The sequence below is a fragment of the Balaenoptera ricei genome, chromosome 19 (genome assembly GCF_028023285.1).
Source record: "Balaenoptera ricei isolate mBalRic1 chromosome 19, mBalRic1.hap2, whole genome shotgun sequence".
In the NCBI taxonomy this organism is placed as follows: domain Eukaryota; kingdom Metazoa; phylum Chordata; class Mammalia; order Artiodactyla; family Balaenopteridae; genus Balaenoptera; species Balaenoptera ricei.
Genome location: NC_082657.1, coordinates 53,209,263 through 53,276,159, shown reverse-complemented (window position 1 = coordinate 53,276,159; position 66,897 = coordinate 53,209,263). Strand labels below are relative to the sequence as shown.

Genomic DNA, 66,897 nt, shown 5'->3' with positions numbered 1-66,897 from the left:
GGGTCTCAGCCAAGGACTCACTATAAAGGGGAGAAGAAAAATTACTCTTCCTCCTCTCTAGAGCCTGCAGACGGCATCTTGGGAAAGCTAGCGGGAGCCGGCAAAGAGTGAGACTTTTTACCAGTCACTTCTCCCAGGTCTCTATCTGTGGTGCCTGGTTGAGAGAGGAAGGTACAATTTTACATTGTCCTTTTCTTTGCAAATTCAGACTCTTATTCATTTGGTTCTGGGGATCCACCGTGGTTTTTTATTTTTGTTTTTGTTTTTTTTTCTTTTTTGGCCATGCCGCGAAGCTTGTGGGATCTTAGTTCCCCGACCAGGGACTGAACCTGGGCCCAGCAATGGAAGCGCTGAGTCCTAACCACTGGACTACTAGGGAATTCCCTGTTTTTTCTTAATTGAAGTTTAACTGGCATACATTGTATTAGTTTCAGGTGTAGGACATAATGAGCCCACGTTTGTATACATTGTGAAATGATCACCACAGTCTAGTTACCATCTGTCACAATACAAAGTTACAAATTTTTTTTCTTGTGATGAGAACTTTTAAGATTTTCCTTCTTAGCAACTTTCAAATTTGCAATACAGTATTACTAACTATAGTCACCATGCTGATGACTAGATATTTAGTTACATCCCCATGACTTATTTAATTTTAAAACTGGAAATTTGTACCTCTTTATCCCCTTCACTGGTTTTGCCCACCCCCCCTCCAACCCCTGTTCTCTTTGGCTATCATAATCTATTCTCTGTATATATGATTTCTTATTTGTTTGTTTTGTTTTTCAAATTCCACATAAAAGTGAAATTCTACAGTATTTTTCTTTCTTTGTCTGATTTATTTCACTTAGCAAAATATCATCAAGATCCATCCATATTGTCACAAATGGCAAGAGTTCATTCTTTTTTATGGCTGAGTAATACTCCAGTGTGTGTGTGTGTGTGTGTGTGTGTGTGTGTGTGTGTGTGTCTGTATCTCACATTTTCTTTCCCATACATCTATTGATGGACACTTAGGTTGTCTCCACAACTTGGCTATTGTGAATAATACTGCAATGAACATAGGGGGGCATATATCCTTTCAAATCAGTGTTTCATTTACTTCAGATAAATATCCAGAAGTGGAATTACTGGATCATATGGTAGTTCTATTTTTAATTTCTTTAGGAACCTCCATACTGTTTCCATAGTGGCTGCACAAATTTACATTCCCACCTAGGCTCCCTTTTCTCCACATTCTTACCAACACTTATTATTTCTTTTCCTTTTAGGATAACCATTCTGACAGGTGTGAGGTCATATCTCATTGTGGTTTTGATTTATGTCTCCCTGATGATTAGTGATGTTGAGCATCACTTCATGTGCCTGTTGGCCATCTGAATGTCTTCTTTGAAAAAATGTCTATTCAGATCCTCTGCCCATTTTTTAATTGGATTGTTTGTTTGTTATTGAGTTTTATGAGCTCTTTATCTATTTTGGATATTCACCCCTTACCTGATATATGATTTACAAATATCTTCTCCCATTCAGTAGGTTGCCTTTTTATGTTGTTGATGGTTTCCTTCACTGTGCAGCATCTCTTTGGCTTGATGTAGTTGCATTCATTTATGTTTGCTTTTGTTGCCACTGCCTTTGGAGTCAGATCCAAAAAAATATCACAAAGAGCAATGTCAAGAGGCTTACTGCCTATGTTTTCTTCTAGGAGTTTTATGGTTTCTGGTATTACATTCATGTCTTTAATCCTTTTTTTTTGGCTGCGTTGGGTCTTTGTTGCTGTGTGCGGGCTTTCTCTAGTTGCAGTGAGCGGGGCTTCTCTTCATTGCAGTGCACGGGCTTCTCATTGTGGTGGCTTCTCTTGTTGCAGAGCTCGGGCTCTAGGTGCAGGCTCAGTAGTTGTGGCACACAGGCTTAGTTGCTACACGGCATGTGGGATCTTCCTGGACCAGGGCTCGAACCCTGTCCCCTGTGTTGGCAGGTGGATTCTTAACCACTGTGCCACGAGGGAAGCCCTTAAATCCATTTTGAGTTAATTTTTGTGTATGGTGTAAGATAGTGGTCCAGTTTCTCTCTTTTGTATGTGTCTGTCCAGTTTTCCCAACACAATTTACTAAAAAGACTGTCTCTTCCCCATTGTTTTGATACATTCTTGCCTCCTTTGTCATAAATTAATTGACCATATATGCTTGGGTCTACTTCTGGGCTGTTTATTTTATTCCATTGATCTATGTGTCTGTTTTTATGCCAGTCCCATGATGACTGTAGCTTTGTAATATAGTTTGAAATCAGGAAGCATGATGCCTCCGGCATTGTTCTTCTTTCTCAGTATTGCTTTGGCCATTCAAGATATTTTGAGGTTCCATACAAATTTTAGGATTATTTGTTCTATTTCTGTGAAAATGCCACTGAGATTTTGATGGGGATTGCACTGAATCTGTAAATTGCTTTAGGTAATATGGATATTTTTACCATATTAATTTTTCCAATCTATTTATGTCTTCTTCAGTTTCTTTCATCAATGTCTTAACAGTTTTCAGTGTACAGATCTTTCACCACCTTGGTTAAATTTATTCCTATGTATTTTATTCTTTTTGATGCAATTGTAAATGAGATTTTCTTGATTTCTCTTTCGGATAGTTTGTTGTTAGTGTATAAGAACACAACGGGTTTTTAAAATTTTATTTATTTAATTTATTTATTTTTTATTTTTGGCTGCATTGGGTCTTCGTTGCTGTTCACGGGCTTTCTCTAGTTGCAGCGAGTGGGGGCTACTCTTCGTTGCAGTGCGCAGGCTTCTCATTGCGGTGGCTTCTCTTGTTGTGGAGCACAGGCTCTAGGCACATGGGTTTCAGTAGCTGTGGCATGTGGGCTCAGTAGTTGTGGCTTGCAGGCTCTAGAGCACAGGCTCAGTAGTTGTGGTGCACGGGCTTCGTTGCTCCACGGTCCAGGATCTTCCTGGACCAGGGCTCACACTCATGTCCCCTGCATTGGCAGGCGGATCCTTAACCACTGCACCACCAGGGAAGTCCCCACAACAGGTTTTTGTATATTGATTTTTTTAACACCTCAACTTTACTAAATATGTTTATTAGTTCTAACAGTTTCCTGGTGGAGTCTTTAGGGTTTTCCATATACAAAATCATGTTGTTCACAGTGACAGTTTTACCTCTTCCTTTCCAATTTCAATGCTTTTTATTTCTTTTTTCTGACTAATTGCTCTAGCTAAGATTTCCAATACTGTGTTGAATAAAAGTGTCTAGAGTAGGCATCCTTGTCTTGTTCCTGATCTTAAGGGAAAAGCTTTCAGCTTTTGTTCACCATTGAATATAATTTTAGCTGTTGGCTTGTCATATATGGCCTTTATTATATTGAGGTACATTCCATCTATACCCACTCTGTTGAGAGGTTTTTTTTTTTTTATCATAGATGGATGTTGAATTTTGTCAAATGCTTTTTCTGCATCTGTTGATACGATCATATGATTTTTATCGTTCATTTTGTTAATACCCATTGGTTGTTGAATCTTTCTCTCCCAGAACAGCTTTTGCTTTTTTGTTTGTCTCATTTTGTGTCCTGAGAACTTAGCTTTGGAACTATCAGGTTGGGTGTCCCAAAACGTGGCCAGAAAGAAATGCAGGTTGCACTCCATTGGCAACTAGAGTTCTACTGATTGTTGCCAGCTTTCAAGGCAACTGTCCACATCTTTCTCTCTCGGCTGTCTTTTGGGAATGGTTTGGGTCTTGGGAGGGTAGTATCTTTTGCACCCTCCTTGGGAGTATCTCTTGCATCTGAAGGGGAGCAGGCTTTGCCACCCCAAAATATGCCACTTACACATGAGGATTATTTTTTGAGCTAAAGGCAACCAAGAACCCAGCAGATTCAGGAAAAGCTCTTTACCTTCCCTTGAGCTGCCTAATTTACATTGGAAAGAAGGGCTATGCCAGGAAGAAAACTATTATCAGAGATATCATTTTGAAACAGGAGGGAAGGGGGCAGGGCACAACCTTTAAAAGAATGACATAGCTGTTGAGGATATGACATAAACTGTTTAGAACCAACTAGGCCCAAGATGGTGGAAGATTTGATGTCCAGTGGACCTTGAGCCTCATTATAAGCTCACTGTAATACATTAGCATATGCTAAATGACACACCCACAGGTGCCATGACCATTCCGAGGCCGACCATAAAAGGCCAAAAAGTGGTTGGTGGCCCAATTCCTGGAAATCCCCGCTCTTTCCCCAAAATCATTGGAATAAACCTCCCAGTTGTTAGCTATGAAATTACCCAGACCACAAAAACTAACCACCCCATATTTCGGGGCCACTCTCTCCTTTTGAGACGGACTGCTTTCTGTCTATGGAATGTGTATCTCTCTAAACAAATCCACTTCTTACTTATCACTTTGCCTCTCACTGAATTCTTTCTACGATAAGACATAAAGAACTTGAGCTTCATTAAGTCCTGAGACCAGGTGTGCGACTTCAATTAAAAGACAGTGGGTTCGAGTCTCAGTCCCTGGGTTCAAGACCCAGCCTGAGTTCTGGTCTGGTCTGAGTCACATCTGAGGTGTGTGGTTTCAATTTCACCTAAGAAACTTATGCGCCTAACCAGGCAATCTTTGTTTTCTGAACATCTCCTCTGCCTTCCTGTGAATGACCTTCCTCCCCTTGGTATCATCAGACCCCCTAACCCTTTTCTTAGCTCAGGTATTATATGGGATGTTGTTACTTGGCTGTCTTTTGAGCCTTCATATCTTTACAGGGCTCCATAAATGTTTGTTTCTCCTGTTAATCTCTCGTATCAATTTAATTATTAGACCAGCCAAAGAACTTAGAAGGGAAGAAGGCGGAAAATTTTCCACCCCTACACATCCAAGCGGTTGTTCAATACTGCCAGGAATATTTACTGTTTTTCTCGGCTGAAGCCTGACAAGATATCTGAGAGGATTCTTTTTAAAAGTAGCTCTCTGGTCAGAAGTTGGCCAAGTTGGAAACTGATATTCAGAACCTGATAAGAACTTTTTTTTTTAGGCTTTCTCCTTTAACCTAAAATAAAACTATGTACCCACAGGGGGGGAAAACATTCTGAAGCCTTTGTGGAAGGATTTACTATAACATTCCAAAGACACATAGCTCTAAATCTAGAACATAGGAATCTTTTGATTTCCATCTTAGTGGAAAATCTTCTCCCTGATATAAAGAAGCAAACTGAGGATAATGTAGTTGGGTGAGTGGGTCAACCTCCATATTATTCAGGTGGGCCCCAATCTTTTGAGGAATTAAAAAATGTACTTGTCTTACAAATCTGGTCTTTACAAATCAGACATGTGGCTCTAGAAACAATTCAAAGCACACCTATTCTTTTTACCAAGCCCCAAACATTCCCTATTCATCTCAAAAGGCTTGCAGATATTTGTAAAACCTCTGAATTTAGGAAACAAGAGCCCTTGGTGGTGGAACTGGCACTCTTTCCCAGTGCCTTTTGAGATGTGAGTATTCTACAAGCGGGGTCGGGTCAGTCTCCACTTCCAGAGAGTTCAGTCTGGGAGAGGCAGTCCCGTGCACCAACCATCTCCTGTGTATCACACTGTATTCACATGAGGAGGAGGGGGTTCAGGTTCCCTCAGAGGAGGCTTGGAAGGAGTGAGGAGTTGGCTGAGTTTACAATAAGTTCTGTGCAGTTGGTGGCACCATTTTGCAAATTTGGTAACTGAGTTTTGGAGACATTAAACAATTTGCCTGAGGTTACTCAGTGAGCAGGGAAGCCAGGATTCGAATCTTAGGAGGAAAGTGATGTCAATGGAATATCCAGGCTGTCTCCATTTGTGTGACATAGAGAAGAGAACATTTAAGTTCCCTAAAGATCCCTGGACAGTGGTCTAAGGCATGCAGGCAGTGTCAGTGGGGTAGGGGATCAGGACCCAGGCCTGCGGTCAGCTGGACCTGGTATGAGCCATGGTACAGGGATTAAAGCCTTCTGGGCCTTGTCTGTGGACTTGGGATAATAATAGCAACAACGGTGAGACCCAACATTCATCGTGGACTTACTGTATACTTTCACTGCCTCAATTTTCCTCATCTCTAGATTGGGAATAACAAGAATAGTAATGAGAATAATAAACGATAGGTAGCATTTATTGAATATTTTTTGCATGAAACTCTCTGTTCTAAGAGAAATATACACCCTGGTGTTTCTCATCTGTAACCTGGGAATAATAATAATAATAATAATAATAAATGATATGAATGATTTATTAAATACCTAATGGATTATAGGCCTCCATTCTAAGTGATTCATGCATCTGAGTTTCCTTCACAGATAGATTGGGAATAATAAATCATCATAGTAATTAGTGATAGCTAACATTTTACTGAGTGTTTACTATATGCCAGGTTCTGTTCTGAGAAGAATAGACTAGACAGACAAGGGCCATCTTGCCTGGGTCCCCAGGAAGTCTCTCATATTGTTAAGGGAATCACTGACTGAAACCACCTGCCCCGGCCAGGCCCAAGAGTAACCACATGCAGGAGTTATCTTACAACAGGAGGTCCTGGTAAGGAATGCAGAACTAACAAGCTACCGCCAACCAGAAGAATTCGGGAAAGGTCAAAAGGAGACCAGGAAGGACCCTGAGTCAGAATGATTGGCCAGAGACAACCCGGAAACTAACCCCATCACCATAAAACCTGAGACTGTGAGCCATGTGGCAGAGCAGTTCCCCTGGGTTCCCTTACCCTGCTGCTCTGCACCCAGGCGCCCCTTCCCAATAAAGTCCCTTGCTTTGTCAGCACGTGTGTCTCCTCGGACAATTCATTTCCCAGTGTTGGACAAGAGCCCGCTCTCGGGCCCTGGAAGGGGTCCCCCTTCCAGGACCAACATTCTATCCCGTGCCTCGTCACCCCACTCTGCTCCACCCCACTGGCCTCCTCCAGATGCTCCTGACACTCGACAAACTCAGTCCCCTCCACAGCCCTTGCAGGCGCCATCCCCTCTGCCCAGTGCACCTTCGTCCAGACACCTACAGGGCTCACTCCCTCGCCTGCCCCCTCACCTCCCTGCTCAGGCACCACTACTTCAATGAGATCCTCGCTGACCCTGCTACTTAAAATCCGGGGCCTACAATAGTGCCTGGTACACAAGCAGACATTCAGCAAATGCTTGTTTAAGCCACACATGCTTAGCGGGTGGCAAGGTGCCCTTTGGAACTGGGTCCCCCAGGCCAGCCTCCTGAGCAGCTGACATCCTTAACAGCCCTGCAGTCCGAGGAGACTGGGGTAAGGGCACCCCAGATGACGACACAGCAGGGCAAAGGCCCTGAGATGACACGGTGCTTGGAGAAGGGTGGAAAATCAGCTGTGTGGCTTGAAGCAAACGTGTGAGGGTGTGAGAGGCGAGGCCAGGTAGGCGAGCAGGTCCGAGAGAGTCTGCGGGTAATGCAGGGACTCTGGGAGGCTGGGATTTTACTCTGAACCACAGGAGACCGACAGGACCTGCAGCGGGTTTTTAACACGTCCCTTCGAGCCCTTACTGGTAAAACAGACGGTTCAGGAACCCGAGATGAGGCCGTGGAGATGGAGTGGCCTTGACACCCACCCAGTCACTGAGCTGTCGGGAGCGTTTACTGAGCTCCTGCGGCCTGAGCCGGCCAGGGGACTGGTGGGCGGAGTGCGGCGAGGCCCCGCCCAGACTTCCTGAACCACTCCCCCTTCTCCCGGAGAGAGGAAGGGCACGACCCCCAGCCCCAATGGCTCCTGTGGCACAGACTCAGCCGGGGAGTTGGAGGATGGTCCGCAAACGTCGCCTTTATTTCCGGGCGGGCCTTGAAGGAAGGTGGGGCCGGGTGGGTCCTACTGGCCTAGGGGGGCGTCAGGGCCAGCTCCGCCGGCGGCGCCAGGTCGCCCTCGCTGGGGAGCTGGGGGCCGGTCTGCGGGGGCTGGGAGTCAGCCTTTGGGGCCCTGGCGCCCGCCCACGCTGGCCCGCGCCGCCCTTTCCTTGTCCCCGCCCCCCCCGAGGACGCCCTGCACCCGCACCCCCCCCTCTCAGAGGGGCTCCGGGGACATCCCGCCCGCTCTGTCTCGGCCCGTCTGGCCTCCATCCCGGGCTCTCTACCTCTCCGGCCCGGTCCTCTGGGGTGGTCTGGTTCTGGGCGGGTACCTGCCCCCCGAGTTTCTCCAGCTCCGCCTTCAGCCTGCGGAGAAGGGGCAGAGGAGGGGAGGAAGAGAGGGGGAGTGTCGAGGGGGCACAGGGAGGAAGCCACTGAGACACTGAGCCCCGGCGGGAGGAGAGCCCAGCCCGCGGAGGCCCCGCCCTTCTGGGAGGGGCAGAAGGGGAGGTGTTGGCGGGGCGGACCTCGGCCCCTCCCCTCCTCCTCTCCCCTCTTACCCGTCTTTCTCTGCCGGGGCGCTCTGGACCTTGGGCGGCGAGCACAGCCGCCGCTCCACCGTCTCCAGCTTGGCCCGCGCCTGCCTCTCTGCGGGTGGGCGGGGCGTCATGGGCGGGGCCGGGAGCTCCCGCCGGCCGCCCCGGCTCCGACCCCACCCCGCGCGGGAGTCCCACCTTCGGTGAGCAGCTGCTCCTTGCTGCTCTGCAGGGCACGGATCTCCCAGGCCAGTCGCTGCTTCAGCATCTGTGAAGAGAGAGAGGAGCCCTGTCCGTCCAGCTGTCCTCCTGGCTCCTCCTCCTTCGCGCCTCTCGGAAAGTCCTTACTTGAATTAGGGCGTTCATTCATTCAGCTATCCATTAATTCAGTGTGCAGCTTCTGCTGTGGCCGGGCGCTGGCAGAGATGCTCTCCCCCTCAATCACTCCCCATGTCCCCGTGTACCTTAAACCTCATCTCTTCCCACTCTCTCATCCCCCAGCCCCACTGTTTGCTCTTCCTCAAAGACCCCAGGCACAGTTCAGCCTCCCAGGGACATTTGCACTCAGATACCCGCATGGCTTCCTCACTTACTTCCCTCGTGTCTGTGTTCAGATGACACCTGCTCAGAGAGGACTTCCCCACTGGCGTTACATGATCTATCTACTTATTTTCTTGTTTAGAGTCTGGGTATGCATCTCCTTGCTCCTAACCAACTTGGGGGCAGCAAAGACTTGGCCCCTGTGGAATGCTGCTGGACACATCCAGAGACACTGGCTGAGCGAACCAATGCCCTGACCGTGTCTGGTTCAGAGTTCCCATTTGCCACTGCAAGATAAGCACTCTAGGCAAGCAGGAGGGAAGCAAGATCAGCAATGGCTCCTGCAACACTCTGGGCAATGGATGCTGGGTGTGGCAGCGGGGGATGGTGAGAGGTGGTTGGGTTCAAGGTAGAAGCTGAAGGACTGAGTTGAGGAGGTGAGAGGAAGAAAGGAGTCAAGGACTACCCCTCGGCATTGGGCCTGAGCAGTAGGTGGGCCCTGGGCTGATGAGCAGAGACACTGAAGCCAGGGGAGGAGTGGCTTTGGTTGAGGCAATGATAATGGCTCACGTGGAATTCCCAGGGGTCCTTGTGCTGGCCTGTCAAATCCTCCAGCCGTTCTTCCACGTGCAACCTAGGGGCCGACATCCAGGATTGAGAAAACACATGCTAGGACTGACACGCAGCCTGGCCCAGTCCGGGGGTTTCTCATTCATAGGCCGTCAGATCTTTGCCTGGTGCTCCCTTGCTAGGAGCCCCTTTATGGGCTTTTTCCTCCAAGCCTTGCTTCCAACAGCACCACTTCCAACAAACTCTCCCTCATGCAAGCCCCACTCCCATGCCCCACACCGCGCCACCCCAGGCCCTAGACCCAGGGTTACCCCGGCTTCCTCTGTCCTTGACTCTCTGTGATCGGAGAGTTATGGAGAGAAATGTGCTCCATGTGCTCCGCCAACATGTACTTCCTGAGGAAGGAAAGAGAACCCTCAGTTATATTCTCTGAATGAGCCACCACTCCTTCCAGCAGGAGAGGGGCTGGGAGTCCCCATCCTCCTTTCCTCTGAGCAAATGTGAACCTTTATGGGCCTCTCTCGACACTATCACCCTGTCCATTCTGTCCCCCATCAAACCATGCCTTCCCAAGAAACCTCTGTGAAGGGTGCAGTAGTTTAGTTTCATAAATTATAAAGTCCTAGATTGAGGCCTGGATCTGCTATTCCGCTGTGACCTTGGACAAGTTAGTTAACCTCTCTGGGTCTCAGTTCCCTCATATGTAAGATGGTGGTACTGTCATCGCGAGGAGTAGTTGATAAACGAACATAAGCTGCTCACCAGACAGTGGGAGGTGTGGTGTGGTTAAGCATATATACACTTTAACTATCTATCATGAAGTTTTCCCACATTATTAAAACCATGATGTGCCGGCATTTGAGACTTCTGGTCACAAGAATGTAAAGGTTCAAAGGACGGAGAGATAGATGGCTGGATGGACAGTGAACTGGACGGGTGAGTGGCAGGCTGGAGAGACGATGTCTGGTTAGAGAACTGATGAGTGCAGGGATGATGGATGGATGGAGAAATAAAGGAAAGATTGTCAGAAGGATGGATAGCTGTCTGGATGGATGGTTGGGTAAAGAAATGAACGGTCAAATGGATGATTGGAAAGGTGGAGAGAAGATGAATGAATGATTGGATGGGTGAAAGATGATTAGATGGAAGGCTGGAGAGATAATGGCTGTCTGTCTGGATGAAGAGTTGGATAGTTGGATAGATGTATGGATGAATGAGTGGGACAGTGGGTGGATGGGTGGGTAGATGGACGGCTGGGTAGATGGACGGCTGGGTAAATGGGTGGCTGGGGTCATAAATGAGTAGACAGATAAACAAATGAATGGATGGCAGAAGAGCTAGCTAACCAATAGGGGAAGACTTAGAATAATACCAATGGATGAAATTTATTTGATAAAGAAACTAGCAATGAATGATTAAATGAGTTCATTTTGACACCACCACTTAATATTAATGATGAGCAGGGGTGTCTCTTGTCTAGCTACTCGATTTTATAGAAAGGGGAAATGAGGCGTGTGTGTCCAAGATTTATTTTCCCTAGCTCTTGCCCACTCCTCCTTCAGGCTGGGGAATAAGGCGGGGAAGAGCTGGGCAGGACCTCTTACCTCTGAGCCTCACTTCCCTTCCTTTGGCAGTGCAGCTGGAGGGTCCTCAGTGCCTCTGCGGGGAGGGGAACCAAGGGGCTTTGTGAGGGCTCTTGAGAAGTCAGGGTTGGGTAGAAGCAAGGGGCCTCACATCATGCTGGGCATTGTAAGGCACTGAGGGACTTCAGTGCTTACTCCGAGTCAGATGGCAGCCAAGGGAGAGATCTGAGCAGAGAGGGAAGCACCCTGACTCAGGTGTCGGGGGGATTCCTCTGGCTGTCTGAGAACTTCAGGCATTTGTGGGGTGATGGGGTAGAATAATGAGGACGAAGCAGCTGGTAAATACCTTGCTTTTTGCTCAAAACCTCCTCCAGGTGCACTTTCTCTCCATTCACTGGAAAACACAATGACACTTTGAGTCTCCAGGGGACTCACCCTGTGCCCCGACTGCAACTTCATGCAAAGGGAAGGCCCAAGGTCACACAGAAGATGTGATGCAGCCTCAGGGGAGGAGAGGCACCTCCTCACCAACCGTGCACCCGTCTCCCGCTGGGGACCATCCTGATGCAGCTTCTCCCGCTCGGGGCGCACATTCCCTGTAAGTGCCGAAGGGGTGAAGGACTGCAGGGTTCCCTTGTGTAGGATGCCTATGGTTTATACTGAGGGTAGAGATGATGAGAAATACAAAAGTACACCATGTCAAGTAGAAATAAAGGCTGTGAAGAAATAAATCAAGCCGGGGAGCGAGAGAAGGTGGTATTCTATTTTTAGAGGGGGCCGTCAAGGTGGACCTGTTGGGGTGAAGTTTCAGCTGAGAGCTGAAAGGCGACTCGAGATAGCACGAGGCAATGCGGATTATGTAGGACGAGCGCCTCGCAGGTGGAGGGAACAGGCCTTGCAAAGACCCTGAGGTGCGCACGGGAACGTCAGCACTGGTCATGAGATCTCTGGGTCCCTCTTCTGGTCCCACTTACAGGAGTCCAGGTCCCTACGCAGGGCCTCCCAGAGAGCTTGGGCTTCTCCCAGTTCCTCGCCGGATTTCTTCTTTGCTGGGTCGAAAAAGGGAAGAAGACACGGTGTGAGTGCAGCCTCTAGCCTTGCTGTTCTCTCACAGACCATGACACTGCACACTCATCTTCAGACAACCTGGAGGGGCCTGGATCTCACAGATGAGCAAGTGGAGGCTTTCAAAGCCCAGGTCCCTCTTGGGCAGCTGGCCGTCTTGCGTCCCGGAGCTTACCTTGCTGAAGCTCATTAATCCGGTTAATCAGGTCCTCGACCTGTGGCTCCAGGCTTCCCTCTGCAGAAGGAAAGAAAGATTGAGCCGGAGAGGGCAGATGCCTGTCTGTCTAAGGCAGAAGGAGGGGCGCGGGCGTCGCCGCTGTGTCTCTGCTGCTATGGGTCAGCGCTCATCGAGTGTGCGCCGTGTCCCAGGCTCTGTAAGAAACCCTTGCAGGGCTTGCACGCTGGGTGGGAGAGATGGACACTAAACAAAGATTCATGATGTCAGTGCTGGTGCAGGAAACGCCAGGAAGGGAAATAAAGTGAAGCAAGGGGCTGAAGAATGAAAGGGTAGAAGGTGCCTCTTGAGATGTGGAGAGGCCCCCAGTGACGTGAAGGAAGACAGCCCTGCAGTTCTGTGGGGTGAGGAGTGTGGAGTGGGGGACATGCCAGACAGAAGGACAATGAGTGCGAAGCCCCCGCAGTGGGGCTGAGTGAGGCGCATGCCCAAAATATATGGCCAAGCGGTCTGCTGTGGCTCGTGTGGCCCTAGTGAACTAGTGGAGAGCAGCTGGAGGCCAAGTGGGCAAGTGGGAGTGGCAGATCGCCCAGGGCCTCCTGGGACGTGGTAGAGGCTTCTACATGGAAATCTGAATGTGGTGGGAGACAAGGGAGACCCCCCCGCCCCCCCATGAAAAGCCTGGCGGGGTGGGTTGTCGCTTCTGTCCACCTGGACTCTGGTGCTGGCCTCATAGGAGATATGGGGAAAATGCCACTTTTCATTTTGACAGCTATCAAGTTCTCCATTGACAGGGAGATCAACTGTCTCTTTAGGGGGTCACCGCTAACTTCCCACAGTCCGAATTCCAGTGCTCCGTATGGGGGAGCTCTCCTCGTCCCTCTCTGGTTTCAAGGTTGGAAGCACAGAGTTGAGATAAAAATCTGCCCAACCCTCGCTGGGTCTCACTACCAGCCTATGAGACACTCTGGAGTTAAGCTCAAGTTCTGGATTTTCAGAGGCCACCAACTTCATCTCCTGTGACTTCCAGGTGACTGCGTGCTCTCCGAGGTGCTGATTATGATACAAATCCCTGGGGTCTTTGTTTTACTGGAGACGGGCAGAGTCACTGCATTTCAGTCACGCAATTCCTCTACCTAAGTTTAGCCTAGGCAGCAGCTCCAATGTACTTTTGCATGTGGCCACGGAGTCAGGGGAAGGGGAGGTTCCCCTTTATCTGGAACAGACCAGTGGATTGTAGTATTTTAAGCTGCTGATGGACTGGGGGGGATCCAACCTCAAACACGGCCAGAACTCTGCCCCAGCCCTGTTGTGGGTACTGGATGCTGGCCGGCTCCCAGTCTCCCATCAACAAGCAAAGCAAGGTGCAAAGCTGTTTGCATTGCCATTTGTATGTAAAAAAGGAGGGCAAAGAATACACACCCAAGAATGTATTTTTTTAAATGTCTAGAAAAATACCTAAGAATTTAAAAATAGTTGCTGCTGGCCTATGGGTCAGGGAAATGGATGGCTGGTGTGTGTGTGAGTGTGTGTGTGTGTGTCTGTGTGTCTGTGTGTGTGTGCATGCATGCAAATGAGTGTTGGAGGGTAGGGTTTTCCATCCCTTTATACTTCTTGAACTTTGAAGTTGTGTTTTTGGTTTAAAGAATTAAATTGTACAAGAGGGAGAAAGTGCAATGGGATAATTTCCCAAGGTTGTGAGTTGAGGGGGTGGGTTTGAACCACATCTTCCTGACTCAAAACCTCAGGCTAAGCCTCAGACACGAGGAGACACATGACCTTTCTGCAGCTTCTTCACCATTTCCAGCAACTCTTCAGTCTTCTTTGAAGACTTGGTCTCACCTGTGGAGATGAAAATCCGAATTACAGCATCCAGTGACAGTGAGAGGGGACTGAGGAAAGGTCCAAGCTAATCTGGGCAGGGAGGAAGAAAGCCTCACTGGGTTCTGAGGACACCCCTGGGCTGAACCAAAGATAGGCTGAGGGGCAGCTTTCCAGCCAGAGCAGGGTCCCTGCAGGACCCCCGTCCTTTTCTTTTTTTTTTTTTTTGGCGGCACCACACGGTTTGTGGAATTTTAGTTCCTTGACCAGGGATTGAACCCAGACCCTTGGCAGTGAGAGTATGGAATCCTAACCACTGGACCACCAAGGAAATCCCAGGACCCCGTCTTGTGTCTCTAGGGTTGATGGTGTGTGCTAGATGAATCAGGACCCCCTAATGGCCATTTCTTCCTGAGAGGTCAAAGAACACCACAGACATCCCTTTAATGAAATTCAGGTGTGAGAGAAGGGGGACGCACTTTTGCTGCTACTGCTGTTCAAAATCAGTATGAAGTTTTAAGCAATGCAGTAGGACAGAACAATTTCATATGAATTTCTTTAAAATCATTATAGGCCACAATTGGCAAATTCTTAAAGAAATGATGGGTCTAGGAAATGGTTTACTAATGGCTGCTAACATCCACGAAAGACAACTGGATATTATAAGCCTCCTGATGGAAGAACATAACACCACCTGTGAAGGATTCTGCTCCCCTCAATCCCAACCGGAAAAAAAAAAAAAAAAAAAAGGAAACTTCAACCTTTGTCACTTTTGCAATGGGATAGGCAAAAACAGCATTTTATTTCAAACTTTCTGGTAGTAAATATTAAAAACTTACTCAACTCCTCTGGATCAGAAATTCCACCTCTAGACATTTTAAGGAAATAATTAAGGATGGTGGGCAAGATTGTTCCATTGTTCATAATCTTAAACGACGGAAGCAACTTAAAGATACCTTAGTTGACTACAGCACATTCAGAGGATAAAATTCTTTGCAGCCATTAAAACTCATGTTGTAAATCAGGGGTTCTTGGGAATTCCCTGGAGGTCCAGTGGTTAGGACTCAGCTCTCTCACTGCCGGAACCTGGGTTTGATCCCTGATCAGGAAACTAAGATCCCATGAGCCTCGGGGGAAAAAAAAATCAGGGCTTCTTGACCTAAGCTTATTAAATTTTGTTGAAATGTTTGGTGGTATGTTCACTTTCTTTACATCTTTTTGTCTTGCTTGTGATCTTTTACAAATTGGTATGTATTAATTTAATTTTGCATAAATCTCATTGCTTTTCTCTGGTAGCATTGGTTGGTATGTCTCCTCTGGAGACTTTTAAGTTCTTTAAATATTCTTAATATTTGGAATGAAAAAAAAATTAAATCTACTTTAATAACGAAGGGAGATATTTGTGATTACTTGTTTTGTTTTTAATATTATGAAAATTTCCAAACGCACATGAAAGTAGAGAGGACACCATGATGGACTCCAGGTTACTCATTGTCCAGATCTGGCAATCATTAATATTTGCTTCAGCCGAAAAAAACATATTTGCTTCAGCTATGTTTTTCTTGTGCTAAAGTATTTTCAAGCAAGCCCCAGACTTCATGACATTTCATCCCTAGATACTTCATTGAGTCTCAACTAAAAAAAAAGAAAGTCTCAACTACTAGAAGACATTTTCTTAGATGAGTCCAATCCTATAGTCACACCGACAAGATTAGCAATCATCACTAATCATCGGATCATTTATATCATAAAATGCCCACAACATATGTGGTTTCCCCTGATTGTCCCCATATGTCTTTCACAGCTGGCTTGTTGAACCATTTCTGTGAAAGCTCCATCTGTGTTTTTCCTCTCCACTGCATTAATTTTTTTATTGCAGTATAGTTGATTTACAACGTTGTGTTAGTTTCAGGTGTACAGCAAAGTGAATCAGTTATACATATACATATATCCACTCTTTTTTTTTTTTTTAAGATTCTTTTTCCATGTAGGCCATTACAGAGTATAGAATAGAGTTTCCTGTGCTATACAGCAGGTTCTTATTAGTTATCTATTTTATATATAGTAGTGTGTATATGTCAACCCCAATCTCCCAGTTTATCCCTCCTCCCACCCTTATCCCCTGGTAACCACAAGTTTGTTTTCTACATCCATGACTCTACTTCTGTTTTGTAAATTTGTACCCATTTGTACCCTTTAAGATTCCACATATAAGCAATATCATACAATACTTGTCTTTCTGTGTTCTGACTTACTTCACTCAGTATCACAATCTCTAGATCCATCCCTGTTGCTGCAAATGGCATTATTTTGTCCTTTTTTATGGCTAATATTCCATTTTATATATGTACCACATCTTCTTTATCCATTCTTCTGTTGATGGACATTTAGGTTGCTTCCATGTCCTAGCTATTGTAAATAGTGAACATTGGGGCACATGTATCTTTTAGAATTATGGTTTTCTCTGGTATATGCCCTCAGAATGGGAGAAAATATTTACAAATGAAACAACTGACAAGGGATTAATCTCCAAAATATACAAACAGCTCATGCAGCTCAATATAAAAAAAAAAAACCACAATCAAAAATGGGCAGAAGATCTAAATAGACATTTCTCCAAAGAAGACATACAGATGGCCAAAAAGCACACAAAAAGATGCTCAACATCACTATCAGAGAAATGCAAATCAAAACTATAATGAGGTATCACCTCACACCAGTCAGAATGACCGTCATCCAAAAATCTACAAACAACAAATGCTGGCGAGGGTGTGGAGAAAAGGGAACCCTCCTGCGCTGTTGATGGGAATGTAAATTGGTACAGCCACTAAGGAGAACAGTACGGAGGTTCCTTAAAAAACTAAAAATAGAACTACCACATGATCCTCTCCACTGCATTCCTAGTCCTAGTCACGCAGTAAGATCACAGATGATCAGTAAATCTTGCAAATAGTCCAGCTAACATCTTGACAAAAGTTTTAAAAAATCAATGTGACAAAACAAAGCCTATAGAGCATGAACCCCTTTGAAACACTTTATTTTGAAATAATTTCAGATGTATTGAATACATAAAAGTTGTAGAAACAGGCCACAGTGCTATTTGCCCTTGTATCAGATTTCCCATTTGTGAGCATTACTGCACATAAATTGCAGGCATCATGACCCATTATTTCTTAATATTCCAGTATATATTTGCTATTTATAAGGGGACTCTACCAGGTAACTGCAGTATAACCATCAAAACAGAGATGTTAATATTGACCAATATTAAAGTATGATCCTCAGATGCCAGTCAGCATTTTTCCTCTTATATTTTCATATTATTTAGCACTACTTACATTTTCCTTTTTAAAAAATTACAAAAATGCTTCCACCTCTACACAGTCCCCAAAATCCAAGTCCCTTGTTGAGAGTCACCAGTTAGGCCTTTAGCCTTCAGACATTTTTCTAAGCAGCACACATAGGGCTGTAGTTGAACTGCCTCTTCTTCTTTTTTTTTTTTTTCTTTTTTTTAATCCCAACTTGCTTTTCTCTCGTAAGCATATGATCTCTTTTGAATCTGTCTGTTAATGAATCACCATCTTCTCCTTTTACTTTTAATTAATAAAATTAAATTGGAATTTAATTATTTTTTCCTGTCTCTTAAGAAAAAATGTCCATTATACAGGCATTCCATAACGCATGGATATACCTAAATTTAGTCATTTCCGTGATTGCTCCTGTGTTTCGCTTCCATCAGCAACATTCCAATGACCCTGCTTGGTCCACACATCTGTGTATTCTAAGATTACCAAGCATGGTGACTGGAGATAAGAAAATACCAGATATACGTTTCTAAAGCTAATTTTGATGGGTTAGAAATGGTAACTTGGGCTTCCCTGGTGGCGCAGTGGTTGAGAATCTGCCTGCCAATGCAGGGGACACGGGTTCGAGCCCTGGTCTGGGAAGATCCCACATGCCTCGGAGCAGCTGGGCCCGTGAGCCACAATTACTGAGCCTGCGCGTCTGGAGCCTGTGCTCCGCAACAAGAGAGGCCGCGATAGTGAGAGGCCCACGCACCGCGATGAAGAGTGGCCCCCGCTTGCTGCAACTAGAGAAAGCCCTCGCACAGAAACGAAGACCCAACACAGCCAAGAATAAATAAATAAATAATTAAAAAAAAAAAAAAAAAAAAAAAAAAAAGAAATGGTAACTTGATATGCTTTTCAACTTTCTCCATTGCTGGTGAAGTTAACCATAACTTCCTTTTTTAAAAAAATTTGATAATAATAGTCTTTTTTTTTAAGCACAGTGGCAGCTATACTAAGTGCTTAATAAGGAAGATTTATTGGCATCTGTCTTATTTCTTGTTGAAAGCTTGCACTCAATGTGAGGCCAAAATCTAAGAGAGCTCTCAGTGTTAGTTATTTCATTATTCATGCAGTAAAAAAATTACTGAGCACCTACTATACGCCAAGCAGGCATTGTTTCAGGTGCTGGGGAAACGGCAATAAACGGTCTGCTCTCATGAAGCTCACATCCTAAGAGAGACAATATACAAGTGCATAATTATTGTTGTCATCTGCATAGATATAACTGGAAAGATGCAATCCAATGTGTTTATTAATATGATGGTTTAAAGAGTAGGAAAGGTGGTCAGAGATAAATGAAAGGAGGGCCAAGAGTCGAAACAGCTGATACAGAGTGATGGGTACATGGGCATTCATCAGGCTATTTTCTGTGCTTTGGTACATTTTGAAAATTTCTATAATTAAAAAAAATATTAGTGGCTAACAGGAGATCATTGTCTTGGGAGATTTTCTTCTTTTGGCTAGACCTAAATTTCCAACTCCCTCTAGGAAAATATTGTCTTTCCTCTCACTGGGGTGTAGGGTGTCAATATCAACAAAATGCCCTGGAGAATTTTCTCCAAAGAAGCCGTCTGTGGGAGTGGCCATTCACAATTAAGATTTAAGAGTCCATGCAAAGTGTGATATGGGCTGGGTGTGAAATGATGATATTGGGGAATTACTGTTAATTTTCTTAGCTATGGCAGCAGTTGAGTGGGTTCTGAGACCATCCACCCCTCTTTTGTTTGAAGAGATGCATACTGAAGTATTTAGTCTATTGTTTACTTTAAAATAAATAAGCAATATAGCCAATAAAGTTGACAACAGTTAATCGAGCTGCTGAGAATATACATGTTATTTATCTGCACTTTATTGAAGAGCATTTTTTTTTTTATAAAAGGCTTACAATTTTTCTTCCTTAAGTACTGCTATCAATATTTCATTATTGTAAGGGGACGAAGCCTCCCTTCCTTCTACCCTGGCTGCCAGAGGCCCACTTGCCCTCACTACCTTCATCCTCCTCAAGGACTTCCAGCGGCGCCACTTCCGAAGGCTCCAACTTCCCCGCCATTTTCCAACGCACGCACGGCTGGCGCGCCTGCGCTTTGGACGATGATTGGTTTAAAAAAAAAAAAAAAAACACGCGAGGGCGGATAGGCTGTGCAGAGCGCAGGCGCCTAGTGCGTCTCTGTGCGTCCGTTGACCAGGATGAGGAGCGATGGGCTTTCCGCTCCCGGGAGGGGACAGCCCAGAGCCCCCGAGCGACAGTTGGCGCGCACGCGTGGTGGCCTGCAACTCCAGGTTAGAGAAAAGAAGGGCAAAACTAGGGTCTTGGTCATTGGCGAGTGAGTGCTGTGTGCACGCATGGAAATTACCGGCAGGTCTCGCTATCTCCCTCTGCAGGATGCTTGTGTTGTGCAGGTTGTGCAAGTCTGGGACAAACGTCCATGCGCTGTGTGGTGGTACGCAAGCGTTGAGTCCCTTTTCGTTCACGCATCCTCACTTAACAGCCTATGAGAGGTTAGGTATCTGCATTTCATGAGTGAGTAGAATGAGCCGTGGAAGGTAAGTGGATCTATGTAAAAATTCTGGATCTCAGCCACCATGTGAAGTCAGGTGCTTTGCCCCAGGTTACACAGACAGGCAGACGCTAGAGACCATCTTATTAATGTTAGCAGCAGCCAACACTGATGGGGGTCATTTTTGACTGGGTAAAGATGAAGTACATGAAGCGCAAAGGAATGTCCTTATGGGGATCGGTATTAGGCTTTTTATGTGCAGTTTTTTTCTTTAAAATATCTTCAGGCCGCTTCTGGGCACAGGCTGGTCCTGCGTTCCAACTCCAGAACCCCCGTGGGCCACCCAAGGAGACCCTGGCCAGCCGTGGACCCTCAGGGCTGAGATCCCATGCGGGAGGCAGACCCCTGATGCAGGACAGAGGGTGTGGTGGCCAGGATTGGAGGAGACGGTCCCTGACAGAGGCTGGAACATCATCCAGGTGAAGGAGGCGTGGCAGAGGGAGGGGAAGAGGGCGTCCTAAGGATTTCCCCAGAGGTGGAGGGGCAGGCGGGGGCCAGGGAAGCAGCCGGCTCACCTGCGTGCCGTCACGCCGCCACCCATCTCTCATGTGTGGGCAGCCCCCCAGATCTTGCTCCATTGCCCGGGGAGACAGGGACCAGCCACAGACACCACCACCAGCAACCCCCCCCCCCGCCACCCCCCGGCCCACACGGCCCAGTCTGGGAGCTCTGCCTCTCAAGGTGCAGTAAACAGGCCGTTATGGGAAGCTTGGTCCGTGGAGGCAGCTGGGGCTGCTGGGGGTGTGGAGTACTTGGGTGGGTAACGAATGAAGAGACGATCCTCCTCTTTCTTCACCCAACGCAGGAGTTTGGTCACTACGAGGATGGCACCTGCCTTGGTCGCCAGGGGGCTGAGGCAGGTGTACAGCTCAAATTTGGAGGTCACCTGGGGGTTTGAGAGGAGACAGGGTCAGCTGGACCGGAGCTGGCCATGCCCGGTGCTGTCCACCCCACCCTAGCCCCATACCTGTCCCGTTTGGAAGGTGCACCTGGCAGCAGCTCCTCCTTGGCGCTGCCTGGTCACTGGGCTAAAGCGGGTAAGCTGACGCTATTGTATCACGAGTGGGCCAAGGGATCAGCGAGAGCTGGTGGCTTCAGCTGGGTGATGCTGGCTCTGTGTGTGTGTGTATGTACACTCTCTGGACCTCAGTTCACTTGTCTGTGCACTGGGGATGACGACAGTGCTTAACATTTAATGAGCGATGGTTGTATACGAAGTCCTGTTCTAAGCTCCACACACCTGTTTCTATCATCTGTAGCCTGGGCAGAATAGGAGGATTAACTCAATTTAATCTTCACACCAACCTGAGAGGCTTAACCTGACCAGGTCACCAGCACCTTTCCACATCACCTCTCTCTGCTCTCCCCCTCGCTCTCTCTGTTCCAGCCACTCTAGCCTCTCCTTGCTGTTCCTCAAACATAACCAGGCTCAGCCTCACCTCATGGCATTTGCACAGTCCTTTCCCTCTGCCAGGTGTACTGTTCCTGGAGACACCCACACGACCTGTGACCTCCCCTTCCACGTGGATGTCATTTCCTGACCACCCGATTTAAAATCCTGGGCCTACCAGATCTTGTTTTTGAAATACCATCCTCCACTGAAAGGTACAAGGGCTCATTGGATAGATGGCCAATTTCAGGACTGGCACAGAGAACGTACAAAATGAGCTTGGAATATCTTGTGCCAGAAAGTAAGAAGTGCTTCAGCAGTCATGCAGATGTGTCAAAAAGATACAGGGACCAGTCTGGCTAAATCATGGCTCCTGCTGGCTAACTCAGAGACAATTTGAGCACAAAAATAAATGAAAGGAAAAGATTTTAGCCCACTGAATTCAAGAAAATTCCATAATATAAAATTCAAAATTCAACAAATAAATAGGAGCAGGGAAAGTTCTTCCATGTAGTAGAATCTCAACCAATAAATGAAGTTATGATGGAGTTAGAAAAGTAACCATCTGGTAAATACCAGAGAAACAACTGTCAAAGGCAAAAATCATTAATGGATATTAAAATCAGTGGATGAAAATATGGTGAAAAAGAGAACACTGACATAATCACCACAAGATATTTACTAATTACAAAGGGCAAAAAACAACTTTAAAGTGGAGAAACCTGGCAGATACCACCTTAATGAAGTCATCGAAGTTAACATCATCAATGGGACACAGTGACATTGTGGTCCTCCTGATATGAAGCAGAAAAGGACACAACATCACTTCTGTGATATGCTTGCCCAAAATGCATGACCTCAATTTAGTCTTGATAAAAATATTAGAAAAACCCAAGTTGAGGGACATTCTACAAACTAACTGGCTGGTACTTTCTAAAAGTGCCCAAGTCATAAAAGACAAAAATAAGACTCAGGAAATGTTCCAGAATAAACGAGACTAGGGAGACACAATAAATAAATCTAATATGCGATCCTGGACTGGATTCTGGACCAGTAAAAGGACATTAGCGGGACAAGTGGTGAAGTCTGAATGAAGTCTGTGGATAAGATGTGATTGTACTGATGTTAATTCCCTGATTTAATGAGTTCCTGTGGTTATGTTAACATCTGGAGAAACTACGTGAAGGACCTATTTAAAGTAACTTTTTGCAACTTCTTTGTAAGTCTAAAATTGCTTGAAAATGAAAGCTAAAGAAATTTTTTTAAATTAAATAAAATTCTCAGCCTAGAACAATGCCTGATACATAACAGGCATGCAAATAAATGGTTTAATAAATATGCACTAAACAGCAGAATCTAGGGGAAAGTGCCATTTCCAGTGGAGTCACGTGACCAAACTCCCTGAAGCTGACCTTGAATAGACCCATAGGAAGTGAGGACAGGAGCCCTGAAGAGACCCCAGGGAAGGATACCCCAGGTGGAAGGCACAGCAGGGGACCAAGCCTGTAGTGTTCAAGAGTGCTGGGAACTCATGGAGTCAAAGCTCAACTGGTACCTGCAGACACGTGGGCGGGGCTCATGGGAAATCGGCGAGCACAGTGATGGTGGATAACGGGGCCTCTTGAAAGTCAGAGACACTCTGCTGGTGGCTAACCAGTGGACACTCTACTGCAGACTGCTGGCTTGTCTACAAGTGTCAATGCATGTGTCTAAAAAGAAGAAAACTTAATTTCTGTTTGATGTGAAGAACAAATTCAGATTTGGCACTTTTGTGTTTTAAGTGCCTAAGAATGGAAAGAGATAATAATTAAAAAGTATTTAAGAAATTTAAGATCATGAACTGGGAGAGCCCTAGGCATAACTGCTAAGAATCTTGGAAACAGAAAAAGAAGTTGAGCGTCTGTCATGCAGTTTCCTTAAGCTACAATGAACACCATCTTCTCTCTGGAAGAAGACAGAAACTAGGAGCAACTGTGCACGGTAATTTTCACTGAATTCTAAGAATATTTACCTCGTTTACAACTGGATTCATTTATTCCTTCTAGTATTGACTGCAATACTCCAGTCAGATACAGGAATTTTTTGTGTAAGTGTAATTTCAAAAATTTCCACATGATGGCAGAAGATCCTAATATCTGGAAACACGTTATTAAATGAAATTCAGAAAACTTTGTATTTCAATTTTACCTGAAACAGTATGCGTCTTTTCGTATTTCTACTAGCAATTTTCACACTTGTATTGTCTGATAGAGACAGTTATTGCTACTTAGAACATTTTAAATGTTTTCACTAATTTTAAAATTTTAAAAATAAATTTGTTTTTCCGGAAAAAAACCCAAAAAACCACCAGACTCCCTACTGGTTGTTTCTCTGGTATTTACCAGATGGTTACTGTTGACCGAGGGAACGGTCAACAGAATGATGGAACTAAAGGTTCTGGACACTGCAGCTGCTGGTTTTCACAGACACACGGAGTGGCCAGGACACTTCTGGAGGCAAGACCGCAGCCCAGGCCAAGGCGTGGTGCACCTGAAGGAGGCCGTCACAGCTGGAGGGGATACAGGGGAGGGAAAGAAGGCTTGAAGTGGGGCAATTAACTCCTTCAGAGCCCCCCACTCAACTCACCCAGGCCAGCAGCGTCTCCTTCTCAGCCACGTGGTAAATGAGGCGCAGGGGCCGCGAGGTGTTATGGAGGCGCGCGTGCAGGCGGTGGTACAGGTCGGACAGGCGCTGTCGCTCCTCCTCTCTGCTGTACGGGGCCTCCAGCTCGGGGCTGCAGTGATGGACGGGGGTGGGGGACAAGGTCAGTCTAGGGCTTTCTTGGCTGGCCTATCTCCCCTCAGTCTAGGGAGTTCAGTTAAGTTAGGAGCTGAGCCTCCCCCATTAGACTAGAGGCTTCTCAGGGCCGAAGCTCCCCATCAAACTCGGGGACTCCTTGAGTCCTGGGGCCCTCCTCTCCATTAGAACAGGGGGTTTCTCGAGGTTGTTGGCTGAGCCTCCCGCATCGGGCAGGCCCATTCTATTGCATCTCTCTAGAGCATGGCTGGCTCTCTCGCCAGACTCATGGCTATGAGTTGCCGAACCTTCCAGTTAGATAAGCCTTCCCACCGGGCCACTTGCCCGCAGGGTAGGGGCCCACCTGGTAAACTGGGGCAGCTGGCGGTGATGGTCGGGGATGTCCAGCGGCTTATAGAGGAAGTGCCGGAGGCCGGCGGCCTCCACAGCCTGCACACTGTAGGCCGAGGCACTGGCCGATGGGGTGCTGGAGAAGCTGGCAGCCTCCCTGAGGGTGCGCATGGCCCCAAGGGAGTGCATGCCGTCCTCGACCAGGCGCCGGCAGGTGGCCATGTCGTGGAAGGCCTCGGGGTCGGTGCCGAGCAGCAGCAGGCAGACAGGCATGGCGTCCAGGCGGGCCACGTAGGCGTAGAAGAAACCATCGGGGTTGAAGCGGGGCAGGCACACAGGCGCCCAGGCCTCGCCCGCCGCAAAGGCCGGTGCCCCCACCCAGTCCAGCAGCAACTGCAGGTCGGCTGGGTCCAGCCGGCACTCGGCCAGCACAGTCCGCTCCTGGGCTGCTGTCACCAGGCGACCGCCAACCGCCAGCACCGAGAGGGCCAGGCCAGGCGCCGTGCAACGTCGGAGCAGCGCACCCAGCGCGTCCCGCAGCGGGCGAGCGAGAGGGACGCAGCGCACGGCGCCCAGCAGCAGGGCACCCGGGTCCCGCTCCACACTGTCCAGAAGCCGGTCTAGAGTGCGCTCCGAGCCGGCCAGCAGGCGGCGGAGGTCGTAGTTCTGCTTGCGCGCGAAGATGCGGGCCACGCTGGCGCGCGTCAGGGTGCTCACGATCTGTGCGTGCACGGCCATGAGCTCCCCCCGCAGCTGGGCTGCTGACTGAGGAGTCCTTGACACGGCCACCAGCAGCAGTGGGCCCTGCTGTAGGAACACCAGCTTGTGGTCCTCTGGGGGAGGGAAGGGGCAGGGGGTCAGTGTGACAAGACGGGGTCAGGTGGGGCTCTTCCACCCCTCCCCGAAAGGCATACACTCCTGGTGCAAGCCCACACGGTCACTCTAGGGACACAGCACTAAGGTAAGGACAAACTGGGGGAGTTTGGACATTTGCAGAGACACGATGGGATGGTCAGGGAATCAGGCACACAGCATGGAGTGGGGAAGATGCAGCAAGGACTAACAGAGCTAGAAAGACACCAACTCAGCCACACGGCCTCCAAACTCACCCTCTCAGGCAAGAAGGAAATATCCAGCCAGTTACTTACATCCCAGGGAGTTAATCACTCAGAACCCAGCAGGGCCAACAGACAGACCCCTTGGACAGACAGACGCCTGGCCAGCCTCCACACACACTGACTCACTCCTAACTAGCTGGATAGTCCCCCAAGCAGCCAGCCAGCCAGAAAGACCTACTGCCAGACAGACAGCCATAGCCCCAGTCACCGTCACCTGTTCGGCCTCCTGCCCCTTTGCTCACCAGCATAGATGGCGCGAATGGCATCTCCTGCACTCTGCACGAAGGACACGAGGGCTGTCATCACACCCATGGTAGTCGACAATGCCTCCACGCTACCGTACCGCGAGTAGATGGGCTTGCCGGCCTCACTCAGCACGAACACGTGCTTCCGCTTGCTGCGCCAGTCCTCGTCACTGGGGTCCCCGCCCTGGCCCCCTGAGCCACTCTCAGGGCCACCCACGGGACTGTTCTCAGAGGCTGCCGGACCCCAGAGCCCATAGGTGCATGACGGAGCCTCGGGCTGGAGCAGCAGGCCGGGTGGCTGGTCCTTGGTCTCGGATCCTGAAAGGGAGGCCCTGGTGAGTCATCTGCCCGTGGACTCCCACTAACCCCATGTGCCCACAGACCCACCAAATCCCTACCAGCCCTGCAATGACCCCCTGCTGCTGACACAGACCTCCAGGTGTCTCCTCTGCCCCTCAATGACATCCACTAACACTTAGGTTTCAACGATCCCCCTAAAACTCCAGTAATCCCATCTCACTGTCATTACTGAACCCTTTATATTCCTACAGACTAACTATTCCCCTTTCAATAACTGCCATTCCCAAGTCTTCAAAGCACCCCTCTGCCTCTGAATGATTATCAGTATCTTCATCTTCAATGATTCCCCTATTAATCTCTGACCCCTCATTTATTTTCCTGGTATCTACTCACCCCTCAATAGCTACCATTATGTCTATTAACATCTGTGTCTTTGAATGTGCCCCTCACTACCCTAACCCCTTATTTATTCTCACTGATGTCCACTGATCCTAATGACCCCATTGACTCCCAGTCTTGGTGATGATCACTAATCCAAATTCTGCCATGATTATCCACTAACATCCGGATCTTTAGGACGCCCCTCACCCCCTATTCATTCCCACTGCTGTTCACTAACATTCCAATGACCCCACATTAACGTCACTAATACCTGGGTCTTCAATGACCTTCAATGACTGCCCCGACCCACAATTTAATCTACTCCATGTCCACTGCATTCCCAAGAATGACCACCATTAACCTCCACTAACATCCAAGACTTCAAGTGACCTCCACTGACTCCCCTGACTTTTATTCTCATTGATATGACTCCCCTTTATTCTCACTGATATCCACTCCCCACCCTACAATAACCACCGTAACATCCACTAACACACAGGACTTTAATGACCTCTATTGCCCTTCACCATGACCATCATTAACATTCACCAATGAAATCCACAATTTCATTGCCCTCTACTGACTACCCTCCCATTTATTGTAATTGATGTCCACTGATCCCCAGTGACAACCAGTGTTATCCACTGGCAACTGTGTATCAATACTTTCCTCATAAAATCCCAATGACCTCATATTCCCTCATTTTCTCATTGACAGTCCCCAAGGACCTACTCCCAATACTTGCCAACAAGTTCTCAAAGACGCCCCCCCCCCCCCAATTACTGATTTTCAGTGATGTGTACTGATCCTTCCCAATGACCCCATTAACATCCACTAATTCCAAAGTGGTCAATAAGCACTCATTCCGCAATGACTTCCGCTGACCCTCCACGCTATACCTTTACACATACACCAGAGTCTTCAAAGATCTTCCTACTGGTCCTCTGACTCTCCAGATAATTTCATTGATGTCCACTGTCTCCCCATCAATGATCATCATTAACGTCCACTAAGATCTGGTTCCTTAAAGACTCCCTCCAACAACTACCATCAACTCCTCAATGATGTAAATACTCTGAGCGCCCACTGGCCCCCACTGATCCCCTTTCCCACCTCAATGATTTAAAGACCCCAAAGGGGTCAAAAGGGGACTGACTTCTATATAGTCCCCCTTTGACCCTATTAACTTTTTTTTGGTCATTCACTGACCTAAACATCCTAAATCCCCAGTGCCCTTCTCTAACCTCAACGGATCCCTTTCTGATTCTTCAATTACCTAAATTCTTACCAACTCCCCAGTGAACATCCATTGACATCCACTGATTTCTTTTTCACTCCTCAATGATTTAAACTACAACATGAGTACACAATGACTTCCCCCTGACCCAAGCTATGGTTTAAACTACTTCCCCGAGTCCCAAAGGGCTCCCCTCTTGTCCCCCATGGACCTCCCCCAACAATAACACCCCCTAGGGATTCCATCCAAGACCCCAGTGAAGGGAATGCATACCTGTTTTCTCCACGCTCGCATCTCCAGTACCGGGTAGGTCCCTGCAAATCCCTCCACCGTCTCTAGCCTCCTCACTGGGGAACCGCATCTCCTCCAAGTCCTCCGCGTCCCCGGGGGCTGGGGCAGCAGTGCCTCCTCCGGCCTCCATCTGCACATCCCTGTGGGGGGAGGGGAATGGAGAGTGACCCACAGCAAAAGAAACTTCTTAAAAGCTGTTACTGAACCTGGCCTCCTTGTACACACTCCTGGGGCTCGTTTCCCCTCGCGTTTCAACAGGATGAGACATTCAAAAACACGACCACATACTTGCAACCTCCAACACTTTCCGAAAAGGGAGGCTCTACCGAGCCTCTGGAAATAAAGATATATAGACACCTGTTTTAACTCCGTATCTCAATTGGCCAGGTACCATTACTTCCCGCAGCCGCGGAAGCATCACACTTCCGGGTGTGGCTGCTCTCTTGCCACACTTCCGGGTGCGACGCGGCTCTGAAGACACTTCCGGTTGCGGAGCCTTATTCGCTCGCCGGGCGCCGGACCCCTCTCTCCCGCAGCCCACTCGTGTTCCCTCACCGTAGAGAAGGTGCGCGCCACTCTCGGATCTAGGTCGGATCTGACCCGGAACCCAGAGCCCCTTCTGCACTCGTTCCCACCGCGCCCGCACCAGCGACTAACGGGGGCGAGTCCGGGCCACCTCTCGTACCCAAGGTTGCCGGCGTGAGGGGGCGCGGCTCACGTTCAGCCAATCCGGAGTACGGAGGGCGGCACTGCCTCCTTTATGGCCCAATCAAGCGAAGCCGATCCCCTCCGACCGTTCCGCCCCCATTCCGTCTGCTTCGTATCTCCACCAATACTGTGCGTCGAATTGCTATTGCACCCGCCTATCCCTTGACTGACATCTCTCTGGACCCAATCGAAGGTTCGAGCCTATTCCTCTCTTCACTGGAGGAGGTTCGCCGCCTAGGTCATGATAGATGCCCGTGCCCGGTGTATAGACGTGCTCGCCAGAATTGAGGCAACTTCACCCTCCTTTGTCCACCAGGAAAGGCAGGGGCATGAGGGTGGAGTGGAGTCTGACAGAGAGAAAATGATTGATGGAAAGTCGCCGCTTCCAATCGGAGTGCCGTGCGCAGGCTGGCCAGCCTATGGGACTCAGCTTCTAAGGCGAGAGGCGGGCCTCTCAGATGTAGGAAGTATTCGTGGGTGTCTGGGTGTTCAGGCAGGCGAAGGGCTTAGCGGCCTCTGGAAAAAGGCAAGCGCGAGCCGTGGACATGCTCATGGCGCAGAGGGGTGAGTTTGCGAAGGCAATGTGTAGGCTGACCAGGGCCTGCCCAGACCGGCAAAAGGCCGAGCTGACCTCACTTCCGAAGATAGGGCTCTGTGGGCGGAGCCATGCAGATTAGGAGCCCAGGCCTAACTGGGGTGCTTGTGGGCGAGGCTTTGGGAGCCTTCTGAGACCTCGTTGGTTGAGGAAAATGCCCCTGCGGCCTCTGAGCGCCACCACTGGCTGGACGAGGGTAGGGCAAGATGCCCGCCGCTGGGATCCGCCCCCTGGAGGGTGTCTAAGCTAGCTTAGAGGAGTGCGCGGTCCGGATGATCCGATCTTCTTTTCCTGGGCTGCATCAGGCGGTCCTAGCCGACAAATTTAGTGTGAGGGTGAGCGCAGATGTGGACAGGCCTGCTCTGGATTCCCCTTCTTTGCTCTGAATGTCTCTGCCTGCGACTCCTTGTCTCTGAGCCTCTTTCTCTATGTCTGGATGGCTCTTTGCGTCTGCATCTCTGTCTCTCTTCCGATGTTTATGTCTCCGTGTGTCTGTGTGCCCTCCTTCCTTATGCCTTCAGCTCTTTTTATGTCTTTTTCTCCAGGTCTTTGTCTTTCTTAGTCGTTCTTCAGTTTTCTCTCCTCCAGTATCTCCCTATCTCTCTTTTCCTCTGTGTCGCTCTCACTTTGCTCTCGCTTGATCTCTGGCTTCCCACTCTTTCCCCTTTGGTCAGCCGAATGGAGCTCAATGAGGCAAAGCCCCTGAGGACCAGCCTAGTTGGAACCCCGAGCTCCACTGCCCACAGGATTCCCATCTACGTTGAGGAATCTTAGGAGAAGTTGACTCTCATTGTTACCGAGTCCAAGCTCGTTCTGCTCGCCGCATGACAGGCTAATAAATCAAGAGAGGAGGTGTTGGGGCAAGGAATAACAACTTTATTTGGAAAGCTGGGAGTCTGAGAAGATGGCAGACTAGGGTCCTAGAGAACCGTCTTGCAAGGGGTCTGGATGCTAGTTTCTTCTTTTTTTTTTTAAATTTATTTATTTTTGGCTGAGTTGGGTCTTTGTTGCTGCGCGCTGGCGGGCTTTCTCTAGTTGTGGCGAGCGGGGGCTAGTCTACCTTGCAGTGCTTGGGCTTCTCATTGCAGTGGCTTCTCTTGTGGCGGAGCATGGGCTCTAGGCGTGCGGGCTCAGTAGTTGTGGCTCGCGGGCTCTAAAGCGCAGGCTCAGTAGTTGTGGCGCATGGGCTTAGTTGCTCCGCGGCATGTGGGATCTTCCCAGACCAGGGCTTGAACCCGTGTCCCCTGCATTGGCAGGCGGATTCTTAACCACTGCGTCACCAGGGAGGCCTTGGATGCTAGTTTCTTTCATAGAACAGAGAGGGAGTTAAGTGAAGAGGTAAAGTAAAATGCCCATACGTTTTGCAAATATCTTCTGGTTTCACCAGGCTCAAGGAGGGGATATGTTAATTTCTTCTTTCCTGCAGTCATTCACAGGTGGCTTGGGTCAGGATGTTTCCCTGTGAGCTGAAAAAAGGTATTTTAGTTTAACATTCAGGCAGAGGGGGCAGGGTTACCTGAGACGGGCCATTATGTATGCTTCATGCTATAGGCAACATCCTTTTAGTGATTAACTTGTAACAAAAGCAACAGAAATCAAAGGTTAAAGTAAAAGAAACAGATCTAATATGGAGTCAGATTTGTTATTCCCTATTACAATTCCCCACTGTCAATGGCCATTCCACAATCTTATGGGAAAAGGGGCAATGACCCCCCCTGGCTACTTCCTGCTAAATAGGGGTGATGTGGGTGATTGTAGAATGGAATTGATCACCCTTGGGCTGATAAGAATATTTTATTCTAGTCTAAGAATAGTCCTTAGAATCTTTGGTAGATAGGACAATTCTCAATTATTTGAATCCGATGAAATCCCTCAGTCCTTCTGTTGTCTAATTTGTAACTGGACTTGGGGGTTTTGGTTCCAGTTTCTATACATATCTATTAATTTTGACTTTCCAACTGTGTCATAATTACACTAGATTGCTGTGTTGTTCAGTTGAACAAGATTAAACAAGTAGGTTGACCCACCCTTCTCCAGCTATAATGAAATTGCAATCTCAATATTTATCTTTTTTGAAGAGCAAACTTAAGTCTTCTAAGGGTTCACAAACCCATTGCTCTCTAGGCCTTTCAGGAGTTGGGCCATTTTCTGATGACAGTGGTGCTGCTTTAATCCGAGTGTGATAAATCCGTGGCTTTTCTCCAGCTAACTTGACAGATGAGTGCATGGTAAGTAATACCATACGTGGTCCTGTCCACCTTGCAGTCAGCTGAGCTTCAGGCCCTTGCTCTCTTCAGGTTTTAAGGAAGACTCAGACTCTGGGTCGGAAAGGATGTAAGGCTACTTCAGTTGGATAGGCAGACCTGTTGGAGGCAAACTCATGAAGAGAGGTCAGTATAGTGCCCAAAGTTTTAACCTAATTAGCAACAGCTAGGTCTTTCAGAGCGTTACAGATTCCCTGGTCCAGGTAGACACCTGTAATGGCCTACCATAAAATATTTCAAAGGGGCTTAATTTAAGCCTGCTTCTGGGAGCCTCTGATCCATAGCAGGGCAGTTGGCAGAGCCTCATCCCCAGTTAAATTATTCTCTTGACCTACTTTAGCAATGCTTCTTTTTAATGTATGATTTATTTTCTCATTTTTTTCCTGTTGATTGTGGTCCCAGGATGAATGTAACTGCCCATTAATTTGTTGTGCTTTAGACGTCTATTTGTTGGATTATGCTAGAGACAAAAGCATATCCTGTTATCACTTTGAAGGGTGTTAGGCAGTCCAAACCCGGGGATAATTTCCTTAAGGAGGGCTTGAACCACTTCAGAGACTTTTCCTGTCCTGGTGGGTTATGCTTCCACCCATCCTGAAAAAGTGTCCACAAACACTAGCAGATATCTGAAATTTCCTACAGCATAAGGCATTTGAGTTAAGTTTATTTGCCTGTCCTCAGTGGGGCAGGTTCCTCTGTGTTGGGTTCCCATCCGGGGAGGCCTGACAGCAGCCTTTGGATTATTTTTAGCCCAAATCATGCAATTCTAAGTGACTCACTGGATGGTTTTTTGTAGGTTAGGCCCCATTATATACTTTTGAATCCATCGTAAGGTGGCATCTCTCCCATGATGGGTACTATTATGAATGTGCTACAGCACAGTGTCCAGGAGTATCTCAAGAATCAAAACAATTCCTTGTGCACTACATTTCCAGCCAGGTGATGTGTGGTCAAGAGTGAAACCCCACTCTTCGGCCCTCTCCTTGTCCTTTTCTGAAAACACTGCCTGGTATTTTGACAAGTCAGTCTGTGGGAGAAGTGATCCTATCATGGCTTGATTGTTGCCTTCTTTGCAGCTTGGTCAGCTAACCAGTTGCCCTCTATTATATGAGTTTCACCCTTTTGGTGGCCTGGGCAGTGCATTATGGCCAACTGGGAGGGCTTATGGACTGCTTCTAACAGTGAAACCACTAGGTGGCATTTTGGGGGGCTCCAAGGAGCTCCGGTTCTTTATGTCTCAGCACAGAAAGAATTAAGCGAGAGGCAAAGAGATAAGAAGTGATTTATTAGAATAGGACACTTGTGAGGCTTACAAGTGGGTGGGTGAGAGGGTGCTGGACCCTGAGAACTTAGTGGGCTACAGTTTTATAATCAGAGGAAAAGTGGGGAGGGGGAGAAGACCACCTTCTTCCTCATTCTTGAGTAGACGTCACGGTTCCATTATCAGGTCATCCTCCAGGTTGGGCAGGGGAGTTTTGTTGTCCCTACATGGTCAAGCCAGGACTGTCATGGCACCGTGGAAGAATGATTTCAGCTCTCAGTACAATGGGTCTGAGGGTCTTTCACTTTGAAATGTCACCTTTCCATAAATTATTGTTTTTTATGTGTGCAGAGAGCATGTCCTAGGGGTCATTAACTTACTGAGCTCACTGGGCAGGATATGGGTCTCATGCCACCATTGTTTTATTGTTTTGGGGCATTTCTCATGCTTCTGTTCCATGGTTTTATTGCTAAGCAAGCCTGCTTGGTTTTGTGGTTAAGCAAACCTGCTTTCTGGAGTGATCATTAACTTACAGGGGTCTCCCACCCCTTTTTCTTTACCTACAATACCCTAGTGGGATTAACTATTTAATTACCTACTTTGTCCCTTTACTCTGTCTCTATCAATAGTGACGGGATTTCAGAAGAATGTTTTATGTCTTTATTGTTCGAAGCGAGGAGCCCCTTTTCCTTCCAGATTGCCCCGTGAGCATGCACCACGGAGAACACATAGCCAAGAGTCTGTGTATATATTTACTCCCTTGCCTTCAGTGGGAGTAGGGCTCTTGTCAGTGCAATGATTTCCGCCTTCTGAGCTGAGCTCCCTGGGGGGCAGGGCTTTTGCTTCAACAATCTTTTTAAGGTTTACCACCACATACCCAGCGTGTCGGCTACCTTGGTCCATGCAGCTGCTTCCATTGGTGAACAGTTCCATATCTGGCTGAGCTGAGGGTTGGTCCGTTAAGTCTGGTCTGCTAGAGTACACTAGCTCAATGAAGTGTAGGCAGTTTTGCTGGATTGTGCAGCATCAATCGGGAGCAATGTGGCTGGATTTAGGGCTGAAGTGACCTGAAGTCTTTCGTCGGAATTGTCTAAGAGAATGGCTTGGTACTTTCCCATTCTCCCAGAACTCAGCCAATAGCCCCCTTTTTATTCCAGTAAAGAAAGGACATGGCGAGGGACAGACACAGTGGTGGGTTGCCCCAGGGTAAACTTCTCAGCTTCCTGAAGTCTGTCACATGTAGTGGCTACAGCTTGAAGGCAAGGTGGCCATCCCTTAACAGTCTCTTCTAGTTATTTTGAGAAGTAGGCAGTGGGTGGAGGGATATTCCCCAGAGCTTGAATTAACACCCTAAGACTTATGCCTTGTCTTTCATGGACATACAATTTGAAAGGTTTCTTTCAGTCTGGTAATCCCAAAGTCGGGGCTGAGACTAACTTTGTTTTTATTGTTTCAAAGGCTGTTTGGCACTCTTCAGTCCAAGTAAGGGCTCAAGATCATGTCCCTTTAAAGCCTCATAGAGGGGTTTTCCTGTGAGATCCAAATCCGACAGAACCCTGCCATTCCCAGGAACCCTTTCAGTTGCCTGTGGGTCTTGGGTATCCCCAAGCCTGCAATTGCCTGTTTTCTATCAGGCAAAAGATCCCGCTGTCCTTGGGAGAGGAAAAAGCCCAGATAGGTGACTTGCTTACATATCTGGGCCTCTTTCTGGGAGACCTTATATCCACAATTGGCCAAATAGTTCAGGGTTCTGATGGTATTTTATAGACATTTATCGTATGTAGGACTTGCTATGAGCAAATTGTCCACATATTGGAGTTAAAGTCCTTCGGCCAATATTACGTTTCTGAGGTCCCTAGCCAACATTTCCCCAAACAAAGTAGCGTCGCCGAATGAATCAGGTCCTGCTGCTCGCCGCTCACAAAATCAATACTCACAAATGTCGGTAGAAAGAAAAGGTGCCTTTAATCAGAATGCCAGCAATCTGGGGAGATGGTGGACTCAGCCCAAAACCACCTCCAAAGATTCTGCTCAGCCATCAAAGTTTTGAAAGGGAAATAGAGAAGTAATCTGAGTTAATCACTGAGATAGGGGTCAGAGTCATGGCCATCCCCCACTGTGTGCAGGCTTGTCGACTCCTCCTGGTCTTCCTCTAGACATTACCTTGTTCACACAGTTTGGTCACACAGTTTGTTCCCGAGATTACTGAAGGGGAAGCTAGGGAAGAGATCTGGTCATCTGTTAATTACTTATTCTTCATTTTTACTGCTTTGATCTATGGAAAGAACCGAAAAGTTAGGTAAGGTATTGTTTGATTAAAAGATTTGAAAGGTGTGCTTGGGTCAGATATGAGTAGAGCATGGGGCTGCTTGGTTTAAAAGTTAGTTACAATATAGCCTTGCTAAAGTGACAAGGAAAGGGGCTTCCTGCTGAGGGCGGTTTCCTCAAAGAGCAGCTTACAGTAGGGGAATTCTTAAATCCTTGAGGCAGGACAATCCAACAATACTGTTGGACTACCTGTGTTTCTGGGTCCTGCCATGTAAAAGCAAATAGCCGCTGTGATTCTTCTGCAATAGGAACGCAGAAAAAAGCATCTTTCAAGTCCCAAACCGAGAACCAGCCGTATTCTCCAGCAATAGTTGTGAGCAGAGTGTATGGATTAGGTACCACAGGGTGCAAATCTTGGACTGTTTCATTAATAGGCCTCAAGTCTTGGACAAAGCAATACTCTGCTGAGTTTGGCTTTGACCGGGAGAATAGGGGTGTTGTTCAGGGACTTGCAAGGTTTAATCAGTCCTGTTTTCAAAAACTTTTCGAGAATTGGCTGAATTCCCTTTTGGGCCTCTTGACTCAGAGGGTATTGTTTTAGATTAGGTGTCCCAGCATTCCTTTTTTTTTTTTTTTTTTAATTTAATAGCTACTCTTTTTATTTATTTATTTATTTATTTTTAGCTGTGTTAGGTCTTCGTTTCGTGCGAGGGCTTTCTCTAGTTGCGGCAAGCGGGGGCCACTCTTCATCGCGGTGCGCGGGCCTCTCACTAACGCGGCCCCTCCCGTTGCGGGGCACAGGCTCCAGACGCGCAGGCTCAGCAGTTGTGGCTCACGGGCCCAGTTGCTCAGCGGCATGTGGGATCCTCCCAGACCAGGGCTCGAACCCGTGTCCCCTGCATTGGCAGGCAGATTCTCAACCACTGCGCCACCAGGGAAGCCCCCCAGCATTCCTTTTTAATGGGATTCATATTGGCCATGCATTTTTGGCTTTCCCTGGGGTGCTGTCAGCCTACACTTCTGGCCTTACCTTTTCGTAGACTTCAGGGGGAAAAGAGCTCTGTCTCCTTTTCTGGGGTTTCCATGAGCCCCATCTGTAGGCTCAAAGCGTGCTCTGGTGGGTCCTTGATGTCAAGCTATTCTGTCAAAAATGTTACTTGAGCTTTTAATTTACAAAGGAGGTCCTGTCCCAAAAGAGGGATTGGACACTCTGGCATATATAAGAAAATGTGTTTCAGGGTGAGGTCCCCTAGTTGACATTCTAGCGGTTGTAAGAACGAACGATTTTGTCCTTCTCCAGAGACTCCCATGACCGGGATGGATTGAGATGTTTTCTGTGCCACCTTGGTGTTTACCACAGAATATGTTGCACCCATATCTATTACAAAGTCAATCAACTTGTTCTGCACTGTCAAAGTTGCCCGGGACTCCTGTGGGGAGATTGGAATTTGATGCATCAAGTCCAAGGGAGCCCCCGGACCTCTTCATTTACCATGAGCGTTCCTCTCATTGTACCATACAAGAGAGCCTCCCTGCTTCCTTGTATGGTTTTTGTTCCTATGTTTTAGCCTAGGGCAATCTTTTTTCTAGTGCCTTTCCTCCTTACAGTAAGCGTATCGTTCTTTCCCCAGTGGTAGCTTACCTCTCTTTGGGTTACTCACCTTCTGGGAATCCAGTGCTGCTGCCAGGAAAGTGGTGTTCTGTTTTGCATCTTCTTTCTTCTGTCGTCATTCCCTGTTGTTGAACACGTTAAAAGCAACACCTACCAATTGAGAAGGGTCCATTCCAAATGCACCATCTAACTTTTGTACTTTTCTTCTTACATCTGGGGCGCTTTGCCCAATGAAGGTCATATTTGCCATCCTTATATTCTCAGGGGCCTCAGGATCTGCATCCCTGTAGCGCCTATGAGCTTGATAAATTCTATAAACTCTGATGGATTCTCATTGGGTTTTTGTTCTGTCTCCTGAATTTTGTTTAAGCTCCCTTGCCTAGGTACCCCCTTTTGAAGACCCGCTACACTTTCTATGGATATAATGCTCTAGGTGTGGCATGCGTCCATTTTTAGGATTCCAATTAGGCTCAGCAATAGGAACTGCCAGATTTGCTTCTGGAGCTTCACCTGGATCCGCTAGATGGAGCTGGTGTGCTTCCTCTCTAGCCTTGTCAACAACCTCCTTTCATCCCCAGTAAGCATCCTATTCATAAAAGTGTGAATGTCCGCCCAAGTGGGACGGTGAGTGGCAAAGACAGAAATAAAAAGTTCAGTCATGCAGAGGGGGTCCTCTCGGTAAGCAAGGTTATGGTCTTTCCAGTTAAGCAAATATGAAGTTGAGAATGGATTGTGCATCCATAGAAACCTAGCTGGTTGGCCATTTGCATTAAAGCCTCCTATGGGATATCAGCACAAGGGAAATTTCCCAGCCCTGCAAGTGGCTCCAGGTCCAAACTGAGTGCCCTGTTGGGTTTTACATGGTGATACCAAACCAGGTCTCCGTGCCCCAGCGGTTAACATAGAAACTTCTACTTGATCCCCATAAGTAGGGGAAACAGGAGGCGGTAAAAGGGGTGAATATATTGGCCGCATGGGGACGGTCGGCACAGCTGCAGGTACAGTCGGCTCTGCCGGTGGGGGAAGCGGATAAGCTAGAGTTCCGGGGTAAGTTTTGAAATAACACGTTCCCGCTCCCATTTCCTCTCTCTCCCTCTTGTAGAACAGATTTTCCCTTGGGTTTCCTTTCAGACCCATGCACCATAAGGCGTTAGCCCTCTGACTCCTTTTCCTCCTGATGTAATAGTCTAAATGCTTCACTGTGTAGCATCTTGTCATCTTCCCTTGCTCTTTCACAAAACAATTCTAACTGCAGGATCATATAATAATTGAGTGAGTTATTCTGGGGCCATCGCTCTTCTGATCCTAACATATATTGTGGCCACACACTATTACAATAGAATATCATCTCTTTCTTAGTTCTAGGCTTGTTATCGAGTCCAAGCTCATTCTCCTTGCCGCATGACAGGCCAATAAACCGGGAGCGAAGGTGTTGGGGCATGGAATGACCACTTTGTTTGGAATGCCGGGAGTCCGAGAAAATGGCGGACCTAGAGAAGCATCTTACTAGGGTCTGGATGCTAGTTTCTTTTAGAGAACACATAAAGGGGGAGGTGAGGAGGTAAAATAAAAAGGCCATGAGTTGTTGCAAACATCTCCTGGCTTCATCCAGACTCCTGGACGGGATATGTTAATTTCTTGTTGCCTGCAGCCATTCACAGGTGGGCTGGGTCAGGGTGTTTCCTGTGAGTTGAACAAAGGTATTTTAGTTTAACATTCAGGCATGGTGGTGGGGCTGCGGCAGGGCTCTCAGAGAAGACAGGCCATTATGTATATTTTAAGCTATAGGCAACATTCCTTTAGTGTTTATCTTGTAGTAAAAATAGAAAACAAAAGTTAAAATAAAAGAAAGATGTAATACGAAACCAGATTAGTTCTTCCCTATTACAGGGCCTGATGTAAGGCCGGGCACGTTACAGAAAGCCAGGCTCTTGACAGAAAGCCAGGCTCTTGACGAAAAGCAGGGTTAGGAAAGTTAAACCAGGATAAGACGGGTAAAGCCAGATCACCTGACGAAAAGCCTGAAAACCTGAGGTCACGCCAGGCAGGAGAAACGCCATAAAGCAGGGTCAGGTGAGGTAAAACAAAGTCAGCTGATGTAAAGCCCGGTGGTGTGCCGTAAAGCATTGTCAAGTGACGTAAAACAGGGTAAGGTGACGTAAAGCCTGGGCAATTAATGTAAACAAAGCCCGGGTAGTGCCGTAAAGCATTGTCAACTGACGTAGAGCAGGGTAAAGTGTCATAAAGCAGGGTCAGGTGACGTAAATGCAAGGAAACTGAGGTAAAGTCTGGGGACCCTTGTATTTAGTTCCAGTTATGTTACAAAAGCTGGGCACATGATGTTCAGCCCGAGGACCAGACATAAAGAGGGAACGTGAAATAAAGCTGTGGCACCAGCTATAAAGCCGGGAATCTGAGGTAAGGGTGGGCACGTGACGTACAGCCGGGGTACCTGACTTAAAGCCGGGGGATAAACGTCAGGAAGAAAACATCCTGGATTTCCTCCTAGGGGTCTGGCTCCATTCTCTTTGATGCTGTGCCTTGTGGAAACTTGTCACAGGCCTCTAGTGTCTGTGCGTCATCCACATTATATTGACATAGTAGTGTTGGTGGTGATGTCAGCAAGGTTACTGATAATACACACTTCATGAGTTCAACGTTAGGCAGGTATATCCTTCAATGTTTCCTCCTACTTGTAGCCCCAGAACCCTTCACCCCCCACCCCGCCCCCTACCCCAGTCTCCTGTAGCTGAGGGAGCCAGGTGGGTCTCAGGCCTCCAACAGGTCCTGTTGAAAGAACAAGACTCTGGCCCTTCATCCCACAGAAACTCTTCTGTCCCATGTCATTCCTTTTCTCCTCGTAGATGACCAAAAGCTTCGTGAGGACATTTGCTGTCTCCTAATTAGCTACGTCATTGATTCTGCGTGAGAACAGCCATGAGGCTGGTGTCCCAAGCAGAGATTTCCTCATGTGGGCTTCGTGACCCACGCCAATCTCCTTGCCCTGCACGTTCCCTGTAGCTGGGTCTCAGACACGGACCTGGCCACACAGAACCTCTCACGTAAGGTCTTCTGCCCTCTGAGTTGTCTCCAGGACACCGTGCTGCAGAACGGGGAGTCCTAGAGGATTCTTCAGCTGCCTCAGCGTCCTCTGAGCTTCTGGAACTGACCCCTGTGAACCACAACGTGTCCTTTTATGGAGCTATCTGGACACGTTGTTCTGGCTCTAATGTTGTACGTGTGTTCCCTCAAAGTTATCTGTATAACAGGTTATCTGAGTCAGAATATTTGCCATACGGATTCCTGGATGGTGCTGCGTTTTGAGCAAAACCAGGTTTCCTGGTACACAGCAGGTGGGATGAAACGGCATCACAAGCAGCTGACCCCGCAGCTTGTTTTCCCTCCATGTTCCCTACTGCTTCTCCGTGTTCCTTGTTCTCTGCTTTTTCTTCTCCTTCCCTGCCTGCACTCACTGACCCTGCTCTCCTTCCTCCTCCCCAATGCCTGTCCCTGTTCCCAACTCCTTTACCACGTTCCCCGAGCCCTCTCTTCCTACTTTCTGATCCCGTTGCTGTTCTCCGTGTGATCTGGTCTCTGTTTTTTCTCCCCGTTCCCTTCCCCCTCACTCTCAACCTGTCTCCATCTCTCTGCTCCGTGGCTTCACCAAGACTCCGTTTCCTCTTCTCAAATATTTGATTCACTTCTCTTCTCGAATTGGGGTAGACTGCAGTAATGGAGAGCAGACGGGGACTGACTTTGCTGTACTTTGAACGCTGTAGATAGATCTCAAAACAAATTTGGGTTGATGCTTTCCTGAATTCCTGTCCCACGAAGAAGCCCCATTTGCATGAAAACATTGAGTTCAATCCACTTGTTGGTGACCGGCTCCTGATGCCCTCTCTGCTTGCTCACTGTCAATGAAACTACATAAATAAGAGCCTCCTGCACTTCACTACACCTCACCCAGTTGGTTAGTTGTCTTAATCTCTAAGCTCGTAAATCTCCCCAAACCTGTCAGTGTTCCCAAACACCTTAAGACTCCCAGGCTCACCAGTCATCCCAAACACACCTTTCTTGCTAATCCCATCACCCCTCCTCCAAGACCTCAAAGCTCACTAAGCACATGAATTCTTATCTGCATGTGGGCACTTGTTTTGTTTTGTAACAGTTCACGGATTTGTACACTTATGATGTTCACACAACAGTATAATAGAATAAATAAGTATACCCAAATTGTCATCTCCTCTCTGCGTCTTCATTCCGTGTACTTTGCTATTTGAATTCTTCCTCACCTGAAAGTCACTCCTGGCACTGTTTTTTCCTCAATCTCAAGTATACTCTGCGTCTTTACCCCACTGAGAGTATAAAACCTCAAGCTAGAGAGGGTGCTAGATCCAGAGTGTTTTCGGGGTAAGAAAACTTCTTTCATCTTGTGAACCTCTCTTAAAGATCATGGAAGCCATGAGTCATCTGGGATAGGGAGACAGGGAGAACATCTGGCCTGTTTGGAGGGTTGAGTGTTACATTTGACTGGTAAATCCCACAAGGTCTTAGACACGCACAGGAGATGGTCTTGAGATGTGGGTGTAGTTTAAAGAATAGGGCCGTGCCTCATGGATGCCATTGGCAGCTTGACCCTTTTCCTCTGATGAGCCTGGAAACCTGGCTCCCAGTCCAAGGCAGGGACAGGGCTCTGGCTCATGGGGTAAAGGACAGGTCTGTGGAAAAGGGCATGGTGCATGGGGAGAGGTTCCTGTGCTGCCTGTGACCTCCTCCTATCTACAGTCTGGTTTTCCTCTGAATGCCAGCGGCCCTATATCCCTCTTCCTGGTCTCCTGTTCTCAGAGGGTCTTTGGGGGACTACACGGCTCGAGGCAGGAAGCACTCACATTGGGAGTTCAGGCGTCATCATGGCAGGCTAGATGAGCTAGTCAGGGCCCATCCTGCCAAACCCTGTCTCCTCCACGATACCCTGGGGACTTGGAGAGGTCCAGAGCGTGCCTGATCAAATGGACTTAATTCTGAAGTGAGTGATCGCCTGCTGTTACAGAGAAGATCTTGGAGAATGGTTATGACCTGGGGTCACAGTCCAAGAGGAGAGCTCTGGAGGAGAACAGTGCCACCAGAGCCTGACCTGCCTGTGTCCTCTAGCCAAACACCTTCTTGGCCCTGGGCCTTGCCAGGACTGGGAAGGAGCTGATGGTCTGGTTACAGACCAGTGTGTATCCAGAATTTATGAAGGCATGGTGACTGCTTTCTGACCCGTAATTGCCCTCTCACTAAGTCCTTGATTCAATCTGCACATTTCCTTGCTTGACTTGTGCTCTCCTATGATTGCTGCACATAGGGTCTCCAGGGGTCAAGGAGACCTGAGACCTTTTAGGAAGTCAACAAGCTGTAGTGCAGACCAGATGAGCTGGTTGAGGCCTCAAAGACTTAGATAAGAGGAAGCCTGCTTCTCTCCCCGTCCCATAACGAGGCATGGACTGGCCTTAGTAATGGCTTGGGCATGGCCCGCCCTGTAGATTGGGGTGGGAGCCACGAGCATTGATTATTGACCTGTGCATCTCCTTCCACTGAGGGTCTGACAGGTCTTGGACATTCTTAGGCTGAAGATGAAGCCATTTATGTTGCACATAATTAGCCCAGTCTAGGACCTGGGAGCTTCATAACTGGCCTCAGATCTTTGTGTGACCTTCCACAAGATCTGGCCAGGGACTTCCCAGGGCCTAATATATGGCTACATAAGTACTTGAGATCTCTGTTCCCTTCCATGAAATGGGATGATTCTAGTAATTTGCAAAAGGAAATACACCAGCGGTGTCTCACCCATATCTGGACCTGATCTAGATGATAAGATTCCGGATTTTTTAGCTTATACTTTAACGGGAATTTGGGAGTCCTTGGGAGGGGATGAGAGTATTTTGCCTGTGGAAGTGTTGTGAATTTTAGGTGCCAGAGGGTGAAGTGTAGTAAACAGCCTCTAAGATATCCTTCGATTATTCCTGCCTCTTGTTGCTCATACTTGTGTGTAAACCCTTCCATCTGAGTGTGCACTCGATTTAATGACACAGTTCTGAGGCATAGAATGTTACAGAGTAATGGGATGCCATTTGCTGACTAGGTTATAAAGACTGCATCTTCCTTCTGGGACAAACTCTTTTGATCTCCCTTATCTCTCTTGCTCTAGGGGAAGCCAGCTGCCATGACATGAGGCAGGTGAAGAGGGTCTCAAGGCAAAAAACTGAGTTCTGCCAAGAGCCAAGTAACCTGAGAGGCATACCCTCCTACACTCGAGTCTTGAGATACCTGTGGTTCTGATTTTCATCTTGATCATAGTCTCACAAATCACCCTGAACCACAATCATCAAAGCTGAAAAAAGAACCTTTTGAAACACTGGACTTCATTAAACTTTAAATTATGCTAATTGAAAGATGTTGTTAAAAGAATAAAAGGCAAGCCACAGATTAGGGGAAAATCACATAGCTAATAAAGGACTGTATCTTGAATACATAAAGAACTCTCAAATTTCAACAAGAATATGAATAACCAGATACAAAATTGGCAAAAAATTGAACAACTGCTTTACAAAAGAAGTTCTACATATGGTAAATAAGCATATAAAAAGGGCTGAACTAATTAGTCATTGGAGAACTGCAAATTAAAATCACAGAGATACCACTGCATACTTAATAAAATGTCTAACATAAAAAAGTAATGAAATTTTAAAAATCAAGAGGATAAACAATAGCATCAACACCACAAAACAGTTAGTGGGAATTTTAGCAAAATATGTGCAAGACCTGTATCCAGGTAACTACAGAATTTTGCTGCAAGAAACCAAGAAGATGTAAATACGGTGGGATGTATACTATGATCATTGATTGGAAAACTCCACAGAAGTTTCATTTTTTAATATAATAGTAATGAAAATAGTAACGTGCATTTTTGAGGAAACTTATGAGATTATTTTAATATTTACATGAAAATGCAAATATTTCAGAGTAGTTAAAACCATTTAAAAAATGAGGGAAGACCTACACTAGCAGTTTTAATCACATACTTAGGTTATATTAAAGAAATATATATGATAGTGAGAAAGTTTACACATATAGATCAATGGACCAGACTAGAGAACTCATCCTCCGGAACCCCCACCTCTACGGTGCAACAAAAATGACAAGATAATTCAGTGGGGGAAATGATAGTCTTGCCAACAAATGGAGTTGGAACAGTAAATATTCATACAAAAAAAAATACTCAATCCTAAATTAACACCATACAATGAATTAATATAAAATAGGTCAATCACCTAAGCATAAAAGTTAGAATTATACATTTCTAGAAGAAAACATAGAAGAAAAATTTTCTCAGTCTTGGGTTAGGAACGTTTTTTTCACTTATGTCTCCAAAAGCATCAATCATGCAAAAAAAAAAAAAAACATGACTTGGACTTCAAAATACACCACGAAAATAAAAACAAATAACACAGACTGAGAGAGAGAGAGAGAGAATATGATAGATAGATAGATAGGTAATTGACAAAGAAATTTTACCAAAGAAAGTGTGCATTTGGTAAATAAGCACATACAAGATGATCAACATCGTTAAGGATTGGAGAAATGCAATTTAAAACCACAGTGAGATCCCACTGCACATTTAAAAATTTTTAAATGTCTCAAATTCTCAGACAAAGAATTTATGGAAAGAACTCTTAATAAGAAGAATACAATCCAATAAAAATGAGCAAAGGATTTTAATAGATACTTTTTAAACTAAGGTATGCACATGACTAATCAGTACATGACAGATGCTGAGTATCATAAACCAAACTGGGAATTCAGATTTAATCCAGAATTATCTGGTATTTGTGGCCAGTCCCCTCAGTGTCACTGCAGCCTCCACAGGAAAACAGATTGTCCTTCATTTTCAACCCCCATCAAATCTCCCAGATTGCACAGGCCCAGCGATTCATGTTAGGGGAGCCTGGAAAGGGTCTCTGCACACTTTCTCCTCCAAAGGTTTGGGTATATGTGTAAGGATAAATTCTTTAGTCTCTTCATAGCAGGGAATTCCTGAATTGTAACTCCTTTCTTACCCTGGCCAGCCTCCTGTGTTAAATTCCAGCATCCTGGCCATATTAGCAGGAATATGCCTTTTCATGAAATCAACATTTAAACAAACAAACTTTTCCAACCTCCATGTCCCCACCAAAATACAAGGTCTTTAAAAACAGCTCTGGGTGAATGGGGTTGGGTGAATTCCTAGAGCCCAACAAATTCTCTTGAAACATTAGGACTCTGGATTCCCACAGATTCCCTTGTATTAATCACGTCTTGCTGCTTTAGCAACTTATCACAACTTTAGTGGCTTAAAACAATACAAATGTGTCTTATTACAGTTCTATAGGTTAGAAACCCAACATGGATCTCACTCACCAGGCTAAAAATCAGGATGTCATTGGGGGGGCTTCCCTGGTGGTGCAGTGGTTAAGAATCCGCCTGCCAATGCAGGGGACATGGATTCGAGCCCTGGTCCGGGAAGATCCCACATGCCACGGAGCAACTAAGCCCGTGCGCCTCAACTACTGAGCCTATGCTCTAGAGCCCATGAGTCACAACTGCTGAGCCCATGTGCCACAACTACTGAAGCCTGCGCGCCTAGAGCCTGTGCTCCACAACAAGAGAAGCCACCACAATGAGAAGCCTGCGCACCACAACGAGAGTAGCCCCCACTCGCCACAACTAGAGAAAGCCTGCACATAGCAACAAAGACCCAACTCAGCCAAAAAAACGAACAAACAAATTAATTAATTAATTAAAAAAAAAAAAGATCATTGGAGATGTGTTCTTTTCTGGAGGTTCTAGAGGAGAACCTGTTTCCTTGCTTTTTCTAGCTTCTACAATCTTCCTATATTCCTTGGGTCATGGTCTCCTGCCTTCATATCCAAAGCTGACAGTGTTGCATTTCTCCGACTACTCTTCTGTTGCCACATTTACTTTTCTGACTGAGACCTAGGAAAGGTTCTCTACTTTTCAATATTCACACAATTAAATCGGGTCCACCCAGGTAATCCAGAATAATCTCCCCAACTCAATGTCCTTAAATTTAATCACGCCAACAAACTCCCTTTTGCTATGTAAGGTAACATAATCACAGGTTCTTGGGATTAATACACAGACATATTGGGGGGGGGGGGAATTATTCTGCTATGGATTGAATTATGTCCACCCAAATCCATATGTTAAAGCCTTAACCCCCAGTGTTATAGTATTTGGAGAGAGGGCCTTTGGGAGGTAATTAGATTTAGACAGCCATGAGGATGGGTCTTCATCATGGAATTAGTGGCATTATAAGAAGAGACCAGAGAGCTTGCTCGCTCTCCACCATGTAAGAATACAGTAAGAAGGCAGTGATCTGCAAACCAGAAAGTGGGCCCTCACCAGAAACCAAATCTGTCATCACCTTGGTTTTAGACTTCCCAGGCTGCAGAACTGTGAGAAATAAATGTCTGTTGTTTAAGCCACCCAGTCTATGCTATTTTATTATAGCCGCTTAAGCTGACTAAAGCACTTCCATACTCTTCAGGCCCTTGCCACACTCCTATTTTTCATTACAGATGATCAAGGCAACTGAGAGAGTATTTGAGTTCATTTGTATAACTTCTAAGGAGGATAACTGTATTTACATCCAGAAGTGGACACTGCAGGAGAAGTTGAACTTCTCAGGAGGCGCTTACCTTGGTTCCTCATCTAGGCTAAGTTGACCATTGTCCAGACTCCCTAACCCTTGGTATGCGTTCCTGAAAAGTGTACCCAACCCATCTTCCCAGGACAAAAGGTCCCACTCCCTGCACATTATTCTTCATGAGCCTCCCAGGACTGACCAGCCATGTCCATTCTATACCTGCCTCAGGGTGCCCTGAGTCTCTGGAACAGACTATTTGTAAACCACAACGTGTTCTTGTCTGTGGATATCTACACACACTGAGGTGGCTCCGGGCTATGACCTCTGTTCCCATGAGACTTTCTGAATCACAAGAAATTAAAACTGAATATATGCAGCAGGAATTACTAGGGAAGATTTCTAGCTGGGAGTAGCAGCAAGGCAAACTATGGGTCTACAAGGGAGAATGCAACTATGCTATTTTAGACTGTGTCTTGGGCTTGTTGAATATTATATGACATGGTTCCTTTTATTATTTATCTATTTTATAGTGTTGCATTTGCTTTTTTTTCCTTCCAGTTGTATTGAGATGTAATTGACATACAGCACTGTATAAATTTAAGATGTACAGCATAATGATTTGACTTATATACATCATGAAATGATTACCACAATAACTTTAGCGAACATCCATCATTTTATGTAGACAAAATTAAAGAAATAGAAAAAGATTTTTTTTCCTTGTGATTAGAACTCTTAAGGTTTACTCTTGTAACAACTTTAATATATAACATATATATGAGCACTGTATAAGATAGTGATAATTATATTTGTTCATATCGTACATTACATCCCCAGTACTTATTTATCTTATAACTGGAAGTTTGTGCTTTTGGCAGCCTTCTTCCAATTTCCCCTTCCCCCAACGATTGCCTCAGGTAACCTGATCTCTCTTTCTATGAGTTTGTTTGTTTGTTTGTTTGTACATGGTTCCTTTGAAAATCTTCCATTTTAGTAAGTGATCAATCTGTTTTGGTTTGGAACGCATATTCTGGCCTGCTTTTATGGGCTGTAGCTCAGCTATGAATTTAGCTTTCAAAGCCTTTGCAGCGTGACTCTTGTCTCCCTCACGTGTGTGCTACCCAGAGGCCAATTTTGAAACCTGTTTGGTTTTCTATATTGTAATTCACTTCTCAAGGCTTCTTCTGTGTCGGTTATAGCCACTTTCATACATACATTTCTTAAGCGTTTACCAGGACATCAAATACAGATTTAGCGAATCCCTTTCTCCTCCATCATTTCCATAAAGCTCCCCATACTCTCTAGTTGGGATAGGGGAAAATGCCATCTTGTTATTGTAGGGAAGCAATGAGGATGTAGGAATGGAATTTCAAGCTCCAGGCAACAAGATGACAGCAGTCACACACACACTGAGGGAGAAGCAGACTCTACAGAATTAGTCCAGGGAAGTCACTAAACAGACAAATAAAAATCCATCATCTACAACCACCCACAAGGCAGCAACAGAATTTAAAGTTAGTATAATATACTATCTAAAATGCCAGTTTTTCAAGAATGCATGCAAAGAAGTAGGAAAGTGTGCCTTATACACAGGAAAAAGAAAATCTGTCAATAGAAATCTTTTCTGAGGGGGCTAAGATGTTGGACTTAGTAGAAAAGGACTTCAAAACAGGTATTATAAATATGGTTTAAAAACTAAAGAATTAAAGAAAATACAATTACATAACTCATAAAATTGATAACATGAATAAGTACATTGAAATCATACATATGAACTAGTAGGAATATCTGGAGTTAAATAAGTACAATAACTGGTATGGGTAATTCACTGGAGAGGTTCAACGGCAGATATGAGCTAGCAGAAGGAAAAATCCGCAAAACTGAAGATAGATCAATACAGATTGTCCAATTGATGGACATAAAAGAATGTATTCAAAGAAAAATAAGAGAATCTTAAGAGACCGTTGGGAAACCATTAAACATATTACATTAAACATGCACTGCTATCCCAGAGAGAGAAGGAAGGAAGAAGGAAAGGAGGAAGGTAGGGAGCGAGGAGGGAAGGAAGGAAGGAAGGAAGGGAGGAAGGGAGGGAGGGAGGAAGGAAGGGAGGGGTCAAAAAGAGACATTTAATGGCTGAAAGCTCAAATTTGAGGAAAAGTATTAATATGTGCGTTTAAGAAGTTCAACAAATTCAGAATAGGTTAAACACAAAGATATCTACACGTAGATGCTGTGGACGACATATACCTAGCCTAGGCCACTGTTCTAAAGTGACCCTTTGGCGTTCTTGGCTGAGACACTCCACAGAGTTTCTGCAGGGCTCTCAAGCTCCTTAGGAGATAAATAGTCAACTGTATTTTATTTTCGTCTTTTGGGCATACCTGTGAGAGAAATACAGGCTGTTGATGGGTTCACAAATCAATTGGAATCATTCTTCTTAGGTTACTTAATACAAGTCACCAACTCCACCTGCCCTAGACTCCTTTACTTTATTTTGTTTATTCTTAGGAAGGGCCTTTTCACAATTTTGTTTTTATATTTTAAATTGTTAAATGAACTTTAATTTTGGAAATTTAGTATGGAGAGTTCCTGTATACCTTTCATCCGGTTTCCGCAAGGAAAGTACATAAAATGCATGGTATGCAACCATTGTACATTTGTTAAAACTATGAAATTAACATTGGTACAATATTATGAGCTAAACTATAAACTTTATTCATGTTTAATCAGTCTTGCCACCCATATCCTTTTTCACTTCCTTGGTCAAATTCTGGATAACAGATGACATTGACTCCTTAAGTGCCATTAGTCTTCTACAATATGTGGCAGTTTTCAACCTTTCCTAGTTTTTCATGACCGTGAGAGTTTTGAAGAGTACTACTCAGGTATTTTATAGAATGTCCCTCATTGTTGTCTGTCTGGTGTTTTCTCTTGTTTAGATTTGGGTTATGTGTTTTCAAGAAGAATACCATAGAGGTGTATTCCCCTTCTCATTGTATCATGTCAGGTGATACATGATGTCAGTATGAATCATCACGGGTGATATTCACCTTGATCACTTGGTTGAAGGTGTCTGTCAGGTTTCTCCACTGTAAAGTTGCTAATTTTACCTTTCCATACTTTATTCTTTGGAAGTGAGTGAGTCATTAAGTCCAGTCTGCACTCAAAGAAGGAAGTGACGTCCTCTAGGGCAGTGGTCCCCAACCCCCAGGCTGCGGACCTGTAACAGCAGGAGGTGAGCGGCGGGCAAGGGAGCTAAGCTTCACCTGCTGCTCCCCATCGCTCGCATTACCACCTGAACCATCACTTGCATTACCACCTGATCTATTCCCCCACCCTCCTCATTGTGGAAAAATTGTCTCCCACAAAACCGGGCCCTGGTGCCAAAAAGTTGTGGACCACTGCTCTAGGGGTATCTACGTATGTTATTTGGAAATCTTTTGTAGGAAGGATTTGCCTCTTTTCCTCATTTATTTCTTTATTCAATCTTTAATTTATATCCATATAGTTATTGATATTTATTTTGTTCTTTTTGGGCATAATCCTATACTATCACTATATATTTTGGGCAAATTATTCCAGCTTTAGCCATTGAGATCTCTTTGAGATCAACTCCTGTTTCCTTTTGGGATATCTGTAACTCTTACGTATTTATTTAAAAATTGTGCTTTCTTCTCGGCCATGGTCACCAAGGGGTGGAGAAAATGGAGGAGAGGTGGGTTCAAGGGTTACAGACTTTCAGTTATAAGATAAATAAGTTCTGGGGATTGAGGGTACAGCATGGTGCCATAGTTAATGATACTGTACTGTATACTTGAAACTTGCTAAGAGAGTATATTAAGGGTTCTCATAGCACTGAAATAATTTTTTAAAGAAAATACAACTATATGAGATGATAGATGTATTAATTTAGCTTGACTGTGGTCATCATTTCACAACATATACATATATCAAACCATCATGTTAACTACTTTAAATATATACAGTTTTATCAATTATACCTCAATAAATCTGGAAAAATCTGTACATAAAGCTGGAAAAATCTGTACATCCTTGATTTGTGGCACAAGATGATGCCCTGGGATCATTTTGCATTGTCCCTGCTTCCGTCCTGGAATCAGCCATTTCTCCCTGGTGCTGCACTCTTTGTCACATTCTACCAAATATTTTCCTAACTCAGAGCCTTCCAAGGGCTTCCCACTAAGTCAATACCTATGAAAAGGTCATAATGTATCCCAGTGAGGGACACGTCGAGCCTACTAGGAAAATAGAGACAATATCTCAGTATAATGACAGTACATAGATGTCATGTACTGGCAAGAGCCATGGAGTGGACGTGGAACCAGACTCTGAGGTTGCTCTCCAGGTGGTATTGAAGATTCCATTTGGATCGTAGCACCAAGGATACAGGATTTAACACCAAGGCAGGAACTGTTTTAGGTGGTGTCAACCTGTCTCTAGGATGGCTCCTAGCAATGTGTAATAACTAAAGTACTTGATGGAGAAAAACCAGAAATGCCATAGCAGACAGAAAAAGTAGGTAACATAGACCCACAGAAGTAGGCGTGTTGGAGTGGATAAACTATTTTAAGACCAGAAAAACTATCAGACAACTCAGTTCTTTAAGAGGGCCCATGAGATAACCATTTATATCATCAATAAGTAATGCACTGGGGAGAAAGGCATCAGAATTATAGAAAGTTCTTTGGTGGCTTCCCTTGAAGCTCAGTACTGAAGATAGGAAATACCATTCAGATCTGAGATCGCTAATAGCATTGGAAATGGTAGGTAACCAAGAATATAGGTACTAAGTATAGGACTTAACCGTCAAAAGCCTGGTGACACAATTATCTTCGTGAGTTACAAGGTGGGAATGGAAGACAAAGGGGCCTGAATGGCTGCAAGTAATCAAGATAAGTAATAGAAAAGAGTCCCCCTCAAGCAGAATAGATGGGCAGCCATCATGGTAGTTCTCAATCTGTACAATCAAATGAAGTAAAAGAGGGATAGGAGGCTCAGGGAAGCTGTCCAACTGAACACTTCCCCAGTCCTGAGCCACTGTCTTTACTGGGAACGCACTAAATGCTGGAGAGGATTGGTCCACAGAAGAGAAGACGCTATAACACCATGCAGTAAACATTTTCCTGGTCCTCCAATGGAACTATGGACCTTTGGTAACTATATACTGGGACAAGGAGTCTAACTGAGCATTTCCATCGCGGTTCGGCACAGGTCTGAGTTCACATTGCTTTGCGGAGAAACAAGTTTGATTGGGATCATATGAGATCCAGGTAATTAATAGAATCCTGGCCCAAATACAGCTCACTCTGAGTTGACCAGGTCCACATAGACTGTGCTTGCACTGGATCTTTCCCAGGTGAGAACTTAGGATCCTCTCAGGTCTCTTCTGAGCATGTGCCTTGTCCTGGGCCTGTGCATAACCTTCTAACTTCCCTGTCTATGTGAGTGCTTTTGAATGCGTGATTTCCCAGAGAAACTCTTCCCAGATATTGCTCTGAAGTTTTGCTCTCTGGCCTTAAGCAATCTATTGAATGTTTTGAAGGTAATACTTTTGCCCCAGGCATCTGAGGGTAGTTAATAGGCCTTGTAGTGTTTCTGAGGAATGCCTGTTACTTTTCTGCTCTGTTGTCCTGTGCTGGCTTCCAAGTTAGATGAAACAGAGATGAGGAACTTTTATTAGTTTTATAGGTAGCCCCCAGACAGATCTGAACAGATATACAGTAATTTGAAAAAAAGATCTACTCAGTTCCTTCCTGATCCAGGCAGCAGCGTTCCTTTCAGGGAATGCAGGTTGCTACTGCTTTAAAACTGCTGCTTGGCTGGGGAGAGAGGTGGAATAAGGGCAAATAAAATAACCACAAAACTTTTCTACAATTTTGAAGATTCATTTTTTTCTTGATTCAGCATTGGCTTGGTTGCTGTACATTGTTGATTGTTCTGGAGAGTTCTGATAAAATTGGTTCTGATATTTTCTGTTTTTTGATGTGTCTGTGGGGAGACAAGAGCTTAGAGCTGCCATTTTACTGACATTACTCCTCCAGATACTGGCTTTTAAATACCATTCTCTGATTTTAAAAAATATGGGGTTTGCAAATGGGTACAGAAGCCAACCTGAAATTGCCCCCAATAAGCAAAGCTGGAACAATTTGAGCAAATACGTAGATAATACTAGTACTGGATTATATAACCCAAGAAACTAAATATCCACGAGTCTATGATAATGTGAATGAATCATTGAATGCATAAATAGTTGGGGGGAAAGGAGTTTGATCTTCCTTACAGAACAATTTGAATTGATTCCAATTACTTTCCCTTCCCTGGAGTGTAGGCTGGACTTGTGGCTCACTTCCAAATGTTAAGGTATGGAGGGAATTCCCTGGAAGTCCAGTGGTTAGGACTCTGCACTTTCACCGCTGAGGGCGCAGGTTCAATCCCTGGTTGGGGAACTGAGATCCCACAAGCCTTGCGGTGCGGCCAAAAAAAAAAAAAAAGATAGGGTATGGAGAGGGAAAAGAAAAAGTGGCTTTACAGTGGAGAAGACGTGGTAGAAACCACCTTAACCAAATGATCACGATTAACATCATCAGAGATACCATGGGCATATAACGTACTCCTGTTATGATTTCATGAGAAGGGTACTTGCTCTTCGGGGATTTTTTCTCCCATAAAAAACATAACCCTAGTCTAATAATGAGAATACAGGAGACAGAAATCGAGGGATATAGTACAAAATACGTGATCAATACTCTACATTTTCTAAGTTGTACAAAAAAGGACTAAGAAACTGTCGCAGATCAGAGGAGACTAAGGAAACATGGTGACTAAATGCTGTGATGTTCTGGATTAGATCCTGGCACAGAAAACGACATTAGTGGGGAAACTGGTGAAATCTGAACAGAATCTGTCATTTAGTTAATAGTACTGTGCCCATATTAATTTTTCAGTTTTGACAAATATACTCTGGTTATGTAAGGTATTCTCCTTAGGGCAAACTAGGTTAAGGCTGTAAACAATTCTGTGTACCATCTTAGAATCTTTTCTGCAAATCTAAATGTATTCTAAAGTCTAAAAGTGAATAGAACAAAAAAAAATAGAGAATGCGCTGTCTTTGAAGGACTCTAGAAAAGTTTGGTGTTGTGAAATTATGTTAAAAGGAGACATTTAATCAGTTCCCAAAATATGAACTGTTCAGACTCATATCTGCCATACATCTTCTACAACTCTGTGTCTGCACCTTACTGTGTTGTCATAGTGTTGGCTGTGCTTTATTTTATTTTTGGAAACATATTTTACTTAAAAGTAGTCAAACTTACTAACAATTTCCTGAATATTTTATGCCTTTTGTATCTTGAAGTCCTAAAGATATTCTCCTTTGTGTTATGATAAAATTTTAAAAGTTTTATTCTGTGGGAGCTAGAATACCCTCCCTTCTTTTGCCCAATGATTCTTGGGTTCAGCAAATCATCTAGGGAAGGTTCAGGGCATGTCAGGTGGAGTTTGACTCCAGATCCCTCTGGATCTATTTCTTTGTCCAGGCTGTGTTTTGCTTTGGATGGAGTGAGAAGATGGCAGGAATTTTGGAATGGGAAGGGTTAGGGTCAGGCATGAGTTTGCTGGATGAATAAGAGATAAAAGGTAAATGAAGAATACAGAGGATCAAGGGGATTTTTCATCAGCATGGAGTTTGTCATCCTGAGATTTATTTTCATAAATTTTATTAATGCATATGTTACTTATAGAAAGTAAACAAAACTTAAGGGTACAACTCAGTGAACTTTCACAAAATCACCCCAGCTTGTCCCCATTTCCCACATCAAGGAACCAAACATTATAACCCTACAGTGAGAGGACAGGCTGAAGTACTGCTTGGACTATTTCAAGTAGTTTAAATGAGCTGGAGGAGTTTTTGCATTCCATGTAGTTGTTAGTGGTCTGGATGGAAGGGTCATAGGATTAACAGTTGGATGAGCTGGTGGGGTCCCTGGGTGGAACGGTAGAGTTGTGTCCAGAAAAGTTATCATGTGTGCTGGGGAATTGTTGGGATTCAGGCTGTAAGTGGGCAGGTGTACCTTCTTCTTTGGAGGGGAAGGATTGGGCGCCACGTCAACTTGGGTCCATTCACAGCCACCAGTCATGGAGGGCACACACTTGGAGTGCAAGGACTGGTTTCCTACCCATAAGCGGCAGCCTACATCCAGTGACTGGTCTCGATGGGATATAAAAGTCCACAGACAACCCATTACTGAAAATATAAACCCCATTCTGTGAGCCCACAGATCGATACTCACTACCCCACATATGTCCATCAGTGTCTCAATACACCACCGTCATCAACCCCTAAAGCCCTGTCACTTATCCCACAAACCCAGTTCACACTCCACAGTTCCAGTGAGGTTTGTGGGCAAGGCCCCGGGTAGGCCAAGAAAGAAGAGAAGCATCAAGACCCTGCCATCTCTGCTCACATAAAGACTATGGTCCTTCTCAAAAATGACCAGTAGATGGCAGAAAAATATATGATTTGGATATGTAGACATGTGCTCCAAAAATTATGGAGCTTTGGCAGTCTAGAGTTTTTCTGAGGACACCAGCTCATCTGCCTGGTGAATACTGAGAATTACAGATCATTGTGATATCATCAAATTTTCCATCAAGACGTTTTGTTCTCAGCCCACCACTTATAACCCTGCCCACCCTACTTCTATGTCACTTGTCCAAATCTGTACCTGTCAGAAGAGTGTTGTGGTTAATCTCACCTTTCTCTTCATTAAAACCCATTAGGAGGAAATAATCTACTTTTTTTTTTAAGGGATTTAAAAATTTTTTATTTATTTATTGTTTTGGTTGCGTTGGGTTTTCGTTGCTGTGCGCGGGCTTTCTCTAGTTGTGGTGAGCAGGGGCTACTCTTTGTTGCGGTGTGCTGGCTTCTCATTGCAGTGGCTTCTTTTGTTGTGGAGCCTGGGCTCTAGGTGCATGGGCTTCAGTAGTTGTGGCTCACGGGCTCTAGAGCACAGGCTCAGTAATTGTGGTGTGCAGGCTCAGTAGTTGTGGCTCACGGGCTTAGTTGCTCCGCAGCATGTGGGATCTTCCCAGACCAGGGATGGAACCCGGGCCTCCTGCATTGGGAGCGTGAGTCTTAACCACTGGACCGCCAGAGGAGTCCCATGACCCTCTTTTAGTATGATAGAGTGGTTAAATCACACATCCTAGCCACCAAGGACCATCTTGAGTCTATCTTCTCCCTCCTGCACAGGCAGAACATCACTCAACTCTTCCCATCTGATGTGTTTCTCTGGTGGTCTAGTTTGATGCTCATAGGCTTTGTGGAACAGATCAGCCTCAGCACCCCTGGGACTGAGTGAGTTTTGTCAGAGGTGTGTTGTGTTGTGCCACGGTCCTGTGCCTAGAAAACAGCCTCCCTACTCACTGGCCCATCTCCTAACACTTGCTATCGTGGTTAGGATGCTGGGTTGAAAGTAAGAGAACCCAACTCTGGTGAGCTCATTAAATGTGAGGTAAGGAATCAGAGGGTAACTCATGGCACATTGGACGGAAAGCAGCTGAACTTCAGGAGGGATGGAATCAGAAACTGGAAATCCTGAGATTTCTTTCTCTGCCCTCTGCCTATACCTCTCTCCAAACATCCTTATACCTCTCCCCACACCTCTCTCTATATCTTTGTTATTTACTTCTGAGCCCCCAGCTTTCCTTGTTTCTGAATAAAAATCCTAGCCGCACAAAGCTCTCAAATTCCCATGGTTTGTGTTCAGCCACATAGGAAAATCTGCCTTGTTGGCCCCAATTCCAAGTTCCTCAGCAAATATCTGATGAGTTCAGTTCCGAGACTTGCCTTTTACCAATCAGCTGTGGGTAGAGCAAGATCACGTGGTACACACATGGCTTCTGGGAGCCTGTCCCTACTGTGTGAGAGAGAGGGGCTCCAGATGGAGTGCACAGATCCACAAGGCTACAGCAGACAGAGAAGCGTCTCTCCATAGTTGAGCTTGGCTAGACCTTGCTCAGAACAGGAACGGGGTAGTGGATGGCGTATGAGGCCCCCTCTGGGGCGTTCTCTTAGGCCCTGGTGGATGATTGCCATATGATCACAGGTGTCTCTGGTCAGAGAACACTTTCGCTTGAGAGAGCTGTAGGGGCTGTGATTTCCCTCCCCTGTTTTCTGAAAGCGGTGCTCCTCTTCTCTTTTAGGAACTTCTCCTCCCTCACCCATGTGACCCTTTGGTCCATGAGTCACCTGGCCCCACCCTTCCCTGGACAGAGGAGCCAAGGCTTGGGCCAAGCCCGTCCAATCGGAGTACCCCAGCCCAGACCTTAGTGATTGGTCAGTGAAGGGCACATGACCCCGGGGTGGTCTCCTTGGAAATTTTCAGGCCTGAAAAGAGAAAAGACTGCCTTTTTTCAGTGGGGTGGCTGAGCTGGCAGATGGGAGCCCATCTGAGGAAAGATGCCAAAAGAATCAAGTAGAGTGTGAGGTGGAGAGGCAGATCAGGAGGCCTAAAGGTACTGAGTCTTTGCGTCAAGCCAGGTCTGAAGCCAGAGACAGTTCTGTATTTCCTAACTGTGAGATCCCGTAAATTCTTCCTCTTTTGCTTAAGTTACTTTGAGCTAGTTTTCTGTCACTTACAACCTAATGTACTCTCTTGTTTGCCTAAACCCACAACAGTCTCTGAAGGTCTTCACAGGCCCTATATAATCATTTCATTCACGGTTGTTTATTTTATTTGTAAGTCTCTTCAAAGGAGAGCATCTAACTAATCAGCAACAGAGCCCCAGAATGTCACCCTTCATCACCCTTCAAAGTAGCCTCACATCTGGTGCTGGGATTAGTAACATTTGGTGTTGCATCATGAATGAATTCACAGGCTTAGTGATGTTATCTTGTTATCTGTTTTCTCTTAGATGAATCATTTAGAGACAAGATCATGAAATAATTTTTAGAAAATTGCCTAACTTGAGGGGAAAATCCACTAAATTTTTTTCACCCTTAATGTTAGGCATTCCTAAAGCCTAAATACAGAATCATATGTGGAAAGGAGGGATAGTTTCATCCACATAGAAATGTTTTGGTGTCAAGAGCATGCATTAACCACACACCCAGATCACTTCAATTAGTAGAAGATCTGATCCTTATCATTTGTTTGCCTTACTTACCTCCCTGACAAGCAATGGTGGTGTCAACCAAATGTTATACAGATCCCTAAATTTACCTTAGCCTGCAAAAATAAAAACTGAGCTCAGAGTTTGTGAAAGAAATTTGGAATGTGCTTGTAAGAAGATCTGGAAATTACTAAGAACATTATCTTTTAACATATATATACCAAGCATCATGAAGGTTAAGACATCTCCATCTTCTGTCATTAACAACATGAGTTGCAGTCTCATAGGGAAGGACCTCATTTGAGTCACATTCTCAGCAAACATCCTGAAAGACCAGAAGGCAAGACCCCTACACTCCAGTAGTCAAATTTTGAGATTAAATTTTTGCATTAACTTAGTGGATCCTTGATGAGAAAATTCAACACGAAAAAAAAAAATGAGGGCAAATCTGTAATGGTCAGAGGCTTACAAAGGAACTGTAATTTAAATATAATGCATTCATTACGTATTTAAGTAAATTTCACTTTGAAAAGAGAAAAAGTATATTTTTAAAATATACTTAAAGGTAGAGTGTGTTTCTCATTGCATCATGTCAGGGGGTATATGATATCAGTAAAAGTTATCACTGCTGAAAGTTATCACAAGCCTTGATCGCTTGGTTAAGGTGTTTCTTCACTACTTCTCTATTATAAAATCATGATTTTCCTCCTTCCATATTCTATTCTTTGGGATATGGCAAGTCCTCCCCATACTTAAGGGGAAGGAAATGAATTTCCACTTCTTAGAAGGCAGGTATCTCAACATGTTATTTGAAATTCTTCCATAAGGAAGATTTGTTCCCTCCATTTATTTATTTATTCAATATTTTATAAATATTGGTATGGGCTGATGGATATTCATTTTGTTCTTTGGGGTATAATTCAATATTATACATTTATTTTGCTAGGAAAATTGTCCCATGTTTTAATTGTTCCAATTGTTATACAGTTTTCTAGGAAAATGGTTCCAGCCTTTTCTATTGGGCATTCTTTCATATTGATTCATGTGTCCTTATAACATAGATGGGATCATCTTGTGTTTTACCTGGCCCAGCCCTGTATTCAGCCCTTTTTCCAAAGGGCTCTGGTTTCCCTTTAATGGATAATGGTGTTTAGAAACCAAGATCTGTGCACTAAATGTGCTCATTGCTTTCAAGGTGTCAGTGCTTCGAGGTCTGCTCAGGAGACAGAGCCAAGAAACAGACAAAGAAACAAATGAATAAATAAATATTCAGTAAATATCTCTTCAATAAATAGATTATATATATATATACTGCTAATTTTGTATATAAGCATATCTATAATTATTTCTGCATCTGTGTATCTGAATATATAGTAAAATAGACATGCGTACTCACTGCACTGATATCTCTGACTATTCTGTCACCACAAAATACAATGTATTCAATAGCATTTCTCTCCCTTGCTTATGCAGGGGGGCTGGATGAGTTCATTGGTGGCACCGAGAGGCCCTAGAAGAGGGCATGGGGACAAGAAACTGATCCTTGACCTATTTGTGACCTCCTCCTGAGGCAAAAGGCAGGGTGATTAAAGTCAGGGCTTATAGCCTCAAAAAGATTGTATGTTGTTTGTTGGGGTATGTTGTGGCTGTGTGCTTGCCTGGACTTGGGCATTCTCAGAGGAGGGGGGAGACTAGGCATGGCCTCACTCTGGTGAGTGGCCAGCATGGGGTGAGGGTGTAGGGACATGGCTATGTCCAAGAAAATTCATGGCCAACTTAGAAGGAAAATGGGGGGTAACGACTGTGGGGACTAATCTCTGAGCAGTTTTTGATATCCTACAAAGTTCTTTCATATCCCGGGACCTTTATAACCAGGACCAAGAAAGTAGTCATAAGAATGTTGGCATTCTCTTTGGGAGTATTGATTTCCCTTTAGGAAATGGGGATGATTTCGGTACACTGTTAATTTACATTAATATAACATTATAACCATGATTAATACTACCCTGGTGAATCCTGTTGTTGTCTCTTAATCTATACAAAATTGGGATAGTTATGATGCATCGTTGATATTACTTTTGCCTTTATAATTGAAATTAATACTGTAATTAGGAATGAAGAGATACTTGTAAGTTAGGGGGATAAATCTATATTTTTATGAGTATTTGTGAGGTGTAAAAGAGGTAGATCCTTACTTATTAAAGCTATGTTAGTAACAGTAACTACTAACCATAGAGTATACAATACAAATCCAAATATTTTGAGTGTTCACTTGGTTTCAGGTCATACCTCAAGTGTATTCCGTGCATTAAATATGTAACCTTGTCGGTAATCCTGTAAGAGAAGTTCTGTGATTATCTGCATTTCATAGTTGAGGAATCTGCGGCAAAAAGCTGTTGAATGACTTGTGCTGAGGTACTTCAGCCGGGAGTTCATGCAACTTGGTTTTTAACCCAAGCACCTTGAGTCCATGCTCCATTTATTTAACCTCTATGTTTCTCATGGTGATTAAAAGAACACATCATAAGTCGCTAGTATTATTTATCTGCATCCTGTCAATATTACGTCATTAAAGACAGGGAGACTGCAAGAAGGTCTTTTCCTAAATCTTTCCTTGTTCCCCACTCTCCCATCTGGCTCTCACCTTCCTGGTGGTCGCTGCATCTTCCTGCGTCTCATCACCATGCCTGGGCAGGCCTGCTCTTGTGCACTATTACACCACTGGATTGTTACTTAGAAGTTGGGGAGTCTGTTAAGAATGCAAGGTCCTGGGGACTTCCCTCGCGGTCCAGTGGTTAAGACTTCGCCTTCCAATGCAGGGGGTGCAGGTTCGACCCCTGGTTGGGAAGCTAAGATCCCACATGCCTCATGGGCAAAAAACTAAAACATAAAACAGAAGCAGTATTATAACAAATTCAATAAAGACTTAAAGAAAAAAAGGTCCACATCAAAAAAAAAAATCTTAAAAAAAAAAAGAATGCAAGGTCCTTTGCTGTGGTGTTTCAACATTTGGTTCTAAGGGGTGAGAGTTCACCCTGCTCAGGTGGTTGAGGGAAGGATCCCAGGTATGAGGGCAGTGGGGCTGCACATTTTGTATTTTGAGTCTTGGCTGGAGGCACATGAGTGGGATCTTGAATACCTAGGCATGAGGGGTCCCATGCATACTCTTTCCACCCTCTCAATCATTGCTGCTTTATTCTAGGGCTTGGCCATGTCAACAGGAAAATGTAGCCCTATGAGAGCGCATTACCAGGGAAACCCTACCAATTCCTCCCCATAGGTGTCTCCCCTCGAGAACGGAAGATTTTGGCCAACGGAAGATTCTGACTGAGAGAATGTGCAGGGTGTCTGGAGTCTAACAGGTCTGGGTTACACACAAACACCACAGTCGCTCCACCCCACACATATTCCTGAGTGCCATATCATTCTTTCTCTTTCCTCCACAGGTGATCAGATCTCCTGAGGAGAAATTTGAATTTATCTATGCAAGTGGTAAGGAAAATTATCATGGTTACATTCCTGAGTGGAGTTTTCAGCAAAAATACCTAATCTAGGATGAGTCACACACCCCCTAGCCCTTTGCCTTCTCTCATCCGCTGGCATGGACCCTCAGTTTTGGCCAACAGACCAGAAATATAGTCATAGTCTCTCTTTAGTAACTTAGAACATTGTGTTCCCTCCCGGGACTGCTCATCCATAGCTGATTTGTTTCCCTGCCCAGGGTTTCCTGAGGCCATTAGGGCTAGATTCACTTAAACCACAGAATGGACACAGTGTGCTGACCTTCCAAATTTGACTTCTGTCTTCATGAGCGGTTTTGAGTAACAATAAATCAAAATTGAATAGACGTAGCATGAAATACAGAAAAGAGTATAAGTAAGATACCTTCTCGATATCTACAGGACAGGTCATTCTACCATGAATGACCCATCCGTTGTTCTTTCAGCCCAGGACCTGGTGCCTACTCTCTTTGTGCCTTGCTCCCTCTCCCTCTTCCTTTCCCCCTCTCCTCTCTATCCTCTTGGCCATTACGTAATTCCTTTTTTTAAATCTTTTTTGCCCTTTCTGTTTGATGAGCTCCTGATCTTCCCTGTTCTCTATCGTCACTACCTGCTTTACTCGCTGCTGTTTGCTCCACCTGCTGTCTTTCTGTTCCTTCCCTCTCCTCCCAGGACTCTGCCAACCCTTCATCTTCCGTTCCACTTTTTTCTATCGTCTGCATTGAACAGGGCACAGAATTAAGACGTGGTAAACTTTGCTCTGCTTTCTGCACCCTCCAGAGAGATTTCCATAGGGATAGTGGTCACTGCTTACTCATACTCATACAGTCATACAGGCAAGATTTCTCCTGCCCTGTGTGCAGGGTGTACAGTTTACCAAACCAAGCACCTGTCTAAACTCTGTGAACAGTTGTTCTGAAATAACTTGAATAAGACCCTCACAGATGGCATGCCAACCTCCTCAAATCTAATAACACTTAAGTGTTTTGTGTTTTCTTTCTTGATCCAGATTCTGGTAAGAGGAATACTAGGAGTTGTTGAATTTGATAGAGCGGTGTCCATAGGAAACACACACATTTCTCCTTGGAGTTTTTTTTTTTTTTTAATTGAAGTATAGTTGATTTATAATATTGTGTTAGTTTCAGGTGTAAAGTGATTAAGTTACATATATATATTCAGATTATTTTCCACTATAGGTTATTATGAGATATTGAATATAATTTCCTGTGTTATACAGTAAATCCTTGATGCTTATATATTTTATGTATAGTAGCGTGTATCTGTTAATCCCATACTCCTAATTTATCCCTCCCTCCACTCCCTTTCCCCTTTGGTACCATAAGTTTGTTTTCTATGTCTGCGAGTCTGTTTCTATTTTGTATATAGATTCATTTATATTATTTCTTAGATTCCACACATAAGTCATATCATATGATATTTGTCTTTTTTTCATAAATTTATTTATTTTGTTTATTTTTGGCTGTGTTGGGTCTTCGTTGCTGCACGTGGGCTTTCTCTAGTTGCAGCAAGTGGGGTCTACTCTTTGTTGTGGTGCGTGGGCTTCTCATTGCGGTGGCTTCTCTTGTTGCAGAGCATGGGCTCTAGGTGCTTGGGCTTCAGTAGTTGCAGCATGCGGGCTCAGTAGTTGTGGCTCGCAGGCTCTAGAGCACAGGCTCAGTAGCTAAGCACGGGCTTAGTTGCTTTGTGGCATGTGGGATCTTCCTGGACCAGGGATCGAACCCATGTCCCCTGCATTGGCAGGAGGATTCTCAACCACTGTGCCACTAGGGAAGCCCCTGATATTTGTCTTTGTCTGACTTACTTAGTATGATAATCTCTAGGTCCATCCATGTTGCTGCAAATGACAATATTTCACTCTTTTTTATGGCTGAGTAATATTCCATTGTATATATATGCCATATCTTCTTAAACCAGTTGTCTGTTGATTGGCACTTGGGTTGTTTCCATGTCTTCGCTATTGTAAATAGTGCTGCTATGAACATTGGGGTGCATGTGTCATTTCGAATTAGAGTTTTCATCTTTTCCACGTATATGTTCAGGAGTGGGATTGCTGGATTGTAATGCAGCTCTATTTTTAGATATTTAAGGAACCTCCATACTGTTTTCCATAGTGGCTGCACCAATTTACATTCCCACCAACAGTGTAGGAGAGTTCCTTTTTCTCCACACCCTCTCCAACATTTATTATTTTTAGACTTTTTGGTGATAACCATTCTGTCCAGTGCGAGGTGATACCTCACTGTGGTTTTGATTTGCATTTCTCTAATAATTAGCAATGGTGAGCATCTTTTCATGTGCCGGTTGGCCATCTGTATGTCTTTTTTGGAGAAATGTCTATTTAGGTCTTCTGCCCATTTTTCGATTGGTTGTTTGTTTTTCTGATATTGAGTTGTATGACCTGTTTGTAAATTTTGGAAATTAAGCCCTGTTGGTCACATCATTTGTAAATATATTCTCCTTTCAATAGGTTGTCTTTTCATTTTCTTGATGATTTCCTTTGCTGTGCAAAAACTTTTAAGTTGAAATAGGCCCCATTTATTTATTTTTGCTTTTATTTCTTTTTGCCTTGGGAGCTGGATCTAAGAAAATATTGCCACAATTTGTCTGAGAATGTTTTGCCTATGTTCCTTTCTAGGAGTTGTATGGTGTCATGATTTATATTTAGGTCTTTAAATCATTTTGAGTTTATTTTTGTATATGGTGTGAGGAAGTGTTCTGATTTCACTGATTTACATGAGGCTGTCCAGCTTTCCCAGCACCACTTGCTGAAGAGACTGTCTTTTCTCCACTGTCTATTCTTGCCTCCTTTACTGTAGATTAATTAACCCTAGAGGTATGGGTTTATTTCTGGGCTCTCTATTCTGTTCCATTGATCCATATATCTGTTTTTGTGCCAGTATCACACTGTTTTGATTACTATAGCTTTGTAGTATTGTCTGAAGTCTAGGAGGGTTATGCCTCCAGCTTTGTTCTTTTTCCTCAAAATTACTTTGGCAATTCTGGGTCTTTTGTGGTCCCATATAACTTTTAGGATTATTTGTTCTGGTTCCATGAAAAATGTCATGGGTATTTTGATAGGAATCACATTAAATCTGTAGATTGCTTTGGGTAGTATGGCCGTTTTAACAATATTAATTCTTCCAATCCAAGAGAATGGAATATCTTTACATTTCTTTGAACCATCATCAATTTCCTTTATCAGTGTTTTATGATTTTCAGCATATATTTCTTTCACCTCCTTGGTCAGGTTTATTCCTAGGTATTTTATTTTTTGATGTGATTTTAAACGGGACTGGTTCTTTACTTTCTCTTTCTGATATTTCACTGTTAGTGTAAAGAAATTCAACAGATTTCTGTATATTAATCATATCTTGCTACCTTGCTGAATTCATTTATTAGTTCTCATAGTTTTTGTGTGGCATCTTTAGGGTTTTCCATATATAGTATCGTTTTTGTGTGGCATCTTTAGGGTTTTCTATATATAGTATCATTTTTGTGTGGCATCTTTAGGGTTTTCTATATATAGTATCATGTCATCTGCATATAATGACAATTTTACCTCTTCCCTTCCAATTTGGATACCTTTTATTTCTTTTTCTTGTCTGATTGCTCTGGCTAGAACTTCCAATACCATGTTGAATAGAAGTGGTGAGAGTGGGCATCCTTGTCTTTTTCCAGAATTTAGCAGAAAGGCTTTCAGCTTTTCACCAATGAGTATTATGTTGGCTGTGGGTTTGTTACAAGTGGCTTTTGTTATGCTGAGATACGTTCTCTCTGTGCCCACTTTGGTGAGAGTTTTTATCATGAACGGGTGTTGAATTTTATCAAATGCTTTTTTCTGCATCTGTTGAGATGATCATGTGGTTTTTGTCTTTTTTGTTGTTGTTGTTAATGTGGTGTATCATGCTGATTGATTTGCATATGTTGAACCAGCCATGTGACCCTGGAATTAATCCAACTTGATCATGATGTGTGATCCTTCTCCTGTACTGTAGGATTCAGTTTGCTAATGTTTTGTTGAGCAATTTTGCATCTAATTTCATCAAAGATATCGACCTGTAATTTTCTTTTTTTGTAGTGTCTTTGTCTGGTTTTGGTATCAGAGTGGTGGTGGCTTCATAGAATGACTTTGGGAGTGTTCCCTCCTCTTCAGTCTTTTGGAATAATTTGAGAAGGATAGATATAAATTCTTCTTTGTATGTTTGGTAGAATTCCCCAGTGAAGCCATCCGGTCTTGGACTTTTGTTTGCAGGGAGGTTTTTTTGTTTGTTTGTTTGTTTGTTTTATTACAGGTTTTACTTCATTTCTAGCAATCAGTCTGTTCAAATTATCTGTTTCTTCGTGACTCAGTTTTGGCAGACTGTATGTTTCTAGAAATTTGTCCATTTCTTCAAGGTTTTCCAATTCGTTGGCATATAACCATTCATAGTATTTTCTTATGATTAAAAATATTTTTTAAATTTTATATTGGAGTATAGTTGATTTACAATGTAGTATTAGTTTCAGGTGTACAGCAAAGTGATTCAGTTACACACATACATATATCCATTCTTTTCCAGATTCTTTTCCCATATAGGTTATTAAAGAATATTGAGTAGAGTTCCCTGTGCTATAGCAGGTCCTTGTTGATTATCTATTTTACATATAGTGGTGTGTATATGTTAATTCCAAACTCCTGATTTATCCCTCCCCCCTTTGTTTCCCCTTTGGTAACCATAAGTTTGTTTTCGAAGTTTGTATCTCTGGGGTATCAGTTGTTATTTCTTCTCTTTCATTTTTTTTTAATTTGGGTCCTCTCTCTTTTCTTCTGGGTGAGCCTGGCTAGAGCCAGGTGAGCCTGTTGATTTTGTTTATCCTTTCAAAAAAGGAGCACTTGGTTTTATTGATCTTTTGTATTATCTTTCTGATCTCTATTTTATTTATTTATTTTATTTATTACCTCTCTGATCTTCATTATTTCCTTCCTTTTGCTGACTTTGGATTTTGTTTTTCTTTTTCTAATTCTTTTAGGTGGTAGGTTAGGTTGTTTATTTCATATTCTTCTTGTTTCATGTAGTTTTTTTTTTAATTGATAAATTTAAAAGACTTCAAGGACCATAGTAAGCATCTTTATCTTCACTTTAAGTGCAATAGGAAACAACCAACGTGTTTGGTTAATGAAGGTAAGGCTGAACACCTTTCCCCCTGCCATCCCCTCCCACCCCCAAAATACAGTCTTCAGTATTGACCATGAAATGTATGGGAAAATCCTCTTAAAACTGTCAAGGTATCTATAGGAGGGAAGGAGCCCTCAGGTAGTAAGTGTTAGGAAGTAGCATTCTTAAGAACCTCATCCTAGACCTTGGACCAAAAATTCGAAGAGGAATGAGTCCTCACTACCAAGACCGTAAACTTGAACCTCACAGAATCACCTCTTGTCCAGACTCATTTCCTCTGCATTTAACCTTTTTGTTAAGATGAGTTTCCTCCCTGCCTAATCTGAGTCCTCACTGTCCCTGGCAGGGACTTGGAAATAGTAACTCATCATGTAGAATTATTGTGTAAGTCTGCATTGGGCCCTGGTTTGGGGTTCACAGCAAAGGTGAAAAGGAGCAAAATCTGTTGAAGGAGAGCCACTATCAATCAAACTAAAGGTAGGAAAGGAAAAGCACTAAAGATAAAAGAGAAAAATATAGCCACCACTATTGGGAATAAAGAGAAGGCTTAGAGTAATTGTGAAATGATTAAAACTTATCCAA

General features: G+C 44.9%; 2 protein-coding genes and 1 long non-coding RNA gene across 6 annotated transcripts; 1 reads left to right on the top strand and 2 right to left on the bottom strand.

The window, feature by feature from the left end:
• Positions 1-7,780: 7,780 nt before the first annotated feature.
• SYCE1L (synaptonemal complex central element protein 1 like) lies at positions 7,781-19,510 on the bottom strand. Its single transcript, XM_059903521.1, is given in 12 exon segments — positions 7,781-8,004; positions 8,006-8,186; positions 8,381-8,468; positions 8,555-8,624; positions 9,467-9,530; positions 9,778-9,861; positions 11,071-11,125; positions 11,396-11,443; positions 12,024-12,098; positions 12,290-12,349; positions 14,069-14,131; positions 19,450-19,510. Coding segments are annotated over 12 exon segments (915 nt in total). The 3' UTR covers positions 7,781-7,938.
• Positions 19,277-29,012, bottom strand: MON1B (MON1 homolog B, secretory trafficking associated). 4 transcript variants are annotated; one of them, XM_059903519.1, is made up of 6 exons: positions 28,792-29,012; positions 28,089-28,246; positions 25,895-26,215; positions 24,548-25,367; positions 24,034-24,181; positions 19,277-20,904 (listed from the first exon to the last, which is right to left on the bottom strand). In XM_059903519.1, exons 2-6 carry the CDS (start codon positions 28,234-28,236, stop codon positions 20,695-20,697), a joined length of 1,647 nt encoding a protein of 548 aa, XP_059759502.1. In that variant the 5' UTR covers positions 28,237-28,246; positions 28,792-29,012; the 3' UTR covers positions 19,277-20,694. The 4 variants fall into 4 exon arrangements, with proteins under 4 accessions (XP_059759502.1, XP_059759501.1, XP_059759499.1 ...); XM_059903518.1 differs by lacking the exon at positions 28,792-29,012 and adding an exon at positions 28,662-28,781; XM_059903516.1 differs by lacking the exon at positions 28,792-29,012 and adding an exon at positions 28,464-28,642.
• Positions 29,013-39,050: 10,038 nt separating this feature from the next.
• Positions 39,051-41,047, top strand: LOC132352838 (uncharacterized). The gene is made up of 2 exons (XR_009498890.1): positions 39,051-39,232; positions 39,679-41,047. It is a non-coding gene; the product is annotated as an uncharacterized LOC132352838 (long non-coding RNA).
• Positions 41,048-66,897: the final 25,850 nt, after the last annotated feature.

Bases quoted from the DNA above. Each gene is read 5' to 3' on its own strand.
- MON1B (XM_059903519.1), bottom strand. From the start codon at position 28,236: ATGGAGGCCGGAGGAGGCACTGCTGCCCCAGCCCCCGGGGACGCGGAG. The intron at 26,216-28,088 runs GTATGCATTCCC...CCTCCCTTTCAG, and splicing joins TGCGAGCGTGGAGAAAACAG to GATCCGAGACCAAGGACCAG. The intron at 24,182-24,547 runs GTGGGCCCCTAC...CCATCACTGCAG, and splicing joins CAGCTGCCCCAGTTTACCAG to CCCCGAGCTGGAGGCCCCGT.